General features: G+C 38.0%; 1 protein-coding gene and 1 long non-coding RNA gene across 3 annotated transcripts in view; one reads left to right on the top strand and one right to left on the bottom strand.

Moving 5' to 3' along the window:
* The window catches only part of LOC130683151 (uncharacterized), a 14949-nt gene extending 11853 nt beyond the window's left edge, over positions 1–3096 (bottom strand). The window contains exon 1 of the long non-coding RNA XR_008996763.1: positions 2974–3096. This is a non-coding gene — a long non-coding RNA (uncharacterized LOC130683151). The remainder of the gene's footprint in view (positions 1–2973) is intronic.
* A 21151-nt stretch (positions 3097–24247) lies between these two features.
* ATP6V1C1 (ATPase H+ transporting V1 subunit C1) lies at positions 24248–71232 on the top strand. Of its 2 annotated transcripts, XM_036876416.2 has the most exons (14): positions 24248–24425; positions 26565–26754; positions 48534–48702; positions 49764–49831; positions 54980–55065; positions 57351–57445; positions 58973–59064; positions 60107–60205; positions 61994–62062; positions 67041–67133; positions 67219–67312; positions 68729–68826; positions 69397–69523; positions 70603–71232. In XM_036876416.2, the coding sequence occupies exons 3-14, from the start codon at positions 48571–48573 to the stop codon at positions 70696–70698; spliced, it is 1149 nt and encodes a 382-aa protein (XP_036732311.1). In that variant the 5' UTR covers positions 24248–24425; positions 26565–26754; positions 48534–48570; the 3' UTR covers positions 70699–71232. The 2 variants fall into 2 exon arrangements, with proteins under 2 accessions (XP_036732311.1, XP_036732312.1); XM_036876417.2 differs by lacking the exon at positions 26565–26754.
* Positions 71233–72089: the final 857 nt, after the last annotated feature.

Genomic DNA, 72089 nt, shown 5'->3' with positions numbered 1-72089 from the left:
TTTCCTTATCTGTGAAGTTAGGTGTTCTAGATCAGGGTTGTCAAACTTTTTCAGTCAAAGGCTAGATAGCAGGTATTTTAGTTCTGCAGACTGTAAAGTCTCTGTCATAACTATTCAACTCTGCCATCATAGTGCAAAAGCAGCCATAGACAATAGGTAAATGAATGGGCTTGGCTGTATTCCGATAAAACTTTATTCATGAAAGTTGGGAGCAGGCCAATTTAGCCTGTGGGTCATAGTTTGCCAGCCTCTATTCTAGATGGTCTTGGAGAAGAATCCTTCTAGCTTTAAAATATCAAAGGTCTGATGATCTGTGCTGTTGTTATCAGTTGTCCTTTTACTCCTTCACACCATTCCAGAGCATTAGCTATGTCAACAATACAATGGTAAGAATCACTACCACTACTTGTGTATCTATGAACCAAGCATTTTGTTTGTTTGTACTTTATTCATTCCTCCAAACAAGATTATTAGGTGGGTACTATTACGATCACCATTTTGCACAGAAAGGAACTAAGGCAAGAGACGTTCCTTAACAGGTCCCAGGCCACCAAGTTGATAATAACAGAAAGTAGGCCTCCAAAACCTCTGCTGTTTCCTTCATCTCCTATCTCCTAGATTAAAGGATTTTAGCACAGTGGAGAATCCAATTTTCTTAACAGGGAGGAAAAAATCTTAGATATGCTAATCTAAAGAGTAAGCCCCCAAAATTCCACACAGATTATTTAAAAATTATAAGTAACTGAAGTAATTAGTGGCTGACTTAAAATGCTCTCTCTCAAGATGCAAAGCCAGCAACAGAACATGTCGATGCCCTCGAAAAAGTCACCACCTGTCTGGCAAGATCTATGAGAGAATTAGTGAACAAAATACAATTCTGAATCAAATACAATAAAAGAGCTTTTAATTTATTAGATTTACAATAGAAGTGCTAATCGTCACTTTGTGCACTTGTCAGACAGCTAGACACATTCCCTCAGTACTGCTCTGTCCGCAGCACGCAGACCATCTCCCAGAGGGATGCACTCAGGTCCTGGGTTAGTTCCCTGTGGCTGCTCTAGCAAGTTACCACAAATATAATGGCTTAAAACACGTATTTTTTATCTTAAGGCTCAGGTCAGAGGTCCAAAATCTGTCTCACTGGGCTGAAGTCAAGGTTTTGGTCTGGCTGGTTCCTTTTGGAGGCTCTGAGAGGAAAATCTGTTCTGTTGCCTTTTTCATCTATTTCTAAGCTTTTTCTCTGTTTCTTGGTTCATGGCCCCTTCCTCATTGTCATTTCAACCTCTTGCTTCTCCAGTTCTCCATACATGTCATACTAGTCTGGCCTCCTGTCTCTCTCTTATAAGGACCCTTGTGATAATGTTGGGCCCATCCAAATAGCCCAGGATAATCTCCCCATCTCTAAAGCCTTAATTTAATCACTTCTGCACAATCCCTTTTGCCATATAAGCTAACATTCACAGGTTCCTGGGATTAGGACATGCTGTCTTTGGAGAACCATAGTCGGCCTACCACAGGTCCCACCCCCAGCGTCTCCCACAGGGAAATCATGTACTTACCTACAGTTGGTTGTGTTTGTTTCCAGACCTCTTTTTGTGTTTGTTCTTGTAACTAATTTAATTTAAAAATCATGAAACCAGTGAAATCTGAGGACCAAAAGAGTTGCAGTGCCTGAGGAAGCCAAGTTAAATGAAGCATGGTGACATATAAAAGATGTGGTCAATTTAGGTGTGGCCAGGAAATCTGTGAAAGTGTGGGCAAAAAGTATTAGAATTAACATTTGGAGCTAGGTTGTGTAAGATAGATGAAGCAGAGGGATTCTCAAAAGGACTTGAACAAAAGGACAAGGCCTCATACACAAAAATTGGTCAGCAACTGTGCATTTAGATGTTCTTATTTGAAGTAAGTGTGTTTAAATTATGATATTCCCACATCAATGACTTTTTTAGGTTAACAAGCCAATCTGTCTCCAGTCTTAATAAAAGGGATTCTATTGAACTGGATTCAGGGTTTCAGAGACAATATTTATCATTTAAGGCTGCAAAAATTTGGGAAGGAAGTTTAACCAAAAGACTCAGGCTTAAACTACACCTGAAAGCTATATGGAATCTGAATAGGTCAATGGGGGTTGAGGGAGGCACATGGGATGAAACAAGTAACATACAACTGTAGGGATAGAAATGTGTAGGAATGATGATTTCAACCCATGAGACAGAACCTCAATTCTGAGTGTGGGTCTCATTTCAGCAGTGTCAGCACTACCTGGGAGCAGGTGAGAAACTCAGACTGTCAGCCTCACCCCCGGCCCATTGAGTCACAATCTGCAATTTAACAAAATCCCCAGGTAATTATTTGCACATAACCTTTGAGAAGGGCTATTTTAGAGAGAGCAGGAATCTTCCTAAACTGCACCAAAGAGTTAATATGGTATCACATAAAACAGAATGGCAGCTGAGTTTATTAAGCACCTATTTTGAGCCAGGCAAACTAGCAAGGGTTTTACAAACCCTGTCTTAATTCTCAAATATCCCAGTCTTGTGAAATAGAGTTGATCTTTATTCTCAACAATGAAAAAAAATATTCTTTACTCTCTGTGATCACTTTGGAGTTGGTATAAAGGATATGTTAGTGTCTCAAAAATCTCAAATAGTCACTTTTTAACATTCAATATGTAAAATATTTTGCCATAATATTTCTTTGCTCTCTTTGTTCCCTGGGTTACACACTTAGAGCTGGAATGGTCTCAGATAATTTCAACCTAGAAATGATCATTTCTAGGAAAGAGAGGCAACTCAAAAACACTGGTTAAGACAAGAGTAAAAAAATAATAATAAAGCAAGAAATACATACTGTTACATGAAACTTGGGGATGATAAGTGAGACTGAGCCAAATTGTGAAGAGGCTGGGATGGATTCTGGGTACTCCTACAGAGCTGCGTGCCTTAGCAGCTTCTGCAAAAAGAAAGGGCTTACCATTGAGGTTTTGTGACAGTCTGTCCTGTCCTTACCAGACTGGAAAAAGATGAAGTTCATGTCACCTTCCAGCTCATCCCTGAGCTCAGTGCTCAGCCCACACTGGACAGGGCAGACGGCATATCGGCAGCACCCTGATCTTGGTGCCGTAGAGAGCCATGAACGTGTGTGTGCCATGCTCGCTGGGTTGGTTTTCAGGGGACCTCCCGTTCTAACTAAATTCCTTTCAATAGGAAAGATTCAGTTGGTCTCCACCCAGCTGTACTCTTCATACAGTCGGGGGTGGCAGATAGAGACAATGGCCCCAAGTGCCAAGTGGCAGGCTGAGACCCAGTGGAGGCTCATGGCCTCTGGGCTTGAACCCAGAACTGAACCTCATTGTGATGGGGACTGGGAGGCGTTGAGGGGATAGGAAGGTTGGGTGGTGAGGGGCATTCCTTTCCCTCACACTTTCACAGAGCACATGTTGTATTCCAAAATCAGGAATTTGAGCGTGGGAAGAAGTGGTTTAGCCCTGGAGAAAGGGAAATGAGGATCATGCATCTCTGCAAAGAGTTGGAAACTAACAAAATCAGGCCATCCTTCCTTACCAAGCATGATTCAATGGGATCTTTCTTTGGCGGCTCCCAATACAGCTTTAAAAGTATCTGAAATCCAAGAAAAATTCCTGCAAAGCAAGGGATCTTCCCTACTTTTGCTCTCTACCATCTGAATCTTTGCAAGGGGGTATAGAGTGTATCTAATCAGTCTATTTAAAAATACTTTAAAAGGTCTATGTATGTATGAGTATTTAGTATTGTTTTTACATTATTTAAAAATTTAAATGATGTCATAGTATATGTATTCTGAAACTTTCTATTCAATGACTCAATACTATGGAGATTTATGTTGAGATTTGATATAGTTTTAAAATTATGTATTTCATCTGTTTTAATTAACTGTATGTTATAATTTATAAATATATCACATTTTATTTATCCATTCCCCTACTGAGGGGCATTTTGGTGGTTCCAACTTATTTTTCAGTATTAAAAGGCTTGCGTGAATAACTTTGTATTTTTAACTTGAGCACAAGAGGGAAATTTTCTCTGGGATTTATAAGTGATGTTTTGTAGTCCATCTTAACTTTTTTCTCTAAAGAGAGAATATAAATATCTGTTTAATGCATAGCATGGTGTGTTGAGCAAGTAACCCTACAAATGTAAAAGTGCCTTGCAAATGATGACACCTGGTACGAACACACAGCATTATCATTCACAATTTAATATAGTAATTTTTGCAGTCTGGGTTACAGGAGATCTTATAGTTAAGGGACTATCAGCTTTCCTCCAATGATAACATCTTCACCATCACAGAATAGTATCTTTAAAACTTCTAAAATAAAATTGAAATATGATAATTACAACAACTGGTTGTTTAACCTAACAGTCTCAGGATATGGACACATTGTTGATAGCTGAATTCTCCACAAGTAGACACTGAGATGGAACTTGGGGTATAAGATGTTTATTAGGGATCAAGTGTTATAAAAAGATGGGGCAAAAGCAGAATTGGGCAGAAGAAGTTGAATTGTGATGTAGCACCATAAAGCTTTCAATCCAGTGGGGAGCTCTGAAGTGCATATGGCCCATCAGTGTCCCAGGCCAGGTTGAAAGGACTGGATCTTTATACTCCTACATTGCTAGGTCATTAATGAGAGGTGTGAGCTTGGGTGAAGTGGCATTCTGCAGCTGTGGCAACCCTGAAGAAAAGAATAACTAGAGGTTATTCGCTGACCCCTCTCCCTGTAGCTGAGCAGCACATACACCCTTCCTTGAAGGGAGGTTCTGGGCTGTGTATCTCCGTTTCTACTATAGTCCACCCCTTATGCTGCCTGGATCCATTCTCCATGAGTATTGAGAAAGCAGCTTGTTCAGGATTCCCATGCATCCTTCCTCTAGGTACCCTTTTTGAGGGATAAATTCTGCCCTATCTCTGCAGTTTCAGGCCACAGTTGATCTGCATCCTTTCTCTCCATCACTATCTATTCTAGATCCCCCTCACCTTTGGCTCCCACCTCTTCTGGCCTTGGTATCTTACCTGGTGGCTTGCCCTAGACTCTCAGCACTGAGGGGCTGGAGCCCTGGCCACCAGTCCCTTCTCAGGCCAGGCTCCTGTGCCTGTCCATTTACAGCCATGATTGGCCAGTTCCATTACCCTGACATCAACCATTTCCTTCAGAGTCTCAAATGTCTGATACACTGCACCTGCTAAAGCATTTGCTCCTGCTGGTGCACACACCCAAATCTGCCCCCATGGAAGGTTTCACAGTTGAATGACCACCTGTGCCACCATTGTTGGTGTGCTCACAGCCAGCCTGGTGGTGTGCTACTGTGATTCTCACATGTCTGACATCAAATGCAGTGGTGTACTTTTACTTTACATATATGTATAACAGGAACAATATTATTCACAGCAGTAATAGTAGTTTAACTTCATTCTGGTACCAGGACCTGATTCTAATGTGTGTACATATGGGGGAGGGGTCTTCCCACACATAATAACACAAAGCAATTCTCGAACACCAGCAGGGTGTTGGAGAACTCACCTCAATTCTGATGCCATCTGCCTGGAGACAGCACTAGCTTCCTAGGTTAAGGGCTCTGTCCTACAAGACTACCCTCTACTCCTCATTCTAGACTCTGGTTGCAAGTCCCGGGCAGTTACTTGTGCTTCTGACCTACCAGCTACAGACTGGAGGTTCCCACGACCTCCCCCTTAGGTTCAATTAATTTGCTAGAGCGGCTCACAGAACTCAGGAAAACACTTACTTTCATCAGTTTAATAAAGGATACTGTAAAGGCTGTTACAAGTTAACAGCCAAATGAAGAGAGACATAGGGCGAGGTCCCAAATAAAGGAGCTTCTATCCTCGTGGAGCTCGGGGCTGGGCTCGGTGGCCCGTGGAGGTGCTCTGGTTCCCCAGCTGAGAAGCTCTGTCCGATCAAGAAGCATGGTTCAACTGAGCAGAGCAAAAAAAGCAGAGCACAGACACAGAGACAGCAAAAAGCTCTTCTCAGGGGTTTTGTGAGGGCTTCATTGCATAGTCATGATTGACTAAATTATTGGCCATTGGCTGATTCAACATCCAGGCCCCGCCCCTGTGTGGTGGGGTCTGAAAGTCTCTCATTAACATGACAAAACACCTGTTTCACCTTTAAGACTGCAGTGTTTTCAGGAACTGTGGATGAAGACCAAATATACCTGGGAAATACATAGTTGGTCATCTCAATGACCAACTATGTATTTCTTATAACTCATTATATCACAGCTATCCATTTCCAACCCCCTCACTTTATTGTCTGCTTTCTGGGACCATGCCCAGCACCAACAGCTACAGGTTAAAGCTTGGGATGCGAGATGTTTATTACACATCGATATCTGTGAAAGGATGTGAGAGAAGGCAAGATTGCATTGTGGAAGAAGTTAACTATGAGGCCAGCCCAACAAAGCCTTTGGCAACCCAACAGGAAAATCTGGAGCAAGTATGGTTTCTCAGGGTTTCCCCATTTAGAACAAAATGGATATGCACGTGTATCCTCCTTCTCTGTCACTGGATTCAGGCTGTCCTGGGAAGGGCATGACCTTGGGTGAAGTGGCATAAGCAGCCAAGGCCCACTTGAAGGAGCTGACAGCCAGGGGCTGTTTGCTGACTACACTCCCCGCAGCTGGGCAGCACATCCTTTCTTGAAGAGGGGTCTGGGTGGCACAGCTCTGTGTCTGCCTTATCACCAGCGGCACATTCCTCAGACCCAGCTCCGCCTCAATAGCAATCACAAAAGTTCATTCCAGTTGCAAACTCAATGTAGTATACTGTAAGCCTGGAGTACACGTCTAACAGCATACATCTCATCCTGAGACTAAAAAAAAAGGTCATTTATTCATATATTTTTGGGAAAAAAGCTACTCTTTGCTATTTCTTTATTACAAATATGGATACTTAGAGAATAGTCATTTATATTTTCCTCTTTTAAATCTCCTAGAAAAAATCTCTTCGATTGTTTTTCCTTTCCAGCATCATTGGAAAAGCAGAGTCATCTCATGAACCCTGTTACTAATAAACAATTAAGCTGTACCAAATTAAATAGATCTCACATGACTGTCATGGGTTTCCGCTGAATCACATATACAAAAGCTGAATCACATACACAAAGGCAAACCCTGCTCAAAGAACAGCAGAAACATGGAAAATGAGAGGAAGGCTCACTGTTAGAGACTCAGCAGGAGGGGAGCTTGGAGGTTAACCAAGACCTAAATTCCTATGGTGCTGCAATAATACACTGGTTTTAGGCAACCAGCAAGTGTCCCTTAATCAGTGATTGGCAGATATGGGGATACAAATGTTCCCATCTCTTTCCACTGATGAGACAGCTCTGAGATATGACCTACCCCCTGCCCAAGTCACCTTTGCTCAGTGTCACTCCCCTACTTAGCCCCATTTTCTGCCCTGCCCCAACTTCCTTATTCTCTTACTGATTTTTCCTGGGAACACTCTCTAACACATCATTTTCCTATGAATTTTCCTTGTTTCAGAAACTGCTTCCAGGGAATACAAATAAAAACCACCAACTCTGAAATTATTATTATAATTATATTTATTATTACAACCACTCTTGAGTACTGTTGTGTAGAGCTGGGCATTGGAGGACCATGGTTAAACCACTACTGATTTGTTTGGTTTTAGATATTATTGAACCTCTTGTATCTAAGTTTCCTCCTGTATAAAACATGGAAAATACTTTGTCTCTCTCTCTCAAGGATATGGGTGCCTGTTTTTATGTGGGTGTAGGTTGGGGGCTTGGCACCCAGTTAGAGAGCGGGCAGTTCAGTGCTTCAGGGTCCAGTGAAGCTGCAGCCAAACAGCTTGCTGAGCATCCATCACCAATGTGTGATCACAGACTGAGAAAACTTATTTCCAAATCTGGCTGATCAGCGGGGTAAGAAAAATGGTATTTTTCTGTACTGCTCATATTGAGGGGGTTTTGTAAGCACTTGTTGAGAGACTGGGGAACACAGCCAGGTAACTCCCAGAGGGACAGGAGCTCTGTAGAGAACATGGTGGAAAGTCGAAGAAGCTGAAGAGGACAGAGTGGAACAGGCACAAACTGGAACATCAAGCCTGATATGGTGAGGAGATTAGGGGTCCTGGTCCAGGGAGGTCCTAGGGAGCAGCTGAAGATTCCAGAGAATAATGGGATTGGGGAGGGAGGCCTGGGGCCATAATCAGAAACTGGGTGGAGACACAGTACAAACACACAAGGAAGAGAAGCTTTCAAAACATTTGTAACTCCTTACTAACTTCCAGGCAATATGGTGTGTATCTGTCAGAGACTTATAACTAAGAAACCCACAATATGCCTAATTGTGTAGGAAGACGTGGCCAGGTTCAATGGCTGGAATTCTCACAATTAATCAAGCCATTTGGTTTGGCAAGATTTCTTAACCTGGACCCAAGGCCGAAAGACCTTCAAGGGGACTATGAACTTAGATGAGGAAAAAAAATTAAATCTTTATTTTCACTCTCAGTTAACTGAAACTTTAATTTTGACTGTAGACAACAAACTTTAGCTCTACTTAAGACTTGATCACCAATAGAAATCATAGATACTTTCAAATAAATTATAGTTGCTGTGAATATTTTCAAATACCATTTATACTGACCATATTCTGAAACTGAGAAACTATTAGATTTGCCTCTAGATCTTGTTTCCCAATGTATTGATAAGGAAGAACATATATTACTATTTCACATTTTAAAACATATTTTGAGAGCAGTATTTCAATATAATTGTTTTCCTTTTTGTTTTATGCATTTAAAACCATGATTCTGAAAAGAGGTCTATGGAAGAAAACGAAGAAGATAAGAGCTCATGTGTATAATGGTTATTCCTTTAACATTCATCCAATGAGCTTCCATCCCCCAGTGAACAAAGGGTACAAAAGAAAAGGTGAATATTGGTGGGGGAAAGAGAAGAGAAAGATCTGCTCTGGAAGACAGATTTAGGTGTTGGCACCACCCCTGGTGAATTATCAGCATGCTGGAAGTATATGGTTCAGAAAAAGAAACCAGAGGATCTGTTACCACAACAAACAAAAACAAACTGAAAACTCAGTTAATAAAGGAAATAATATAAGAAACTCAGTGAATAAAGGAAACCTCAGTTAAAATGGAGTCAGGAGGCCAAAAGGGGGAGCTCTCAGGCCCTACCACTCATTGTCAATTGCAGACCCCAACAGGAAGAGACCTACCTTGCATTCCCCATGGAAGAAGCCTATACTTTTCTACCCAAACTGGAGGAAGATTTTCTCCTTGCCTGGCAACAACCCAGCCAATGAAAAGCCACTGCACTTTGAACTCCCAGTTTCCTCCAAAGAACTTTTTGTTTATAACAGCCTTTCCCAACTTAATACTGTCCTCTACAAAAGAGCTTCATCTCCTTTGTTCTCCAGACTTGCCTATGGTTTTGTGATAGCCTGCATGCCCTGAATTGCAATTCTCGAATAAACCCATTTTTTGCTGGTAAAATAACTGACAGTTTTATTTTAAAGGTTAACATACTTTCTTCCATCAAAGTGTTTGTGGATTGAGGAATAAGACAGACAAAACATTGGGTAAGCAATACAGCTTCCAAGGTTTTGGGTTAAACGTGGGAATCTGTATCAAGCACCCCAAAGTTGATTTGGGGACAAAAATATAAGTAGGGGATTTTGGCTATATAAAAATGATGAAATAGAAGAAAATGCTGTAGCTTTCCAGAGAACAATTTGGCTGTCTTTGACATACTAATTTGTACTTAAATTCCCAAGAAGTGGAGATTGCAATCTCTACAGCAGTTATTATCCAGCCCCCTACTGGGGTAGGTGGACCTTCCACCTCCTAGAATTTTAAATCCTGTGTCACTCATGAATGTGTATGCTGTAATTTTCAAAGCACCATGTCGGAGGTTTCCTTGGACTAGATGAATCTTTTTAAATATGTCTGACTTCTAACTACACTTCCCATTTCTGCTTCATAAGGAGAGAAAGCTTCACTTATTCACAAATACTTATGTAAATCATAAATCCTAACCTTAGTGTAATTAAATGCAGTTTGGGGTAGAACTTTTTTTTTTTTTTTTAGAAGTTCCAAGGAGTAGATCCACTCTGTGTTTCAAAGAGAGATTTAAATTGCTAATTTCCCAGCATTAGAATGTGGTAAGAGTTGTCATAGATTTAGCATGAAAGCCTCTTATTTAACATTCCTATATAGAAACCATCTCATAAATTGTGTTTTGGTTTGAGAAACAGCAAGAACAAATTCAGCACAAGGAGGAGACTGTTATTTATGAGAGAATGAAAATTTATGAAGAACTTCTGTCCACCAAAAGAGAGCTGTCTCTTTTGTCCCCCACATGATTTTGTACCTCTGATCATATCGGAAAGAGTTTTTTTCCCTAACGCTGTCTGAGTTCTGCATTTTGGTGCCCAGAACAAGGAAGTGAAGGGACACATAAGACACACACACATAATAGAAATGTAAAGAACAAGTATGTCACCAGACAATACTTGTAATTTGGAACAAAGACATTTTTCTTGCCTAAGGCTCAGAAAGTCGTGCCAGTATGCTGTGAGGAACTAGAACTAAGATTCTCCTTTCCCAAACCCAACGTTGCATCTTAGCCACTTCCTTGGCACTCATTCTCTTTTAAATGGTTAAGACATGGCATTTTGAGGCACCAAAAGATCATTGTGACATTTCAATGGCATAATCAGCCACAATTCAATCAGTTTTTATTGGGCGCCTTCCACTTATCTTGGGGTCTGGACTCAGCCCTGTATATACATTGGCTTACTAACTCCTCATGGTAACTCCATTAGGTAGGTTTTATCATCCACATTTTACATCGAGGATTTAACAGTGGCTGGCACAGAGTATCCACTCATTGAATAATAGCTATTGTTTTAGATTGTATTATTACCTTTATGAAAAACTTCCATATGAAGTGATCAGGGCACTTTCAGACTCTTACCTGGGCCTTGGAAAACAGGTTCAATTTTGGTAGATGGAGACAGGGAGGAAGCAAACAGCCATCTAGCATAAACCCAAGGGTGAAGTAAGGACACTATAAGGAGTATGTGGGTAATGAGAAGTAAACTAGCTTGTTTGAATTGAAGAGTTGGTAGAGAGGCATATTCAGAGCCTATTGCCTGAAAGGTAACTTTGGGCCTAGTTTTGAAGCTTTGCTAGGCCAAGGAGTTCGGACAAGAATTTAAAGGCAGTGGGAACTCCCTGAAGGGGTCTGACTGTAATGCAGTCTGGAGTATGCAGAGGGATTGGGGCAGAGTGGGGGAGAGCATGGAGTGCCCGGAGTGGGGGTGAGGAAGGCCTGTTAGAGACAGTTCACTGTTTCAGGTTTAAAGTGATAGAGTCAGAGCCTGAACCAGGGTAGTGGCTGTAAGAATAGAAGGAAGGGCTGTGTGTGAGAGAAATTGTGCAAGAGAATTTGTTAGGACTTGGAGCATGCTGAAAATTATGAGGAAGATGGAGAAATCAGAAGATCACACTGTCTTAATCTTGAAAGAACTATGGTATAATTTCCAGAAAAAGATGTCTTTCAGAAACAAATTTTTGATCTGACTTGGAACACACTGATTTTGATTAGAATGAAACATTTCGGCAAAACTGTTCACTAAGCAGTTGCAAATGTGGGATGAGTGAATAGCTTAAACTCTAGTAAAATGGAAGAAACAGAGAGTGAAGAGTCCATTCTTTGGAAAGACTGATTTTTGTGGGTAGAGGAGGAAGGGAGCCATTGAAGGAGAGGGAGGACAGGTCTGACATGTAGGAAGAAAAGCGACATGGTAAACAGGTGTCAGGTGGGCCAAGCGAGGGGACAGATTCAAGCCAGGGAGCTGGGGGGTGAGGGGATCAGCAAGGCAGAGGACGGTGGTGACCACTAGACAGACATTTGTGGGAGCTGTTCCCTTTCTCCTGAACTTCTTCCTTCTAAATGGCATGTAAAGAGGTTATAGGGTGTAGGAAAAAGAGGGTAGGTCTGTGGAATAAAGAGTGTAGGTCTTGCATTGATATTTTTATCCACAGCTCCACAAGTAATCCATCTTTGACTATGGCAAGTCTGTCATTTTATTTTTCAAATCATTGTCAACATCATCTTGATCCATCTTGAATCATCAGTTAAGATGCTTTGGCTGCAAGTACGGAAACACATTAAACTGTTGTTAACAAGCAGAGGTCCTGAGGTGTAGTAGATGTTGCCGTTTGTTGATTCTTGGTTCACCAAAGTAATTAAGGACCCTGATTTTTTTCCATTTCTCCTCTCTGCTATCCCCATGGGAGCTTCTTCCTCAGGGAAGCATCAAAATAGCTGTTGCAGTTCCAGATATCACAACAGAAGTATAACTAACTGTGGGGAAAAGAGAGCACCTCTCTCTGTCGCTCTCTCCTAGAAGCGAGGAAACTTCAAAGAAGCCTCCTAGCAGACTTTCCCTTATGCCTCACTGGCCAGAATTAGGTGACATTCAGATACCTGACTCAGTCATTGGAAAGGGAAATGATTAACTCCTTCAGAGGATCAGACCCATTCTTGACAATTTTATCTGAACTGCTTGGCTATGCAGATAGGTCCCTGAACAAAACTGGGATTCCGTCAGAAAGTAAGAAAGAGGAAATGGACCCTGGGTGGGCAACTCTTACACAGAGGGTAAATTATCAGCCTCTTGGATTACAAAGAAATATTTGCTACCTGAACGGGCCTTTTGATCTAGTTGGTGTTAGACACACCAAAACATGACAATAGAGTGTCTAGTACACACAGTAGGCACCTACACATGTTTGTTAGATGAAGGAATGCATACTTTTACAACCAAAATGCTAAATGAATAATACAGCCATGCCACAGAGATTCAGAAGACTGACTCCTCAACAAGTTCTAGTGTAATGATTTATCAAGTTCAGTGAGATTCTATTAAAATGTGGATACTCAGGTCCCAGCTGAGTATTTCAGATTCAGTATTTTTCATGGACCCCAGCTGCCTGCATTTTTAGCAAGAAGCCTAGGGAGCTCCAGTATAAGCTCAATGGGTGTTGGGGAGGGTAGGTATACATATATAGGTATATAAGGGTGTGGTTGGGGTAGGTAGGTATACATTTTTAAAAGGTATTTAATGAATCATTAAATTAAAGAACTATCAGTTTGCCTTCTGATATTTGTAAAGTGGTTGCTAGGATCTACAAAATAGTGTTTTATAGTTCTTATCGAAGAACCATATGTACAAAAGGAACTTACTGTACTACTTTTCCTTTCTGGGCCTAAACTTATTAATGAGGAAAAGGTGAATTATGTCTTAACAATTAATCAGTGTTTCCAAATTTGAAGGTTTTTTGTTGTTGTTGTTGTTATCACCATTTTGGATTAGTATTTGTAAAGTCTATTTGGATATGGGCAACATTGTGGTTACTAGATTCCCCCCATTATCAAGTCCCTACCACATACCCCATTACAGTCACTGTCTATCAGTGTAGTAAGATGCTATAGAGTCACTACTTGTCTTCTCTGTGCTATACCGCCTTCCCCATGCCCCCTCCCATGTTATGTGTGCTAATTGTAATGCCCCTTATTCCCCCTTCTCCCTCCCTTCCCACCCACCCTCCCCAGTCCCTTTCCCTTTGGTAACTGTTAGTCCATTCTTGGGTTCTGGGAGTCTGCTGCTGTTTTGTTCCTTCAATTTTTGCTTTGTTTTTATGCTCCACAGATAAGTGAAATCATTTGATACTTGTCTTTCTCCGCCTGGCTTATTTCACTGAGCATAGTACTCTCTAGCTCCACCCATGTTGCCGCAAAGAAGGTATTTGTTTTATTTTAGAATGCAATCTTATAGAATCATCAGGGCTGCCTCTTAGTAATGAATGGAACATGTTTGCTCATATTTATCATTTTGCAACATCAATTTTTTCCCCTTTGGATTTCTTTATAGTTTATCATACCCAGCAAACTTACAGGTATAGAGAGAAATTATTCTTTCCTTCTAGATTGCAAAATTATGTTTATTAAAAGAAAACGTTAGTTTCCCACAGCTTTTATTTAAATGTCTACGGTGAAGAAATAGAGTCTAAATTCCAACCAGCAAGTTCACTCATGCTTGCTTTCATGTTGCCAATGTCATTTTCATTTATATTCTATTTGTATTTATTTATTTCCCTTTCTTAATTCACTCTTTTACTTCTGGGTTGTAGTCACTTCCTTTGCTTGGAGTGTATATGTGTGTGTGTGTGTATTTTATTTTCTCAATAGATGCACTGGTATTGAGACACCATTTTGGATTAGTATTTGTAAAGTCTAGTTGGATAATGTATATAATAACCATAATCATAATAAAAATTACATAGCAAGCATGATTTCAAAGCACTCTCACTTCCATTATCTCAAACTTTAATACTTATGAGGTGCTATTATTAATCTCATGTAACAGGTTAGGAATCTGATATTTTCCTAGGATCATACAGCTAGTAAATAGTGGAGCCAACAAAAAATTTCTTTATATACCACTGTGGATTTTGGTAGTGTCATATAAACTGGATTTAATTTTATAGGATTATTTTTTAAACCTAATAGGTCATCTCATGTGCTTTTATATAATAATAGCTATATCTAGATGCTTTGTAAATAAATTATACTATTACAGTGCTAATGTCAGGGATTATTTTAGTGCAATCTGGGTGTTTAATGTTACTTTAACTTTTAAAAGTGAAAGCAACAAAGTTTTAAAAGGTATGTGTTTATGTGTGCATGAGTGCATTAACAGAAAATAGGTTGTGATTATTCACATGGTTCTTTAGATGCTGCTTGTGTTCAGCTTCTGCAGATTTTTTTCTGGACCCTCAGGGCTCTGTTCCAGTCTCTGAGACCAACCCTTATGGAGCACAGTTATGAGACTCCCTAGTTTACCAAGCTGAGGTTCCTGATCATCACCCTGTGCCCAACACACCAGTTACTGTTGTGGAACTTGGCTGCGGCTTTTTTGAGACTCATTTTCCTTCCTTGTATTCCAGTTCTATTCATAATGATAATGATCATTATAGCTAGCATTTTGTGGTGCCAGGTGCTTACTTAAATGCACATTTAATCCTAATAAAGCCATTGGGAGGTTTATAGATGAGAAAACTGATTCATACACAGTAGCAATGGCAGAGCCAGGTCCACCTTACTTGTTGCTTTGGGTCCTTCTCAGACTGTCCCTCTACAATCCCCCTTCCCTTTATGTAGCCCATGTTCACTTCTGAGAATCATATAATTCTCATGGCCCCCAGAGAAACAGTTATGCCAAGAATATTTTGTCAGATGTTAATTTGTATTAACACAGCAACCCCCCACCCCACCCATCCCCACAAATAAAGTGATATTATGATATTAATTGTGCTTTTCAAAGTTCGTCCCCACCCTGTATGAGGATCCCTACTTTGGAATCCAGGCCCCACATCAAGCATGCCTTTTGCTGAGATACCTTCAGAACTAAAATCCTACTGCTGAACTCCAGGCCAAGAGCAAGGGTCCTGCCAAAGGCTCACAGGCCCCAATGACTGCTTGCTGAACTGCCTGTCACTGTGCTGTACTGAGATGACTTATTCTGCATCACAGTTGTCCTCATGCACTCTCATGACTGCATGACAGCAATATCTGACGTCTGTTCCTGTATCCTCCAGACACCAGGTTTTACTTGGGAAGTGCCTCTGCCTGGAGGAGAGTTGGTAGTGTAGCAGCCATGGCCTCATTTGGATTCTTTGAGAATACATGACCTTCAACCACCTCCCCAATTCCTCCTAACAGGCAATGCAACTGAGGGCCATTTTTTGCACAGCAGACTATGTAATTTAGCCTACAACTGATTCCCAGGGACCATACAATTTGGCTTATTTTCAATTTCCATGGACTTATTGCAAATTCCATTTATTGGCCTATGAGATCCTTATCTTTTCTCTTCTAGAAAGCTGTGTCTCTGATAACCCATCCTTGTCACCAGTGCTATCAAGGATTGAGAAGGAGCTGAGATTTTATCCTACAAGTTAGCCAGGCCTGTCATAGTTTCATGGATGCAGGTAGCAGATACAAGATCCCTGGGTCAGAGACAGAAGGCCTTTACTCACAAGCCAGCCAGCAGCATGAGTGCATTTTTGCATCAATCCCTGTGCCCCAATCCCACATCAGGGACATGGATGGGCCCAGATGGATGTGGTGATACACTAATCAATTTTATTACAGGAGAGTTAACCTGAGTAGGAAACCCAAATGTTTTATGCTGTACAGTAACCATGGCTATCTGGTACCTCAAAAGAGTTATTATCACTGTCTTCTTATTTATTCTACAAACATTCTTGAAAACAAAGCTTGGGAAAAAGGCAGTCAGCACCTCTACTCCCAGCAGAAATATGAGAGCTCCAAGAAGAATCTTTTCCTTATAGGAGTGAAATAAATGAACATATTCAATAAAATAGTAGGGCTGAGACAGAAGTATTCAAAGGGCACTTAAAATGAGTACTCATTATTTCTGTTGGTAATTTTTTAAGAATTCTCTCTCCTTAGTAGATCAATTGTCCTATGTATTATTAACTATTTTGAAAGAGGTTTTTAAATTTAGGAAGTAATTGTAACAATAAATAGAAGACTAAAGAGAAGATGTTTATAATTATTGAATATATCATGTTTTTGTGTTTTTTTTGCTTTTTAAAAATCTTAACTGATTGGTTTATTATAACTACTGAATGACCACTTTCTGTGCTATTACTTTTCAGGCCATTAGTGTAAGTTAAATAGATTTAGTCCATAGGCAACCACTTCTAAGTATAGTAGAACAGTAATTGTTCATAAATTTTCTCACTGTGCCATTTAAAGAGGGCTGGAAAATTAGAAAGTAATAATAAAGGGAACAAAATCTGAAATAAAGGTGAGAGGGAAGAACTATTTTGAAAAAATATTTTGTCTTCCTACTTCTATGAACATTTGCTGCTCCCAAGAAGTTTGCAAAACATTTCCAAGGAGATAGTAACAAAGATGGTAATTTCTACTAGTTCAGGGACCAAGAATACAGGGAACAAAAGGAACTGACAACTTTAATTACACAGATAACCTCTTCCCTTCCCCTCTGACATTATCTGCTTGAGAATTCAACCTTTCCTTTAGTTGGAAATCCGTTTAGCAATCACCTATCAAATGTTAACCATCTATAATGTACATTTAAGACTGAGTAAAAGGTGGTTGTGGTAAGGTTGATAAAATGTAAGTAAAATGCCATAGAGTTCCTGGAGAATTCAAAGGTTAAAAGGAATATGTCTATGAGACAGTGTAAGAAGAAACTTTCTGTTGCAGAGATTAAGAGCACGGACTCAGGAGCCAGTCAGCCATGGTTCAGAACTCAGATCTGCCACTTACTAATTAGTCATATTATATAATCACCCCGTGCCTCAGTTTCCTCACAGGTAAAGTTGGGATAATAATGGTAGTTGTCTCAAAGAGTTGTTCTGAGATTAAATGAGTTAATATATGCAAAGGATACACAACAGTGCTGGCACAAAGCTGCATGATCTACAATCCACCTGTAATTGTTGCTGTATGTGATCATGGGGTCCAGAAAAGGTGTCATGGATAAGGAGGCATCAGACGTGATCCTGGTCAACAGCAGGAAATGGAATGGAGACACCCCATAGCTGATAGCCCAGCTGAAGCACCAAGAGGATGGAATGTCTGCAACTCCTACTCTGGGGAAGGATGGACACAGACGCTACCCCCTGCTGCCAAGCCCATGCCACAGGTTGCAGATATGCATGCATCTGAATAGAAATGTTCTTCAAGGATGTGTCCAAGTGATTTTCCCAGAGTCATGAAAGAATAGGTGATGTTTATTTCCTTCTTTTTGTTTAAATAGTATCTATTAATTGTTAGGACAGGAATAAATGAAAACCTGTGATATTAAAAGCCAGTATTCATTAAATACTTGGCATTTACTGATTAAAAAATTCCATTTCTGTTATTCTCAAACAAGGGGCATGATATGTAAAGATTTGTGACTGTGACCAATCAGGAATTCTCTATGAGGCTGGAATATAGGAACCAATCTCTTAGCTAGTGAGTGAGCCTAGCTGACAGCTCAAAGTGGCAATTGATTATAATTTATTATATGATTCTATTTAATTGTTACAACAATAGAGGCAGATACTATTGTCTCAATTACAGATTGAAAACAGATTTTAAAACAGCATTATATACTGTATTGATAATCAAGAATTTGGGAACCTGAGACTGTCATGGATCTGATACCAGGGTGCTCAGCCTCAGCACTACAGACATTTGGGATCAGATAATTCTTTGTTGTGGGGTCTGCCTTGTACATTGTACAATGCTTTTAGCAGCACCCTGGTTTCTACCCACGAGATATTAGTAATGTCCTTCTCTCCACAGGTTGTGACGAGCAAAAATGTCTCCAGACATTGCCAAATGTCCTCTGATTGAGAGCCACTGGTCTAGTGTATTCTATTCATTAACTGTGAATATTAAACTCTAAACATTCAAGATAACAAAACTCAACCCATTTTTGACACTTTCCTTCATAAGGAGCTTAGTTCTTCAACTAAATCTTTAATAAATGTTGTTGATGATGAAAACAGATACTATAATGTAATGAACATATTTTTCATAAGCATTTTCCTGTGTTTTGGATTATTTCCACCCTAATGTGGATCAAATGGAATGGGCATTTTTAAAACTTTGCATCCATAAGTCAAATCACTGACCATAAAAGTTGTGCCAATTTACATTTACACTAGCAGTATAAGACAGTCCATCTTATCAGACTTATACTAGTATTGGCTATTAATGTATATATTTCTCTGTTAACATAAGTCCTTATTTATATTTATTTTATATATTATTTATTTATTATTAATATTTATATTGTCATTTATATTTTTTAGTACTACTAACATTTCCCCATTTTAACCAGTGGTATTTCTTCTTTTCTCAATTGTGCTTTTTCCTCATTTGTGTGTTGGGGTCTCACTGATCATTCTTATCAGTTTGCCTGAGTTCTTTATGGTAATGTAAACTGGATAGAAAAGTTTCTACCAAAAAAAAGCTCGTATAAAGCATTTGCACTTAGACTTTATTAAACGGTTGGGCAGATGACTGAGGATTTACATGACAGCAATTGAAAGAGTCTCCAATGGAGTTCTAAACACTCCTCGTTTTATGTAAGTCCTTCGTTGTGTTGCTTTCTTTTTTCCCTTCTCTCTTCTCTATACTTCCCTATGCCTCCCTTCCACCCCTCCAGCCCGTCAATTTGTTTTTTTCCAATCTCTATGGGAAACTAGTTTAAGTTGTGTCATTGTTTTCTTTGATTCCATTTACCCATGCTCTCAGTTTATGGTCTACTCTGCTAGTTTATCAAGGTAAATTTTCCTGAACAAGGACATGTCCTTTCCTAAGGGGAATATCAGTACCAACTTTCAAGTTATTTTTAATATTACAGGAGGGTGAAAATGGTTTAGATTCCTACTGTGCCATTAATTTAAAATATGTCCCCACTTTAATTAGATCATTAATTTTTTTCTCTTTAAAATATTATAAGGAAAAAAGTAAATCTTCCCTGTGCATTGTTTTAGTGCTTTAAGCTTAGAAAGTGCTTTCAGATGGGGACTATATATATATATATATATATATAGTTAGAAATGGAGGAAAAGTAGGTGCAGCATGCCTATTACACATACTTAGATACCCGGTATGCTCCTATGTGTAATGTAGAAAAACGAGCTTCCTCTCTGCATATAAAACACTAATCCCTTGCCGTTAGAAGCCATTAGAAAGCAATCATGTCCTACTTACATTAAATATGTTTGCTAGTTTTATTTATCTTATTTTGGTATTAATATACAATTACATGAGGAACATTATGTTTACTAGGCTCCCCCCTTCACCAAGTCCCCCACAAACCCCATTACAGTCACTGTCCATCAGCATAGTAAGTGCTGTAGAGTCACTACTTGTCTTCTCTGTGTTGTACAGCCCTCCCCATGCCCCCCCCCATTATACATGCTAATCGTAATGCCCTCTTTCTTTTTCCCTGCCCTTATCCCTCCCTTTCCACCCATCCTCTCCAGTCCCTTTCCGTTTGGTAACTGTTAGTCCGTTCTTGGGTTCTGTGAGTCTGCTGCTGTTGTGTTCCTTCAGTTTTTTATTTGTTCTTTTTTTTTTTTTTTTTTTTTGAGGGCATCTCTCATATTTATTGATCAAATGGTTGTTAACAACAATAAAATTCTGTATAGGGGGGTCAATACTCAATGCACAATCATTAATCCACCCCAAGCCTAATTTTCGTCAGTCTCCAATCTTCTGAAGCATAACGAACAAGTTCTTACATGGAGTACAAATTCTTACATAGTGAATAAGTTACATGGTGAACAGTACAAGGGCAGTCATCACAGAAGCTTTCGGTTTTGTTCATGCATTATGAACTATAAATAGTCAGTTCAAATATGAATATTCATTTGATTTTTAAACTTGATTTATATGTGGATACCACATTTCTCTCTTTATTATTATTATTTTTAATAAAATGCTGAAGTGGTAGGTAGATACGAGATAAAGATAGAAAACAGAGTTTAGTGTTGTAAGAGAGCAAATGTAGATGATCAGGTGTGTGCCTGTAGACTATGTGTTAATCCGAGCTAGACAAGGGCAATAAAACATCCACGTATGCAGAAGATTTCTCTCAGAACATGAGGGGGGAGGTTCTAAGCCTCACCTCTGCTGATCCCCATTTTCTCACCTGATGGCCCCCTGCGACTGTGCCTGTCTTAGGTTGTTCCTCCCTTGAGGAATCTTACCCGTCTATGGCTAACCAGTCATCTTCCGGGGCCATACAGGGAAATGTTAAGTTGGTAAGTGAGAGAGAAGCCTTATTGTTTGAAAAGGTTAGCTTTTTACTTCTTTGCATATTAATGCCCTGTGGCTTCTATGCCCAGCATTTGTCTTGAGGTGTCTTTACCACTTGGAAGAATTATGATACTCGGTAAATTCGACATGTGGCACGAGTTCTATTTAAAGGTTGTAATTAGGTAGGAAGAAGAAAAGCTCGAAGTAGCAGGCAGCAGAAAACCTGGGAAGATTGATTATTTCTTTGACATATCTTCTTGTAGAGTAACTTCAGCATGGATAGGTTTTAAACTACTAATTAAATTGCGCACACACATCAACATAATAGGAGTATAGTTACATAACCAAAGCATACCTGTAATTACCAGCCATCTCCAGTGAAACCAAGAAAACCAGTTAGGCACCTTAGGCATTTGTGAAAACTTATCTATGATATGGTGGATATTGTCCGACTGAACTTGAACAGTCTGAAAGAATTCAGATAAATTAAAACAACCCATTCCTGGGGACTGTTCACATCCCATATGTTCTTTTAACAGTAAATAGTCTGTGGTTGTAAGATTTTGGAGTGCTACAATTTGCATTTCTCCTAATTCTTGGTTGAGTTCCAACAGTATAGATCCAGTCAAATTTGTTGTTTTACTGTATGCACAGGCCAGCTTAGATATCTCCTTCTTCATTCCCATGGCAAGTCCAGGAACTGGTGGGATGAGTGCATCTACACCTGTGGCAGTGTGTGGATCTTTGTTGGGGTTTTTTTTTTTTCTGATCATCTTCTGTCATGAGTCTTCCCGAGAGTGCTGATGTTGGAAGTTCTTTTTCATATCGTATCTTAGTTCATTTTCGGGGTAGCCCAATTAGGCTTTGATCCTCTGTATAAACACAAACAGACCCTTTGCCTACACTTTTATATGCCCTTTATATCACTGTGTAGAACTCATTGGAGGTCACCACACAGGAACTGCTATTTTTTTTTTTATCATTAATCTACACTTACATGACGAATACTTTGTTTACTAGGCTCTCCCCTATACCAGGTCCCCCCTATATACTCCTTTACAGTCACTGTCCATCAGCGTAGCAAAATGTTGTAGAATCACTACTTGTCTTCTCTGTGTTGTACAGCCCTCCCCTTTCTCCCACCCCACTATGGATGCTAATCTTAATACCCTCTTTCCCCCACCCCCTTATCCCTCCCTACCCTTCTGCTGCTGTTTTGTTCCTTCAGTTTTTCCTTTGTTCTTATACTCCACATATGAGTGAGATCATTTGGTACTTGTCTTTCTCCGCCTGGATTATTTCAGTGAGCATAATACCCTCTAGCTCCATCCATGTTGTTACAGATGGTAGGATTTGTTTTCTTCTTATGGCTGAATAACATTCCATTGTGTATATGTACCACATCTTCTTTATCTATTCATCTACTGATGGACACTTAGTTCGCTTCCATTTCTTGGCTATTGCAAATAGTGCTGCAATAAACATAGGGGTGCATCTGTCTTTTTCAAACTGGGCTGCTGTATTCTTAGGGTAAATTCCTAGAAGTGGAATTCCTGGGTCAAGTGGTATTTCTATTTTGAGCTTTTTGAGGAACCTCCATATTGCTTTCCACAATGGTTGAACTAATTTACATTCCCTGTTTGCTTGAGTTTTTAAGTGAGATATGCTAGGCCTAATGATAATTAGAGCTAACATTTATTGGGCACTACATTATACTGCCTCAAGTATAATACAGTGTTTTAAAACACTGGAAAGTGTGGGGAGGTCAGAAGTAGATGCACTTGAATTTAAAAATTAAGAAACCGAGATGAGAATTCTGCTTCAGGTCCATATACAAACATAAGGAAACCAAAAGTTTTCTAACGCGGACCCTACAATTGCATGCCAAAGCAGCTGCCACTAGTTTCTTGTGTATATTTAAATTGTTAACATGGAATAAATTTAAAAATTTAGTTCTATAGTCACACTAGCCACATTTCAAGTGCTCAATAGCTACATAAGGGTGATTGGATACCATATGGCCAGCAGAGAATAACATTTCCACCATTGAAGAAAGTTTTATTGGACAGTACAGATCTAACAAAATATTGCCTTTAGGCCCATTTTGTGATACGAAAGCCTTTGGAATTCCTGACAAGTTTCTAAAGCCATGTTATAGAACTGGTTGTTGGAACTACCTGAACTTCTCCCAGAATTGGTGAAAAGCATCATGTTGGGGATAGTTTGGTTGGTTGTTATTTTCTGCCCAACCTAATACTAAGGATCTAAGAAATTCTGTGGTGAATTTCTGCAGGAAAACAACAGCAGAGAAGGCATAGGTCAGAAAATCTGAGTCCTCTAATATGTAGTGATAATGGCAACCATTTACTATTTCCTTATGTGCCAGGCACTGTGCTAAATGCATTATTTCATTTAATCCTCACAGGAACTCTATAAAGTATGTACTATTACCACCATTTTACAAGTGAAAAGCTGAAGTTTAGAAGTATACAGTTAGTAATGCAGCCAGAATCTAAAGTTAGATTATGTCTGTTCCCTTGTGCTAAACAGTTCAGTGACCTCTGGTTTTTCACTCTCATCTGTAAGTCTGTAAAAGGACTAAAGTAAAAAATCAATAAATTCTGTTTCTAAATTAGAGTAATACCACCTATCTTCCCAAGCCTATCAAATTCGCAGGGTTCAGAAGAAAGACTTCCTACTGTTCTTGCCCCTGCTTTCTCCTGTCCAAGCCTTCCCTGAAACCTTCCTCGGTTTTCCATTGTTTAATGTGGTTTCAACTATTTACGATGTTTATCCCACGCCACACATACCCTTGTACTAGCTAACGTGCTCTCTCGTGCCAAGGGTGATTCGCTCCAGATTATCCTAAAAAATTAGCACCATACCAAGTGCACAGTAAATGCTCCATGACCATTTATGGAATGAACCTGAAGTGGACTGGAAGGAAAATGTGAACGAGCTGAATGAACTGAACTATTAAGGATATTACTCAGAAAATGGGGCGCTTTAAAAACTCCGAGTGCAGAGGCTTGTGTAGGGACTGGAGACAAAATTCTGACCAGCAGAAACCTGAAGACGTGGGATAACGTTAGGCATGGTGGTGGTGACGTTAACAGGTGGCGGCAGAAACTGCGCCAGGACAGTGCGGAAAGCGGAAAACCACACCCGCCCCTGGACAGCTACCACCTCCTCCGACTCTCGGCCTCCCGGGCTCCTCAGAGAGCCTCCCAGCCCCGCCCCTCTCCCGAGGTCCCGGCAGCGGCTGCGGCTGCGGCTGCGGCTGCGCAGTGGCGCGCGCGTAGGCGGAGCGGCGCGCGCCGCGGTCAGCTGACTGCTCCACTGGCACGTGACTTGCTCCGTGGGCGCTGGGGTCGAGGAAGCCGTGAGGCCGGATCTTAGGTCGGGGAGGGATGGAGCGCTGATCCGCTAAAGTCTGCTAGGCTCTCCGCCTCCGTACCTTTTGCTGTTTCCACTTCCTCGTTGGACACCTTTCTGGGTCAGTGAGCGATGGCGGCCTCGAATGGGGAGTACGGCCAGGCGGATCCTTGCGCCGCGGTCGCCGCCTGGGAGGGAGGGAGGGATGGGGACAGGCGCTGCGGCCGAGGCTGTGGCGTTGGAGCTGCCTAGTGGCTGTGTCTGGTTTCTTGGCGTCAGTTCGTCACAACATGGGGCCTGGGTTTCCTCTGTAAGGAACAGGAGAAGGGGGGGGGAAAGGGCCCTAGGGGGTACTCAGTGGCAGAGGCACTGGGACATTTCTCCTTGGATTGGGGGTGGGGGTGTCACAACAAATCCACGCCCTCTTGGTTGAGGGGGATGAAAGGTGACAGAGTGGCCCAGATGAGGATCTGGGGTGATGTGTGTGAGGTTACAGCGAGCTCAAGAGCCTTCACTGGGTGTAAACGCTTTTGAGTAGGGGGATGGCAGGATAAAGGGGTTAGACCCCCTCACTGCAGACAGGGTACCCTTGCAGAAGACGCAGGGTATTTATAGACAAGATGCAAAAAATGTCTGGTGGATGCAAACCATTTTTTTATTAGAATGGAGGGAGAGTAGGAAAGAAACCCCTGAAAAGAAACTTGTGAGGAGAGGCACAGAAGGCAAATTGAATGGCCTGAGAAACAGAGGAGTCAGGGGAAGTTAGTATTCTTTCAGAAGGAAAAAGCTGGTATGTTAGGGAAAAATCAAGTATTTCATTGAGAGCTCAGTACTTGGCATGTCTCTAGGAGTGGAAGAGTTGGGTGTAAACAGTCCACCCTTAGAAGTTCGCACCAGTGTTAGGACGTTAAGTCACACACACATGACACATTGAAGTACTCTGAGGTTATATGTAATTTTCAAACAGAGAATGCAAAGTGCTTTGGAATTGTGGAGCAGGGACAGATGTGTGAACTGGCATTATTAGAAAATAACCTGGGGGGAAAAAAAACTGGTGTTGGGTCTTGGAAAGCCAGTGGGGTATCAGCAGATGGAGAGAAATAAGCAGAACTTTTCAGGCAGGGAAATGCACAGGATTTAAAGGCCCAAAGATGAGGAAAAATAGTGCTTTTAGGGGAGTCAAAAGTCAGGTTTGTGGCGGATTTGAGTTTGGATACATGGGAAGTAAAGTTGGGTGGGTAAATGACTTGAATGATACTCATGTACCTCTTCACTCCACTGTATATTAAGTTGTATATCAAGTATTGTGCTAGTGCTAGAGTTTAGGAACAGCGTCTCTCTCAGTAGAGCTTACAGTCAAGTGGAGGAGACGAATTTTAATTAAAAAATCATGTAAATGTGAAATGTGCTTTGAAGGAGTAACAGTTAACAAGTGGTGTGAAACAGTTCATATATAAGGACCTGGCCTTTATAGAAGGTTCAGAGAAGGCTTTTTGGAGGATATCACTTTCTAACTGACATCTGAAAAGAGGCTGATAAGGATGTGGAGGTGTAAATGAAAGCATTCCAGGCACAGGGAACAACATATATCAATGCCCTGAGATGTGAAAAAGAATAAAGCTTTGGAGAAGTTGTAGGAGGGCCAGTGTGGCTGAATCTGGAGGGAGCTGTGTGAGAGAGGCAGGTTGGGAAAGGCTTGGGTCAGGCCCAGCAAGGCTTTTACCCTAAAAGCAGAGGGAAGCCTGTGAAGATTATGGGCGATAGAGTGAGTCAGACGTAGTTTTTGAAAAGAAAATTATGTTGAGAATGTGGAAGGTGCAAAAGTGAATGAGGGGAGACCACTTCAGGAGGACATTGTTGTAATCTAACCAAGAGATGGCAAAGCAATTGAAACTATTTACTGTAGAAAGTGGAGAGCCACTGAAGGGTTTGAAGGCAGGATACCTTATCTCTCCACTAGGGTATTAAGGAGAATGTTTAACTGAACTCACGTTTAGTTGACTGAAGGAGTTGGGGAAGGGAAAGAATGATTAGATACCGTCTGTACCTTTCACTGAGGGTAGTTATAACTAACCCCTGTGCTGTCCTGAGGTACACACCAGGGAGGCTCGATCATTTTGGGGTTGGTTGGAGACTCCTTTGCAAAAATCTGGCCTTCCAAACTTAGCCTTTGGTAATGTGATCTACTCCAGAACAGTTGAACAACAGTTAGTTATCAGGGAGGACTCGATTACCATTCATGTTTATTTTGTTCTCCCAGGTCTTTGAGAAAAAGTAGATGAACATGCTATTCATTGCATAGATGGAACCTATCTAGACCCTTGGAGCTAGAAACAGAGATCAAGTGATTTGTCTAGGTCTGACATAACTTCCATGGTCTTCTGACAGCTGGTGTATTGTTCCTGCTGATTACCTGCAAAATATTACCACAATCACATCTACAGAGAAGGGTGAGTTTCTTGAGGCGATTGTAATCTTTGATGCAGCACTTTTCGGTGAATTTTTTCTAGTAGGACAGGTTCAAGGGATTTGGCAGTGTTGGACCTGCTTTAAAAATTATCTTGTAAGCTTGGGTAGAGCTGTTCAATTTACAGTTCAACTGGAGGACATAATGAGCAACAGAGGTAAGCTGAAAGTTCAGGTTTTCAGTGATGGTTCTTTGGCAACAAGCCAGTCTCAGGTTATGCTTGGAGACCAAGCCTCAGGGTTGTGTCTCAGTATTCCCCCCCCTTTTTTTTCTCTTGTGTGTCTTGTAGGGTAGATAAAATCTAAAGAAACAGTACTGAGGATCTTACTGAAGTAAATGCTGGGAGCTAGATGGTTAGTGTAATTCTGTTTTTAAAACCAAGCAGGAAATACTCATTTTTGTTTTTTGACACATTAGTCTTAGAAACCTCATTAACATTAGTTTTTATAACCTAAAAAGAAATTTGGGGACTTCAAAAATCTGATGCTGTGATTATTTCAAGAACTTGTGAAATCCACTGGTCAAAGAGCAAAACTGAAATGCCAAAATAAACCTTTGCAAAAGGGTCTTCTTGTAGACCACCAGTTCCTAAGCAGTCAGTCTTTTTTTTGAACTTGAGTCTGTTTAGGTGTAACTAACAGTTTTGACTAATTACTTCCTAGTTAAATTTTGTTTTTGTACATATTCTGATTTAATCTGCAGGAGTAAATCTTTTTCATCCTTTGGATGTGGAATCTCATACCATTTTAGTTATAAACTAACTCATGCTAGTTTCCCATTTCACTGATGTTTTTAAGGCATACTAGAAGCCCATTAGCATAGTGCCCTTGGAAGGTTAGCTCAAGCAATGATGTAGGGCAGACTAAAATTTCTTATTGACACGAGTGACCTTTGAAACTGGAAATTTCAAACTATATTCTCAATAATGAAATACAATTCCTTTCCAGTGGGAAATCTGCTTCTAAATGTCATTGTGCAAATCTGGTATACATTTATTGAGTTTAAAAAGGAGCCAGGTGGCAAAGGCTTCTCTTGAGCCCCTCCAGAGTCTTGATTGGCCTGCAGCTCAAAACAGCTCAAACGCCGAAAGGGCACGTGTGTTATGTAGTCAATGACTATATACAGCAAGGGCAAAATGAGCAGAGCGCAGCCTTAACGTCAGGACTGGTCCTCCGTGGAGAGGGGCTTCGAATGAAGGGCGGGGGTCGGAGCTTGGCCTCTGGGGGACGAAGTGAGGCGGGCTGCGACCCGACGCTGGGTTGCGGGCAAGCAAGGAGCCGCGCCTGCTCACAAAAAAAAAAAAAAAGGAGTCAGGTGGGCAGTGGAGGAGAGGTGCTTTGGTTACAAGATGGAGCATTAGCTCTATATCTGAAATTAGGGGTGTGTGTATGTATTTGAAAATCAGATGTCAGGTAAATGCAAAAATGGTGTTTCATAGATATTAATGTATCTTTTAAGACATTTTAAGAAAGTTATGAATTAAGCTGATTAACAGGTAGATTAACTTTATCATGTAAGTTTTTTGTCCACTAGCCTATAGTTAGTGTGTCTGGAAGGGTGCTAATTGGCATTTTGGACAGGACTATCCACTGTTTGGCCTCCATCCATTAAGTGCTGAAAGTGCCCCCTATTTTGGGGCAATCTAAAATGCTTCCATTTATTTCCAAACTCCTCCTGGAGAAGAGAGGTACCATTTGGTTGCTAAACACCAAGTGTGGTGCCATCATTGATTTGTTGGACAGTTATCTGAGTGCTTTTTAAGGGCCAGGTACTGTACTAAATGTTACGGATACAGAAGTTAACAGTAGTATTTTAATAAACTAGTATGTAAAATGTATGTAGTCACAAACTGTGACCTTGGATAAGTAATTTCATTAACTGTTCTCTTCAATCTGCAAGTGATGGTGGTGGTAACATCTTTGAAGAAATTAAGTACAAAATCAGTTAACATATTGAAGTATTTATACATTTTCAGTAAGTGGTTGTCATTACCAGTAAACAGAATCTCAGTCTTACCAGAGTGATGGATTGGGGAAAACTACTTTGTTTTAAGTCTTTAACTTGATTAATTTCAGGCTAGAATACATTGTGTTAGAGGTACCAGCACCTTTTAGTGGAACGTGGTATTGTGGTCCAGTTACTATTATAAAATACCAGCCCAGAAGAAAAGGGAAGTACCATTTTGGGAGCCATGAGTGTAGATTCAGGGAATGGGAATCCCCTGGCATGGGAGGAATTGTTTGCTTCCTGGGTCATTGCTGAGTTGCCTGTAGCAGGGAGGAAGTCTGGGAGCTCAGAATGTTTCGATGATTAGTTTCAGTAATGGTGTAAGTGCCCTCCTTGCTGTGTCTACCAATTCATCCAGCTTTACCAGAAATTACAGGTAGTTTTCCAGCATTGTATTCTGTGTTGTTACCTCCCCAACCCCCCCAAACATGTTTCAGTTTTTATGATAGGCTTCAGTGTGAAAGAGAGGCTTAGCTTTTACAGATTTATTTCTAGCTGACTGTGAAATAAAAAGATGGTAGTTATTTTTAAAATACACATATTAAATATCAACTTGTCATCTTTAAGTATATATATGTTGTGAAATTCAGATAGTCTTTAATATAATTATAGAGCATTTACAAATAACTGTTTCAGTTGAAGACAAAACAGGCAAGATTTATTTAAAGAAGGTATATGTTCTGGCAATTTAAAAATTTCATGCTGTATCAATCATGAACGTATTCCTTAAAAGGTAAAAATCCCCCTTTTAGTTATAGGAAACATTTAAACAAGTTTTATTACAATCATCCCCCACCCCTTCTGTTTTGAAAGAGAATTTTGACATTCAAATAGGAAACAGTTATTCTTACGTTTTGTTTGTATGGTGTTAACAATTTCTAGGATAGGATGTGGCAACATTTTTAAATAAGGGGTTGTGGTAAATCTTTTGCACTGATAATTTCTGTTAAAAGTTGATGTGCCACAACTGAAAGGCTATGTGATATTTCACTGGTAACTGAGGTATGCTTTCTTGTGTTTTTTTGCAATAAGCCATTTTAGTAAATGTAGTAGTTTAAAGGGCTAAAAAGGAGTTGTTTTGCATATAGACTACCTTCAGTCTTAATTTATTGTGAAATTTAGTGTACTGTGAAAGGTGGTGGCATTTCAGAAACTAAATATTGGTTTCTTGAAAGCATTAAAATCAGTTAAGTATTGGGCTGTGCTATTTTCCCCCTATCTTGGGTCAGGTGCACACCGTCACAAAAGCGCTGGCAGCTCACCTGTTTGGGCTTGTTATCCCACCTTTGGTGTTACTGTTGCAGTTATTGCTTTACTGTTTTTATTTTATAATTCAAGTCAATTGTGGTAGGAAGATAATCCACAGCCTTCAAATTCCCTGATGTAGGTTGATAAAGTAAGTAAGAGTTTCAGAGCTTTGGACCTGGGTTTTCCTTTCTTCTCACCCTTCCTTCCTTCCTTTCTGAAAAAGAATTACTACCACTGTTTCTTTTTTAAAGCAACATATTTATTGCAGTCATATAAGATAAGTGTTTAAGAATTTGACTAGTATTTCTCTTGTGCTTCTGATGTATTCTGCTTTGATCTTTAAAAATCCTGTCACCTGCATTCAGTTTTCCTCCTACTCGTACCAACACACGGAGACCTACCTACTCATACAGACCTGCTCCTGCTTGCACGTGCACACAGCTGACTAAGGTCCTTCAAGACAGGGAATACATTTTATTTGCTTTGCTTCTTAGAGCCTACCACAGTTCTGGGAACTTAAGCACCCAAAACATTTGGCGAGATGAACGATATGGCTTTAAACCGAAATTATATACAAACAAAAAGTACAAAATATGCAGTTAATTATATGGGCTTAATTAGACATATAGGTTGAGGGAAAAGTAGTTAGGGGTTCTGTTAATGGATTTGCATGGTTGGATTTAGTTGAGAAAATCTTTTTGTTAAGGGCAGTTTGAGTTTGGTTTATATAGGAAGAGAGATTGTTTTGTGCAAAATGGACTGTGTGAGTAGAGACAAGCAGGAAGAGAACTAAAGGCAGGCCTGAGGTCAAGCCTTTGAGGTTAAGGAAGATTGTGAGGATAAGGCAGAAGAAGTCAGTGAAGATGGGCAGATTGGAGTCATATTTCCAAGAAAGAAGCAGGACTGGGGCATACATTTTTGTAAGTTATTCAGCCTTCTGTCACCTAGAGCAATTTTTTTAGCACTGGAAAAATATTGCAGGAAGTTGATTTAGGAATAAATCAGGGCTCTATATACTGTGATGACAAAGCCACCTGCTATTTGTTTGTAGATAATTTTAAATGTGTATTCTATTCCTAATAAATAAAGTTACACATTTTTTTGACCAAGTGTTTACCCAATTTTTGTTTTGTTCTGTACTTGATTTCATGTATCAAATTGCTTTTCATTTACTTTTTAAATTCGTAAGCTGCCATAGAAAGCATGCAAAAAAATGGGTAGATATATTTAAGGTTTCTAAACTCCATAGACCAAACGTCATTTCTCTATGGTACCACTAACAATACTGTGTGATTCTTGATAATGATAGGACATTCAGCCATCGTGTTACAGGACAGTTGCCATTTCTTGTAACATTGACTATATAATAAGTAACTGATTATATAATCATGGAAATGCCTGTTTTAGTGCAGTGGTTCTGAAACCTGACTGATACTTGAATTACCTGAGGAATTTAACAAGAAAATAGAAAAAAAGAGTCTAGGGTCTCACACAGTATAGATTCATGGAATACAGGAGCAGAAAAGGATTCTGGATATTATAATCCAACACTCATTTTACAAATGAAAAAACTTAGCTCAGACAGTGATGTGCAGAACTGGGATTAGATTCCAAGTCTTAATACTCTCAGCACAGCCCTCTGGCCATTACATTGTGCTTCCTGAAGTTGACATTTGGGTTTTCTCTGGCTGTCATTCTCAGTGAGGTAAAAAGGCTGCTTAACCAACCTCAATCGCATGCTTCTGACATAGTTACTACTAAACCAACTCTGCCCTTCTCTTTTGTATTATCTCTACGGGTCTTTGCCGTGCCATTTAATGGTCTCTAAACTTTTCAATGTTTTCAAGTATGAGGATACTGCCGTACCTTTTAAAAGAAGTGTGTGGGTTTTTTTCGGTGTTTACCTGAAGTAATTCAATATTAAATAATTTGGAAACAGCACTATTCAGAAAGAATAAAAATAAACGTTCATAATCCACTCCCAAGAGGTAATCTTTAATACTTATGTTTTTTAATTTAATATTTATTCCTATACATACCCTTCTTTCCTTTCTTAAGGTTGGAATATCTGGGTCAGATGGTGTGTGCATTTTTATGGCTTTGATAAATATTGACAGATTTCCTTCCAGAAATTGTCCGTTTTCTTTTTTTAATCATAGACTTTTTGGGGCTCTCATGTGATATTTAATTATTTTAGATAGAGGAACTGTTAATGATGGCAGGTTATTATATCTTTATTAATGCTTTTAAATGAATTTTTATTTTATCAGTTATAATAGCATGCCACACATTTGCAAATTAATGACACACATGAATGTGTGGGACATCTATTCAAGCTGCATCTGTTCCTTTTTTTTTTTATGAAAATGAACATTTTTCCCTTTATTACCAAAACAGTACACATTGTTATGCTTCATTCTGTACAAACACAGTATTACTACAGTCTTTCAGCCTAGACTTGTTACATTTCTTACGAATTACGTTATTTGTTCATTGTTGTTATTCCTGTTTTCTATCAAGTGTTAAAACATAGTGCTGAGAGAAGGGGAGGTTGTGGCCAAGTCCCTATGATCCATACAACCAAACTAGATGAGTCTTCAGTTTCTGGCCATGATGGAATAACTGGTACCGTATTTGCTTTCCTGCCATAAACAGCTAGAAAATTGGTTGAAATACATGAAAAACAGCTTCCAGATATTGGACAGCAGGTAGTACAGGATCTGAGAGACAGGAAACGAATGAAGTGAGCCCTATAATTCTTCTGGCGTTCTGCCTGGAGACACTCTCTGGACTGTGGTTTAGGAAGGTGGAACCTTGAGGAGACTTTGAGTTGGGGAGGCTTATCTTGCTTTAATTTACAAGTCAGATTGCCCAAAGGAGGGAGCTAGTAGAGGAAAAAAAGTACCAGAAATCTATATAGTGGTGTCTGCAGGAGAGCCAGTAAAAGGATAACTAGAGATTTAAACTGAAAATTTCTAGGGCACTTGGGGCAGGGAGGTGTTTGAATGCCTCCATGGGGCATTCAGTAGACTCTCCAGAAGGTTAGACCTTTGTAGTAGAGCTAAATTAGCCTTAGAGTAAAGTCTTAGACACATCCTAACAAAGTTAAAAACAAGCTTTCAGTGAATCATGATGATCCTCAACTAACTGAATTACCAGTCAGAAGAACAAAGTGCAACATTCTTAAGGAAGAGAATAAAGTCCAGTGATCAGCAATGTAACATCATGACTTATAAGTATGCTCAGTGATTTAACAGAAAACATGAACATAATGAGGGAAGAATGGAAAGTTTAAAAAAATGGAACTTATAAAACTGAAAAATACATCTAAAGAGAAAAGTCTGTTTCATGAGATGAATAGCAGATTACTCTAAAGAGAAGTTCAGCAATCTAGAAGTTTCTAAACTGATGCACAGAGAAACAACTGAAAAAAAAAATGAATGGAAGCTTATGGACCTCTGGGACAATATCAGTTGGTTTAATGTGATTTTTTTTGCCTCAGAAGGAAAAGGGAAGCAGAAAAAAAAATTGAAAGAAAATAATGGATGAAAAATTTCTAAATCGACAAAAACTATAAACACAAATTTAAGAAACTCAGTAAGTCCAAGTGGGATAAACCCTTGTGACCTTGAGGTCACAAATTTTCTTTTTTTTTTTTAGATAATTATTTTTTATTGAAGGGTAGTTGACATACAGTATTACATTAGTTTCAGGTGTACAACACAGTGATTCAACATTTATATACATGATAATTCTAGGTACCAGCTATCACCATACCAAGTTGTTACAATATTTTGATTATATTCCTTATGCTATACATTACATCCCGGTTACTTATTTATTTTACAATTGGAAGTGTGTACTTTTTTGTGTGTGTGTGAGGGCATCTCTCATATTTATTGATCAAATGGTTGTTAACAACAATAAAATTCTGTATAGGGGAGTCAATGCTCAATGCACAATCATTAATCCACCCCAAGCCTAATTTTCGTCAGTCTCCAATCTTCTGAAGCATAACGAACAAGTTCTTACATGGAGAACAAATTCTTACATAGTGAATAAGTTACATGGTGAACAGTACAAGGGCAGTCATCACAGAAACTTTCGGTTTTGCTCATGCATTATGAACTATAAACAGTCAGTTCAAATATAAATACTCATTTGATTTTTATACTTGATTTATATGTGGATACCACATTTCTCTCTTTATTATTATTATTTTCAATAAAATGCTGAAGTGGTAGGTAGATACGAGATAAAGATAGAAAACAGAGTTTAGTGTTGTAAGAGAGCAAATGTAGATGATCAGGTGTGTGCCTGTAGACTATGTGTTAATCCAAGCTAGACAAGGGTAATGAAACATCCACGTATGCAGAAGATTTCTCTCAGAACAGGGGGGGTGAGGTTCTAAGCCTCACCTCTGTTGATCCCCAATTTCTCACCTGATGGCCCCCCTGCGACTGTGCCTGTCTTAGGTTGTTCCTCCCTTGAGGAATCTTACCCGTCTATGGCTAACCAGTCATCTTCCGGAGCCATACAGGGAAATGTAAAGTTGGTAAGTGAGAGAGAAGCCTTATTGTTTGAAAAGGTTAGCTTTTTACTTCTTTGCAGATTTATGCCCTGTGGCTTCTATGCCCAGCATTTGTCTTGAGGTATCTTTACCACTTGGAAGAATTATGATACTCGGTAAATTTGATATGAAGCACGAATTCTATTTAAGGGTTGTAATTAGGAAGGAAGAAGAAAAGCTATAGAAGTAGCAGGCAGAAGAAAACGAGAAGATTGATTATTTCTTTGACATATCTTCTTGTAGAGTAACTTCAGCATGGATAGGTTTTAAACTACTAATTAAATTGCGCACACACATCAACATAATAGGAGTATAGTTACATAACCAAAGCATACCTGTAATTACCAGCCATCTCCAGTGAAACCAAGAAAACCAGTTAGGCACCTTAGGCATTTGTGAAAACTTATCTATGATATGGTGGATATTGTCCGACTGAACTTGAACAGTCTGAGAGAAATCAGACAAATTAAAACAACCCATTCCTGGGGACTGTTCACATCCCATATGTTCTTTTAACAGTAAATAGTCTGTGGTTGTAAGATTTTGGAGCGCTACAATTTGCACTTCTCCTAATTCTTGGTTGAGTTCCAACAGTATAGATCCAGTCAAATTTGTTGTTTTACTGTATGCACAGGCCAGCTTAGATATCCCCTTCATCATTCCCATGGCAAGTCCAGGAACTGGTGGGATGAGTGCATCTACACCTGTGGCAGTGCGTGGATCTTTGTTGGGGTTTTTTTTTGCTGATCATCTTCTGTCATGAGTCTTCCTGAGAGTGCTGATGTTGGAAGTTCTTTTTCATATCGTATCTTAGTTCATTTTCGGGGTAGCCCAATTAGGCTTTGATCCTCTGTATAAACACAAACAGGCCCTTTGCCTACACTTTTATATGCCCTTTATACCCTTGTGTAGAACTCATTGGAGGTTACCACACAGGAACTGCCTTTTTTTTTTTGGTAGCGTTGATCTACACTTACATGACGAATATTATGTTTACTAGGCTCTCCCCTATACCAGGTCCCCTTATAAACCCCTTTACAGTCACTGTCCATCAGCGTAGCAAACTGTTGTAGAATAGCTACTTGCCTTCTCTGTGTTGTACAGCCCTCCCCTTTTTCCCACCCCTCCATGTATGCTAATCTTAATACCCCCTTCTTCTTACCCCCCCTTACCCCTCCCTACCCACCCATCCTCCCCACTCCCTTTCCCTTTGGTACCTGTTAGTCCATTCTTGAGTTCTGTGATTCTGCTGCTGTTTTGTTCCTTCAGTTTTTCCTTTGTACTTATATTCCACAGATGAGTGAAATCATTTGGTATTTCTCTTTCTCCGCTTGGCTTGTTTCACTGAGCATAATACCCTCCAGCTCCATCCATGTTGCTGCAAATGGTAGGATTTGCCTTTTCTTATGGCTGAGTAGTATTCCATTATGTATATTACCACATCTTCTTTATCCATTCATCTATCGATGGACATTTAGGTTGCTTCCAATTCTTGGCTATTGTAAATAGTGCTGCGATAAACATAGGGGTGCATTGGTCTTTCTCAAACTTGATTGCTGCATTCTTAGGGTAAATTCCTAGGAGTGCAATTCCTGGGTCAAATGGTAAGTCTGTTTTGAGCATTTTGATGTACCTCCATACTGCTTTCCACAATGGTTGAACTAATTTACATTCCCACCAGCAGTGTAGGAGGGTTCCCCTTTCTCCACAGCCTCACCAACATTTGTTGTCGTTTGTCTTTTGGATGGCAGCCATCCTTACAGGTGTGAGGTGATACCTCATTGTACTTTTAATTTGCATTTCTCTGATAATTAGCGATGTGGAGCATCTTTTCATGTGTCTGTTGGCCATCTGTATTTCTTTTTTGGAGAACTGTCTGTTCAGTTCCTCTGCCCATTTTTTAATTGGGTTATTTGTTTTTTGTTTGTTGAGGCGTGTGAGCTCTTTATATATTCTGGACATCAAGCCTTTATCGGATGTGTCATTTTCAAATATATTCTCCCATACTGTAGGGTTCCTTTTTGTTCTATTCATGGTGTCTTTTGCTGTACAGAAGCTTTTCAGCTTAATATAGTCCCACTTGTTCATTTTTGCTGTTGTTTCCCTTGCCCGGGGAGATATGTTCAAGAAGAGGTCACTCATGTTTATGTCTAAGAGGTTTTTGCCTATGTTTTCTTCCAAGAGTTTAATGGTTTCATGACTTACATTCAGGTCTTTGATCCATTTTGAGTTTACTTTTGTATATGGGGTTAGACAATGGTCCAGTTTCATTCTCCTACATGTAGCTGTCCAGTTTTGCCAGCTCCATCTGTTGAAGAGACTGTCATTTCGCCATTGTATGTCCATGGCTCCTTTATCAAATATTAATTGACCATATATGTCTGGATTAATGTCTGGATTCTCTAGACTGTTCCATTGGTCTGTGGCTCTGTTCTTGTGCCAGTACCAAATTGTCTTGATTACTATGGCTTTATAGTAGAGCTTGAAGTTGGGGAGTGAGATCCCCCCTACTTTATTCTTCTTTCTCAGGATTGCTTTGGCTATTCGGGGTCTTTGGTGTTTCCATATGAATTTTTGAATTATTTGTTCCAGTTCATTGAAGAATGTTGCTGGTAGTTTCATAGGGATTGCATCAAATCTGTATATTGCTTTGGGCAGGATGGTCATTTTGACGATATTAATTCTTCCTAGCCACGAGCATGGGATGAGTTTCCATCTGTTAGTGTCCCCTTTAATTTCTCTTAAGAGTGACTTGTAGTTTTCAGAGTATAAGTCTTTCACTTCTTTGGTTAGGTTTTTTCCTAGGTATTTTATTTTTTTTGATGCAATTGTGAATGGAGTTGTTTTCCTGATTTCTCTTTCTGTTTGTTCATTGTTAGTGTATAGGAAAGCCACAGAGTTCTGTGTGTTGATTTTGTATCCTGCAACTTTGCTGTATTCCGATATCAGTTCTAGTAGTTTTGGGGTGGAATCTTTAGGGTTTTTTATATACAGTATCATGTCATCTGCAAATAGTGACAGTTTAACTTCTTCTTTACCAATCTGGATTCCTTGTATTTCTTTGTTTTGTCTGATTGCCGTGGCTAGGACCTCCAGTACTATGTTAAATAACAGTGGGGAGAGTGGGCATCCCTGTCTAGTTCCCAATCTCAGAGGATATGCTTTCAGCTTCTCGCTGTTCAATATAATGTTGGCTGTGGGTTTATCATAGATGGCCTTTATTATGTTGAGGTACTTCCCCTCTATTCCCATTTTGCTGAGAGTTTTTATCATGAATGGATATTGAACTTTGTCAAATGCTTTTTCAGCATCTATGGAGATGTTCATGTGGTTTTTGTCTTTCTTTTTGTTGATGTGGTGGATGATGTTGATGGACTTTCGAATGTTGTACCATCCTTGCATCCCTGGGATGAATCCCACTTGGTCATGGTGTATGATCCTTCTGATGTATTTTTGAATTCGGTTTGCTAATATTTTGTTGAGTATTTTTGCATCTACGTTCATCAGGGATATTGGTCTGTAGTTTTCTTTTTTGGTGGGGTCTTTGCCTGGTTTTGGTATTAGGATGATGTTAGCTTCATAGAATGAGTTTGGGAGTATCCCCTCCTCCTCTGTTTTTTGGAAAACTTTAAGGAGAATGGGTATTATGTCTTCCCTGTATGTCTGATAAAATTCCGAGGTAAATCCATCTGGCCCGGGGGTTTTGTTCTTTGGTAGTTTTTTGATTACCGCTTCAATTTCGTTGCTGGTAATTGGTCTGTTTTAGATTTTCTGTTTCTTTCTGGGTCAGTCTTGGAAGGTTGTATTTTTCTAGAAGTTGTCCATTTCTCCTAGGTTTCCCAGCTTGTTAGCATATAGGTTTTCATAGTATTTTCTAATAATTCTTTGTATTTCTGTTGGGTCCGTCGTGATTTTTCCTTTCTCGTTTCTGATACTGTTGATTTGTGTTGATTCTCTTTTCCTCTTAATAAGTCTGGCTAGAGGCTTATCTATTTTGTTTATTTTCTCGAAGAACCAGCTCTTGCTTTCATTGATTTTGCTATTGTTTTATTCTTCTCAATTTTACTTATTTCTTCTCTGATCTCCCTCCTTCTGCTGACCTTAGGACTCATTTGTTCTTCTTTTTCCAATTTCGATAATTGTGACATTAGACCATTCATTTGGGATTGTTCTTCCTTTTTGAAATATGCTTGGATTGCTATATACTTTCCTCTTAAGACTGCTTTTGCTGTGTCCCGCAGAAGTTGGGGCTTAGTGTTGTTGTTGTCATTTGTTTCCATATATTGCTGGATCTCCATTTTGATTTGGTCATTGATCCATTGATTATTTAGGAGCGTGTTGTTAAGCCTCCATGTGTTTGTGAGCCTCTTTGCTTTCTTTGTACAGTTTATTTCTAGTTTTATGCCTTTGTGGTCTGAAAAGTTGGTTGATAGAATTTCAATCTTTTGGAATTTTCTGAGGCTCTTTTTGTGGCCTAGTATGTGGTCTATTCTGGAGAATGTTCCATGTGCACTTGAGAAGAATGTGTATCCTGTTGCTTTTGGATGTAGAGTTCTATAGATGTCTATTAGGTCCATCTGCTCTACTGTGTTGTTCAGTGCTTCCGTGTCCTTACTTATTTTCTGCCCGGTGGATCTATCCTTTGGGGTGAGTGGTGTGTTGAAGTCTCCTAGAATGAATGCATTGCAGTCTATTTCCCCCTTTAGTTCTGTTAGTGTTTGTTTCACATACGTTGGTGCTCCTGTGTTGGGTGCATATATATTTAGAATGGTTATATCCTCTTGTTGGACTGAGCCCTTTATCATTATGTAGTGTCCTTCTTTATCTCTTGTTACTTTCTTTGTTTTGAAGTCTATTTTGTCTGATATTAGTACTGCAACCCCTGCTTTCTTCTCGCTGTTGTTTGCCTGAAATATGTTTTTCCATCCCTTGACTTTTAGTCTGTACATGTCTTTGGGTTTGAGGTAAGTTTCTTGTAAGCAGCATATAGATGTGTCTTGCTTTTTTATCCATTCTATTACTCTGTGTCTTTTGATTGGTGCATTCAGTCCATTAACATTTAGGGTGACTATTGAAAGATATGTACTTATCGCCATTGCAGGTTTTAAATTTGTGGTTACCAAAGGTTCAAGGTTAGCCTCTTTAGTATCTTACTGCCTAACTTAGCTCACTTATTGAGCTGTTATATACACTGTCTGGAGATTCTTTTCTTCTCTCCCTTCTTATTCCTCCTCCTCCATTCTTCATATGTTGGGTGTTTTGTGCTGTGCTCTTTCTAGGAGTGCTCCCATCTAGAGCAGTCCCTGTAAGATGTCCTGTAGAGGTGGTTTGTGGGAAGCAAATTCCCTCAGCTTTTGTTTTTCTGGGAATTGTTTAATCCCGCCATCATATTTAAATGATAGTCGTGCTGGATACAGTATCCTTGGTTCAAGGCCCTTCTGTTTCATTGCATTAAATATAACATGCCATTCTCTTCTGGCCTGTAGGGTTTCTGTTGAGAAGTCTGATGTTAGCTGATGGGTTTTCCTTTATAGGTGACCTTTTTCTCTCTAGCTGCCTTTAAAACTCTTTCCTTGTCCTTGATCTTTGCCATTTTAATTATTATGTGTCTTGGTGTTGTCCTCCTTGGATCCTTTCTGTTGGGGGTTCTGTGTATTTCCGTGGTCTGTTCGATTATTTCCTCCCCCAGTTTGGGGAAGTTTTCAGCAATTATTTCTTCCAAGATACTTTTCATCCCTTTTCCTCTCTGTTCTTCTTCTGGTACCCCTATTATACGGATATTGTTCCTTTTGGATTGGTCACACAGTTCTCTTAATATTGTTTCATTCCTGTAGATCCTTTTATCTCTCTCTCTATGTCAGCTTCTATGCGTTCCTGTTCTCTGGTTTCAATTCCATCAATGGCCTCTTGTATCCTATCCATTCTGCTTATAAACCCTTCCAGAGTTTGTTTCATTTCTGCGATCTCCTTTCTGGCATCTGTGATCTCCCTCCGGACTTCATCCCATATCTCTTGCATATTTCTCTGCACCTTTGTCAGCATGTTTATGATTTTTATTTTGAATTCTTTGTCAGGAAGACTGGTTAGGTCTGTCTCCTTCTCTGGTGTTGTCTCTGTGATCTTTGTCTGTCTGTAGTTTTTTGCCTTTTCATGGTGATAGGAATGGTTTGCAGAGCTGGGACGAGTGACGGCTGGAAGAACTTCCCCTCTTGTTGGTTTGTGGCCCTCCTCTCCTGGGAGAACAGCGACCTCTAGTGGCTTGTGCTGGGTAGCTGCACGCAGACAGGGTTTCTGCTTCCTGCCCGGCTGCTATGGAGTTAATCTCCGCTGTTGCTGTGGGCGTGGCCTGGCTCGGACTGCTGCTCCAAAGTGGTGGAGTCGCGTTGGAGGGGGAGCAGCCGGGAGGCTATTTATCTCCGTAAGGGGCCTCCGTGCTCCCTGCAGCCCAGGGGATTAGGGTGCCCAGAGATCCCCGGATTCCCTACCTCTGGATTAAGTGTCCCGCCCTGCCCCTTTAAGACTTCTAAAAAGCACCTGCCAAAACAAAACAACGACCACAAAAAAAATAATAATAAAATTAAAAAAAATTTTTTTTAAATTATAAAATAAATAAATAAAAAATGGTCACTCGTCTTTCTTTATTCTCCAGCGCCAGCCTCAGGCATCTGCTCTCCGGTCTTGCTGCCCTGTTTCCCTAGTATTGGGGTCCCTATCCCTTTAAGACTTCCAAAAAGCGCTTGCCAAAACAAAAGAAAAAAAAATGGCCGCTCGCTTTTCTTATGTCGTCCGGCACCAGGCCTCCGGTACCCTCTCACCGTTCTTGCTGCCCTATTTCCCTAGTATCCAGGGCCCCGCGCATGCACTGTGTCTGCTCTCTGGTCCGGATGGCAGGGGCTGGGTGTTCAGCCGTCCTGGGCTCCTTCTCCCTCCCGCTCTGCCTGCTCTTCTCCCGCCGGGAGCTGGGGGGAGGGGCGCTCGGGTCCCGCGGGGCCGGGGCTTGTATCTTACCCCCTTTACGAGGCACTGGGTTCTCGCAGGTGTGGATGTGGTCTGGATGTTGTCCTGTGTCCTCTGGTCTTTATTCTAGGAAGGGTTGTCTTGTTATATTTTCATAGATATATGTGGTTTTGGGAGGAGATTTCCGCTGCTCTACTCACACCGCCATCTTGGCTCCGACTCCACAAATTTTCTTATGCCACAGAAAGCATATATTGTGAAAGAAAAAATGGATCAGTTCAGCATCTTAGTTGGAAACTGCACAGCACTAAGTGTGGGTGAGAACGTACGACAGCTGGGACCTGCGTGCCTTGCTAGTGGGAATATAAAATGTTATCTCTACTTTGGCAGGAAGTTTGGCAGTTTCTTATAAAGTTAAATATATGCCAGTCATTCAATTCAGAAATTCCACTTGTAGATGTTTATCCAAAGACATGAAAATAGACTTTCACAAAAACCTTTGTAGAGGAGTGTTCATCGAACTTTTGTGTTATTGGTCCCAAATTATTAACAATCCAAATGCCCATCAGTAGCTGAACAGATAAGCAAACATTCATGCAGTGGAATACTAAGCAATAAAACAGAATGAACTGCTGCTGGTACACAGCACATGGCAAATATCAAAGACCTGCTGAGCAGAAGGAGCCAGTATAAGAGTACATAATGTGTGCTTCCATTTACAGTGAAACTCTAGATCAGGCAAAACTAATCTATAGTGTGACAGAAAAGAAAATAGATCAGCATCTGCCCAGGGCTGGCAGTGGGGTAGGGATTGACAGTGGGGGTGAGGGAAGGCTTTAGGCGACAGAAGTGCTCTTAATCTTGGTTTTGGTGGTTGTTACACAGGTGTATGTGTTTGTCAGAAAAGAATCAAACTGTACGCTTTTTTTTCCCTGTACTCTTGTAATGGATGCATTTTATTAAATATAAATTATATTTCAATAAAGTTGATTTTTTTTAAATACAGGGGAGGGGAGGTACTAACCAATTATAAGCCAGGCACTTTAACTGTATTGTCACATGTAATACTGACAGTTATTAATTCATTCAAGAATATTCAACAAATTCCTTTTCGGGTTCTACATACCAGCCTCTATGCCAGATATTGAAGATACAATGCAGTTGTGAGTAAAAACTATCCTGGTTTCCACTTACTCTAATGGGCAGCTTATTTGGAAGATAGATATTAATAAAAAGTGTCCCTTAGGGAAATATTGGAAAGAGGGTGCTATGAGAGCATATAATACATTCACCTGTAGCATATACTATATGCTCGCATATGCTATATGACATGATATATTTTACAATATATCATATAATATACGAGGTACTTTCTGTGCCTTGGTTCCTTTATTTCTAACTACTCCCCATCTGGTAGGGTTGTTTTAAAAGTACTAAATGAGTTAGTAAATGTAAAGTGTCTTGGCTGGTGCAAGCAGATGAGGTAGTGCCCACTAAGTATTGGCTTGTTATCTTCATGGCATTTGACAATTCCAGTTATCTAATGCTGCAGGGGTACACCTGTACTAACTTGGGGAACACTGAAACAGGACCAGGTGTGAGGGAAAAGGTTATGAGTTTGGGAAGTGTTGCGTTTTAGGTGCTTTTGAGACATCCAAGTGGAGCTGTATTGTAGTCATTTGTGGAGACTCTCTTGGGTGCGGCTGCAGGGATGGCAGAGGGGGCAGCAGAGGGGACTGGTCTGAACGTGCTTATTTAGAAATGTGTTCAGCACCAGACTGGAGTCACCTGGATTGTAGGTAAGTTCATCTTAGGAAGAAGCTATATATACAAGCATTTATATACACATGTAACAGAGGGCATTAGACCTAGATCTGAGTTGTAAGGAACTTCAATATTTAATCGGTGTGCTTTTTTAATAATTTTCTCTTTTGTTTAACATAAATGTGCCTATATTTATGCCTGACTTTCAGTATACAAAATGAAATAAAGGGAGGTAATTAGGAATAAAAACAAGTCATTTGAAGCAGAGAAAGTGGAGGTGTCTAGGTTCTCAGTGAGATGATAACCAATTTTGACTCTTGGTATCCATGCAGCTTAGAGAAAAAGGGAGATGTGTTTAGCAACATGGATTTCATTTTCTGACCAGAAAAAGCATACACACACACACACACACACACATATGTTTTTCTGGAAAGATAAATATTTTTTGGAAGTGAGGTTAAATTGGTCTTAAATTTCAAGGAGAAACTTTTTCATGTGATTTGTGTAAGTGACAAGATAACAGTGGACATTGTTCAAAACAAACCAAAAACAAATTTTGCAGGAGACTTATTGGGCTGTTCTCATGGGCAGTTCTTACATTCATCCTTAGATGCTTACGTAGCTTGTCTTTTGCATCAGGCTCTTTTTATAGTTAGTTTGCTTTGACGGGGTGGGGAGAAGAACTGAGGCCATGGCTTTGCCTAAAGTAGAGATAGATTCTTCCTCAGGCCTTCTTTTTTATATTTTTGACTGTATTCACCTTTAAAATAATGAAAGACAAAGACTTAATAATCTGCAACTTCACCAATTTTTAATTTATAAACTCCTCTAAAATTAAGATTTGTTTTCTGAAAGACGAACCAAGAAAGTCTTTTAAAAAAAGCTTTTTTCCTTGGTCCTAATTTTTTCTCTAGTAAAACTTATTGATTGGTTCAGTCATGTTGTAATTATATTTCATTTATTCATAAAACAAGCATTTATTAAATCCCCGCTGTTGGCAGGAATTGTATATGCTGGGTTTTAGGGCTTCAGAGAAGATCGATTCCTGCCTGTGAGGATTTCCTAGTCAGATGGAAGGAAACATAGGGCAAAACGACTTAAGGTTACGTGTGGATCTCTCTTCAAATAGGAGAGCTCGGGTCGGCCTGACTCAATTCAGTAAAAAGAACATGGGCTTTGCAGTCAAACACAACAAGCTTTGAATCCCATGTGTTATTTGTATGACCCCAATAAATTACTAAACTGTCTGTGTACTGTTACCCAGCTCATAGGGCTGTTGTGAGAATTAAAAAATATAATATGTGAGATGTGTGTAATATAGCACCAAACATAGAAGACACCTTTTCCTCCTCATCCCCAAAGAATTAGGCTCTAGAGAGGGCTCCAGTTAAAAGGTGAATTGGAGAACTTTCTGTAATTTTCCTAGACATTCTGGACTCTAGTTGTGTTAGAATTATCATGACATTATTTCATTTGATCCTGATAAAAGGTCAGTGAAGTAGGTTAGGGCAGGTATTTATAGATGAGAAAATGGGGTCCTATTTCTTATATCTTGAAATCCTTTGGAAACCTGTTGGATGAAAAAGATTTTCTGGAACTCTAAATGGTATGATAGTGAACACCTATAATAGCTCATATTTTTACAGTCTTTGAGAAAGCTGCAGTTTACATAAATTAACAGTATCTGGAAGAACTTAACAATTGATTTCATCACCCACCATTTTTGGGGAAGTGGAGGTATAAAAATGTGTCATCAAATATACTGTTTTTAACAGAGCCACTTGTATAAATGATTACATAAAAGCTCAATATTCCAAAACTACCATCACTTAGAAGGTATGGATTATTGAAAGATGTTTAAAGATGTTAATTGGATTCTCTAATCAACTGAGAAATTTAAAGTTTAAGGCATTCTTTTGATTGGTGTTTGGGCTAAAAAAACTAGATTTAATAAGTACAAGAATATTAGATGGAAGAGACTAGAGATAAGGAAACAGCTGAGTCTGAAGTGGCCCAGGTGCAGTAGAGAACAGAAATGGGATGACAAGAAGGTAGGATGCATTTCACTAGGAATTGAATTTAAAAGGCAACTTACTGAGATAGATTATGGAGTTGCTGCCAGTGTAGTCCAAGCTCTTACCTTTGCAACATTTTGTATTTAGAATTGCTGAATATATTGACCCTAAAAATACTTCTTTAAAAAAAATCCCCAAATATCAAAAGGTTTGTATTCAATGTACTATACTTGGTCGTAAGAGGATATAAACAGTTTAGGAAGCATTCCTATTAAGGTTAAAAGAAAAAAAGTTGTGTTCAGTGGATTAATTTTGGTAACTAGACTATTCTCTGGATATTCTATCTGAAAGTTCACAGAAGTCGTATTTTTAAATAAATTTGTCATGCATTGTTCTATTTTAATTATCATTAATTACATTCTTGTAACAGCTTTAAAAATACTTAATTTTGAGACATTTCAGATATACAGAAAAAGTTCACCTATTTCAGAATAATAGGTATCCATGTACCTGTTACCCAGATTTGACAGGTATTAACATTTTGCCATATTTACCTCAGATTTTTTTTTAAAGAAAATCTTAACATACACAGCTAACATCTCCCGTGTATATTTTTGCACTTGTAAGTATGTAGTTATGTGCACTGTGTGTGTGCCATTGTGTGGAACCTGGGTTGGTAACTGCTTTGGAGAACGGTTTGGCAATAACCAATAGAATTAATGATCGTTTTTGTCAGTTATCTCATGGCACATAACAAACCACCACAAAATGTAGTGGTTTGAAACACTGATTTCTTACTTGTCCTGATTCCTTGGGTTGTCTCAGTGGTTCTGTTTGTTTCACGTGGGCTCACTGATGGGGCTGCATTCAGCCTGCGACATTGGGCTGGAAATTTCAAAATGGCCTATTCTCATGTTTGATGGTTTATGCTGGTGGTCAGCTGCAGTGTTGTTGTTTCTCTGCCACGTGGTCTCTTCCAGTAAGTTAGATTGGCTTCCTATTCCTTGGTGGTCTTGAGGGCAGCCAGACAAGAAACAGAGGTGGAAGTTGTAAGGCCTCTTGAGGCCTGGGTCCTGAAGTCACACAGTCTGGCTTCCATGCTTTTTATTGTTCAAGGAAAGTCACAGGCCAGCCCACATTCAAGGTGAGGGGAAATAGACCCCATCTTTTGATGTGACAGTCCCATTGCATAGGAGCATGAAAAGACTTGTTGCCTCCATCTTTGAAGACAGTCTACTACATTATCATATTCTTCAGTTAAACTATTTTATTTCTGTCTGTCCTGGAGGAACTCTTTCACAAAAAGACATGTACAAAATTGTTCACTGCCTGATTGTTTATAAAAGCAAAAAAGTAAACCAATATAACCATCCTTCCAGAGGAAAATGGACAGTAAATTTTAGTTTATTCATAGAATACCATACAGCAATTAAAATGGATTACTACCTCTCTGTGGATCACCGTGAATAATTCTAAAGTAGGTTGAGTGTGAAAATCAGGTTGGAAAAGAGTATGGGTAGAAAGATATTTATGTAATAGCTTTAAACTTTAACATTTGAAGTTTCTCAGGTAGGCTAGTGAGAATTTTGTTTCTGTTTTCAAATCGAAGCTTATCTTTGGGTAGCCTCCTTAGAACTTGGTGCTCTGAATGGCTTCCACCCTTGAATAGACAGGTAAGCTGCACTGTTTTCTGGCCAGACTCAGGGTTTGTCTGGGCTAGCCATTACGTTTGTTGTCCGTTTGTGCAATTTTGTCTCTTTGTGTACTTTTATCAATAATGTTGGAAAAATCATCTTAGAGTACAATTCTTGAGATAGTCATTATACCACCATCTGTATTTATATCAGTTTAACCTCTCTGAGTTTGTTTCTTATCTGAAATGGGGAGGATGATATATGTCTCATAGGGGTTTAGGAAGATTAATTGAGAAAATAGTGTATAAAACACTTAGAGCAGTACCTGATACATGGTAGGTGTTCTATGAACAGATGTTGGAAAAAAATAAGTATATACAATGGCATCTATGTTCAGTTCACTTTTAATTGTGTTATAACTAGGTTCGATTACTTTATTAAAGTAATTACAGTGCTTCTGAAATTATTAAAGTTCCATTATGATTATAATACTTTACATTCTAAAGGAAATTTAAATTCACAAAATTCTTTCATATTCATTTTCTGATTTTGTTATCAGGACAACTTTGTGACATAGTTACCTTCTACTTAAGATAGACTCCCAGGTGTCTGGAGAGGTTGAAAAAGCAGTGGTAGTAGAAATTTTATGATGGTTCTAAGAATATATTAAAGTGGAAATAATGAAACCATAATATTTTCATTTTTAGGAGTTACTTTGTATTTGTGTGCTTTACCTACTGAGATTCTGGATAGATTTGGCTCTGGACTGTGTGTGTGCGCGCGCGTGTGTGTGTGTGTGTGTGTGTGTGTGAGAGAGAGAGAGAGAGAGAGAGAAGAGGGAGAGGGAGAGAAAGATAAAGATGGGGAAGGAGAAAGACTGTAGAAGGCTGTTTGTGATGATGGGACTCTGGAAAGGGAATCCACAGCCTTTCTCTTGCTCAGATCCAATAGTGTGGCATTGCCTTGCCCCCAAGTCATACTTCTAAGTATAAAGATGATTTCTGTGATTTTATTTTTTTTTGGCTGCTATGTATATGCCAGGGATTTCAGGATATCCCCTTAGGTTGAATATGGGTTAAAATTAATCACCAATTTGGCTAACATTGTGAATTTGCTAAGCTAGATGTGGCGCATTTATTTGCTGGCTACTGTTCAAATGCATTGATTTGCTCAATTCTTTTTCAGAGGTAAAAGTCATGCATTTTTAAATTTCCTGTTTTAAAAATTTAAGATAAACCTGTACATTTGTAACTCATACTTTTCTGGAATGAAAGTATTGGTAGCTGGTATTTTGGATAGTCTCATTTGAATAATCCCCATTGTAGGTTGTTTTATAATTTTAAAAAAATTGATAACTCATATATTAGGTCTCTATCCTATGTCATAAATAAATTACCTTTTACCATTTATTTGGATTTTCTTCCAGGTAAGTAAGTTTGACTTTGCTTGGGATCATGTGCCAATGGTGGATTAATTTTGAAACTGATTATGTTTATCACTTATCCTGTGACTCTGAAATACTTTAGAAACAAATTATATTAAAACATATTTTTTGTTTTGTTTTCAGAGTCCCTCTTGGTCTTGGAAGAAATACTTGAACAAACATGACCGAGTTCTGGCTTATATCAGCTCCCGGGGAGAAAACATGTCAGCAGACATGGGAGAAACTGCATGCAGCAACCACAAAGAACAATAATCTTGCTATTACTTCAAAGTTCAACATTCCTGACTTAAAGGTAAGACTACATTGTGCAGAATAGTGCAGGAGTTCTTCATGAGAGGGGAAGTACAGTGTCTTTGCTTACCTTTTGGCAGAAGTGAGATACCTAGGCTATTTCAACAGAAAACTCTTTAGTCATTGGCGTAATTTAAAACCCATCTTGTTCTTTCCAATCTTCAGATTTTAAATAATGAGGAAACTGAGATTTTAGAAGTAAACTACCCAAACAAAATAATAATTTCCTTAAACCTTTGTACTTTTCTAAATTGTAATTTAAATTGTAATGAGAAACTTTATGAAACTATTTGATGTATTACATCCCCAAATATGACTTCCAAAAGTGAAAAATCTCAGTCATGCATATTGAGTATCACAGTGAATCTATTTTTCTTTTACTAAATTCATATAATGCTCACTAGTGTAAATGTTTTACCACTGCACCTCTTTAATCATATTTGGCAAATCTAACCTAGTTATTTTATCTAGTTATGTATTTAACATTTATTACGGTTCAGTAACCTAACAGCCTCAAAGTGAAATAGGCTGCCAGAATTCAGTTGACTGAACCGTAAAGAATGGAAGAGATAATGGTTAAATAAGTGAGGCAGTTTTACACAGGAGTCATTTAAGAAATACTTGAAATTACTGCTTCTTAATATGTTGGGAGTTACAAATTCCTTTGAGACACTGGTATAGACTGGACATTTCTTTAAAAACATGCTCATTCACACATAGACAGTTTACAGGTTATAGACTCTCTGTTGCACAGTCATGACCCCTACCTAAAAGCTGCTCTCGTAAGCCATGATCCACCATCACTGGGCAGTACAAGCACAGTCTGCCTTTGTGGAATCTTCTCATCCTAAGTGGTGTTTGTACCTATAAGAGGATTATCTTATACATAGAAATAGTTTTTAAATCTCTGGCAAAAATTTTAACCACACTTGTACATTATGAAATAAAATATGGAGAACTTACGATTTGTGGACCCTTTAAATCTAGATGTTGTCAAGATACGTCATCTTATTACAAAACAAAAAGGATGAAACCAAAGTAATAAAATGCTCTCCTTCCTAGGTCGGCACACTGGATGTTTTGGTTGGTTTGTCAGATGAACTGGCTAAGCTGGATGCATTTGTAGAAGGGTAATGTACTTACACACATAAACTAGAGCAAAATGTGAGTTATTGTTATCAGGCCACCTGGACATTGGGTTTATTGTAATATGTATTGCTGGAATGGTTTTACAAAACAAGGACTTTTTTTCTTTGCAAATCAACTGTATGAAGATACAGTTCACATACAATAAAATGTATGTTCGAAGTGTAAAAATTACTTTTTAATATCTTTGTTGAGATATAATTTAAGTACTATGCAATTCACCTATTTAAAGTATACAGTTCAGTGATTTTTAGAATATTCAGAGTTGTGTAAACATTGCCACAATCTATTTTAGTACATTTTTACCCTCCTCCACAAAAAACTTGTTGTTCCCTTTAGCAGTCATTCCCTGTCCTTCACTGACCACTATTCTACTTTCTGACACCATTTATTTGTTTATTCTGAACATTTCATACAAATGGAATCATACAATATGTTCTCTGTTGTGATGCTTCTCTTCTTTGGCTTAATGTTTTCAAGGTTCATCTATGTTATAGCATGTATCAATATTTAATTTCTTTTTATTACTAAATAATATTCCATTATATAGACATGTCACATTTTATTAATCTGTTTATCAGCTGATGGACATTTAGGTTATTTCCATGTTTTTGGTTAATATGAATAATGCTGTTATGAATATTTGTGTACAAGTTCTTGTATGCTCTGATGTTTTCATAAACATGCTCTTGGGTTTTCATAAAGACACTCTTGGGTTATGTACCTAGGAATGAAATTGATAGGTTATATGATAACTCTGTGTTGAACATTTTGAAGAACTCCCAGACTGTTTTCCAAAGCAGCGGCACCATTTCACAGTCCCATCAACGGTGTAGAAAGGTTCTAATTTCTCCACATTCTTGACAATACTTGTAACTATCCATCTTTTTGATTATATAGTGGATATAAAATAGTGTTTCACTTATGTTTTTGATTTTTATTTCACTGATGGCTTATTATGTATTGAGCATCTTTTTGTGTGTTTATTGGCCATTTATGTTTCTTCTTTGGAGAAATGTCTGAATCCTTTGCCGTTTAATTGGCTTATTTGTCTTATAATTTGTTTAATTTTTAATTTAAATTTAAAGTTTACTTGGCTTATTGAATTGTAAGAATTCTTTATATATTATAGATACAAGTCCCTTAACAGATGACTTGCAAATATTTTTTCACATTCTGTGGGTTGCTTTTACTTTCTTGACAGTGTCCTTTGAAACATAAATTTTTAATTTTGATGTCCAATTTATCTATTTTTGTTGCTTGTGTTTTTTATATGTCTAAGAAATCATTGCCCAATCCAACATCACAGAATTTTATGTCTGTATTTTCTTCCAAGAGTTTTGTAGTTTTAGCTTTTACATTTCGATCTTTGATCCATTTTGAGTTAATTTTTGCATATGGTGTGTGGTAGGAGTCCAACTTCATTCTTCTGCATGTGGGTATCTAATTGTCCTAGTACTGTTTCTTGGAAAGACTATTCTTTATCTGCTGTATTGTCTTGGTACCCTTGCCAAAAGTCAATTGAACATAAATATAGGATTAATTTTTGGACTCTCAGTTCTTTTCCATGTTTTTTGATTCCATATTTCTATCCTTGTGCTAGTACTACACTGTCTTAATTACTGTAGCTTTGTAGTACATTTTGAAATCAGGAAGTATGAATTCTTTTTTTTTCCCCCAAGATTGTTTTGGCTATTCTGGCTCCTTTCATTTCCATGTGAATTTGAGGATCACTGTGTCAAATATCTGCAAAAAAGTCAGCTAGAGTTTTTTGTTTATTTTTATTAAAAATATCATTGATATATAATCTTATGTCGGTTTCAAATACATAACAGTGGTTCAGCATTTACCCATATTACCAGCTCCTCGCTCCTCATCCCCTCCAGTGTGCTCACTATCCATCAGTGTAGTAAGATGTTACAGAATCATTAACTGTATTCTCCGTGCTGTACTACCATCCCTGCAACCAACCTATGATGTAATTGCAAATTATTGTGTCCCTTAATCCCCTTCCCCCTCCCAACCCCTCCCACCTTGATAACCACTAGTCCCTTAGTGTCTGTGAGTCTACTGATATTTTGTTCCTTTGGTTTTGTTAGCTGGAGTGTTGATGGGGATTGTGTTGATTCTGTAGATCGATTTGGGTTGTATTGCCATCCTAACATAGTCTTAGATGCATGAACATGGGATTTTATGCCATTTATTTGAAGATGGTGATGCTTTTGTCCTCAAAATTCAGTTACATTAGAAGAGTTTTTCTAAACTACAGTTTTAGTCACTTTTAAAATTCAGTTACTTTAAATTTTAGCTGAAGATGGGAATGGTATCCTTGATAACTTTCTGCATTTTGATTAATAGACAGAATCAGCCTGCAATCCTTTTAATGCTCTGAATACAGAGCTTAGGGCTTATGTAAATAGTTGTAATTTGTAAAATAGAGAATTTTGTTGAATCTTAGAAATGTACACTTGATTGAATCTTTAAGGGAACAGGATTTAATTGAACGGAACTTATTCTTGAAATCTATACGGAACAGTTTCCCATTTATGCTGTTACATTTTTCTGAATTGATAGAATGTTTCTGGTAACAGAGGGTGAGATTTTGCAGAGACATCTTTTAATACCACAACAAATTAGCAAGGAAATAAACAGAACTAAAAATGTACTGGTGGTCTTTAATTTTTCAGGCAAAAAGGCCAGTCAGTAGACAGTTTTACAGTACATGAGGCAAGAGATAACACAACCACAACTAAGGCCAGGCACTTGTCAATAAGAATGGGAAAGAAAGGATGAAAGAAGTAACAAGGTATGTTTAGGGTTAATAATTCTATACATTCACATAGAGCAGGTGTAAAAATAATTATTGATAATATTCTCAAAGGGTAATTGATGAGAATCATCTCTTGGTTTCTTGATTACAGGTTTTTAATGAAGAAAAAGGTTAGGAGAAACTTTATAGTTGTCATCCCTGAGGTGATTGTCTTCCCTGCAGTCTGTCTACCTCATTTCAGTTTCAGGTCACAACCACCAAAGAGCATTGAGAAGGAGTTCCTGAGAAAATAGTCGTTAACACCTGTTTGGACCCTTATCAATCATCATCAATGGCATTATAGGTCTTTCTTTAAATCATCAGTGGGATGTTCTGAATATAGTTTAAGGTTTGCTCACATTTTTTAGGGAAGGAATCTGGAAAGTATTTAGGACAAATGTAGTTCCTTTGGTCAGTAGAACTGAAAATTACCTGTTCAGTTTGTCAGCTGTTCTTTTCTGCACTTTTATGCCATCTTGTCTTCATCAGTCTTCCTGAAAGACATGAGGAATTTAAAAATCATGTGGTAGTTAGACCTTGGCAGAATTGACAGATGGTGGCTTAATGACTTCACTGTTCCAGTTTTTAAAGTCTGAACATTGTGGTAGATAGAGGAAGTAAAGTTCATACATTTTCAGTAATTTAATCATCAGAGCAGATTTTTTTTTTAAGGTGACCTTGTGTACTTTGACATAGGTATTCCTGTAGAACTGTACAGAGACATAGAGTTCTGTTAAGCAATGTTAAGTTTATAAACTCGGCACTAGGCAAGTTCTACACTCTGAACTATTTCTACACATTTTGAATGTTCTAGGAAATGGTTCTGTTTATAAGATGTTTATCAAGTTATATGGGAATAGTGGTTTGTCTCCTTTCAAAGAATGGGTGAATTTTGGAGACACAGCTAAGTATGTGTACACAGTCCAAGTTAAGTGTGTCAGAGATGTGTGCCTTACATCATTCTTTCTGAAATTGTTAGGTTTGAAGTCATACAGCTTAGGATTGCCATTGAAATTTAGCCCTCCTGTACCCTTTTTCTGGCCCTTACTAGTTCATGTTGCAAGAATGTCTTAATTTATAATTCAGTTTATCCTCCCTGCCCTTGAACATATCAGTCACAGTAATTGTCTGAAGCCCTGTGACGACCATGTTATGCCTTCTCTAAAGTGTGGCATCCGTCTGCAGCTTGGTGCCAGCCTTCCTTCCTTGCCTAACTTCCCCTGCTCCTCAGCACCATGCTCCAGGCAGTCTGGGCCCCTAATCGTTCTCTACTGCCCGTTGCTTTTCTGCTGCCTTATCATGACTGGTACAATGATGCCCTGTAGCAAGAATATACTTTCTCCCCATCTAATCATCCTTTCAAAATCATTCCTATCCTTTATTGCCCTGCTGATGAGCCATTATACTTTCTTGATTCTAGTAGTTGGAAGGGATCCCTTTTTCCTTCCTGCGTCTCTTTCTGTAACCAGGTAATCTCACAGAGATTTGTATTAGTCACTTGTAGTTCTTGGTATCTTTCCAATTTAATTTTAAGCTATGTGAACCTAGTGATTTGTCTTGTGTACTTTTGCACCACAGGGCCTAGAGGCACACATGGAATGGAGGAAGGGACACTGGACTCCAAAATTGAGGCACTATTGTCTATTCACAGCTCTGCTGTTAACTGGTTTTGTGATTTTGTTTCTTGTGACTAAATCATGTTCTTTCTTTATACCGCAGTGCCTTTACTTACATAAGTTGAGGGGATTCACAAGGGATATCTAGGGGCCTTGATAGTTTTGGCATTATGGTTTCCTGTGTAGAGTTGTTTCTTGCAAATCCTAGATGCTCAATAAATAGTTAATAAATAATGTAGGACCTCATTCTTCATTATTACTGTTGCTTGTGTTCTGATGCCTGTCAGATTCCTTTTGTCCTAAGGGTAAGCATATAATCAGTGACTGCTGGCTCCCTCCCTCCTCCTGTTTTTAGTCCTTGTAGTCAGATCTTTTGCCCATCTTCTCAGCATATAAGATCTGGTTATTTACAACCTGTTTCTTACTAACTTCCCATTTCTTTCTTTCCAGACTTAATAATGTATTATACGTAGTCTCCTTAAAACTCTACAGTTACTCATTTGAATTTGCATATAACAAAATCTTGGTCCATTTTATCCTTAAAACATTATTCATAGAAGTTGGGACCCATTGGTTCTATATTAAGTAGAGGTATGTAATAGGAACATATATAGTTAAATTCATGTATTTATGTAATGTAGTCATTGTGTAGTATTTATTTAGGTATTTTCCCTGAGAATGATTCTTGACTTTTCTTTCCTCCCAAGGGTGGTTAAGAAAGTGGCTCAGTATATGGCTGATGTACTGGAGGATAGTAAAGATAAAGTTCAGGAGAATCTGTTGGCCAATGGAGGTAAGCTCATGTTTCATGGTCTGATATTGACTTTCATAAAGTGGATGGCTTAACTACAAAAAAAAGTGAAAAAAGAAAATCTGTAGGTAAGGATATTAAATACAATGGAAAGCCATAAAATAGAATTATCATTATCACACTGCCAATTCCATCCTGTCCTCTGAAAAGCAATTCCATGTATGACAATCTTATGTATAATATATAATATAGCTTATATGGATGTCAAGTCCTTCAAAACTCAGTATTATGAAGACTTACCCTAGTTCTTTCCAAGATCTATTTGTTAACTCAGATTTACTATTGTGTTTCCAAGTTAATGTGTCTCAGCATTGTTCCAGTTGAATATTTGTTGTCTTCTCTAGCTTTTTATGTTTAATAGTGTCCCAACTGCTAAAGCCTTAGAATATAAATTATTTTATTGCAGAATAATGCCTCCCCCCCCATCAAAGTTGAATATGGCATTTCTTTAGAAAGGTGTACTACTGACCTCTCTGTAGCTAGAAACTAATATTTATAGAGGTTGCTCTGTGTAATAATGGCTTTGACTTCATTGTCTTCTGTACTTGCATTTGTTGTTTTCTTATGTACTGCTATTTAGCATTTGCTTTTAAAGTAGGCTAATCTTTAGTGATGCGTCATTATAATAAGAAATAACCCTTTCTTTCATTCTGTCCTGTATTGTCTACTATAACAAAGGTCACTGTTGTGACTTTGTTAAATTAGCATTTGTTAAGTAGAGTCCAGGTCTGTCAAGGGATGGTGAGCCAGGGTTCAACAAAAGATCTTAATCAAGGGAAAGTGAAATAGAGAAATTTATTACTCATCAGTCCTGGAGGTGGGCAGGGCATGTGGGAGGTCAAGGCAGGGTGCAGGTAAAAGGGCAGGAGCTGAGGCACATGCCTTTAATATGGTCTGCAGGTGGAGTGATTTGGGGTTCTCAGGCTAAGTCCAGATCAGTAAATTCAAACCAAAAAGAGTGGGATCTTGGTATCCTTAGAGGGAATCTTATCTAAGGGGCACACAAGGGGAATGTCTTGGGGAAGAGTGCTTATCACAGGGGTCATATCTGGGGGAGTTATATCAGGAATTTATATCTACTTGTCATTCTGTAGGCTGTTATCTCGGGCTGTTATCAAGGGTAGGGCTAGTGCAGTTTCTAGGCACCTGCATGCCACTTGGCCATACAAAATGGATATTGAGGCAGCAATATGGAGTAGTTTGGCTAAATTCTTCTTCGTTAAACTCAACAGAGTCACTGTATTTTAAATCTAATGTTTTCTAGTTTCATTTCTTCCTCTTGCAGAAAAACATGCTCAATGAATCAGTAAAAAAAAAAAAATTCAGTAATTGGTTCTTCCTCTTTGTTATAATCATGATCTTGACCTAATTGTTTGCTGTTCCTGCTAATTTGTGTTTGGGACAGAAGGACAGAAGGTATTTATGTTAATTTAGGGTGGCTTTACTGATCTTCTAGGTATTTGATGACTAAGGTAGTCAGTCTAGTAGGTAGGATAGGGATTAACAGTCTAGGGGACATTACATCTAAAAGTACTTTTGGAAATACCATTTATGTTTTTGACTCGGTGGTATTACGTAGGGTGAAGTTGAGGAGAGAAAGAGATTTTGATGCGAATTAATTTTTCTAGTTAGCCCTAGTTGACATTTGGTTTCCTGACCTTAATTCCATCAGATCTGAAATGTAAAGTTATTTTGATTACTAAACTTCCAAGGAATTAGTTGTTGGATGTCTCTTTGTCTCTTATATTTTTAATTTTTCCATTTGAAAGTAAAAGGGCCCATGTTCTGAAGATTGTTGAAGTAGACTCCTAGAAACAGTCATGACATGGTTTTAACACACAAGTTCATTTTTAGTTTCTTTAGTTAAATTGGCAAAGAGCATACCTTTGTCAGATTCTACATTTTGAGGAAACACTTAGAAATAGTTTCTTAATCGTTGTGTTTCTTTCTCCTGCATTTGAAGCATATAATGGATATGTACATACTCCATTTGTTAAGTCATCAAATTAGAAGGAGCATTTAAATATTATTAAAAATAAAAATACTAAATTTTAAGTAAGGAGAAGAGATCCAATCAGATTACAAGGTAAAAACTTTGATTAATTTATATTACTACAGTTCCACATTTATTTAATCAGGACTCTTCAGAAATGACATCTTTACTCATATTCTCAGTGCCAGTTTCAGCATTAAATCTGTTACTGTATAGTGAACTATAAAAAATTCTACTGCTGCTTCTCAGTAATTAATCTATTCCCTTATTTCAGTTGACTTGGTTACTTATATAACAAGGTTTCAGTGGGACATGGCTAAATATCCAATCAAGCAGTCCCTGAAAAATATTTCTGAAATAATTGCCAAGGTAAGATAAAAAAAATGACACAGGTAGGACATGTTGATTTATAGTAGCTTTATTTATTTTATAAGTATTTAGCTATTAAATACTCTAGGTTTTGACAAGGTAGCTTAAACGTGACTGACACAAAAGGGAGGTACCCTTACTGCAACTTTACTAAAAAAAGGAAGATGTTAAAAAGTACAACACTTTCATGTATAGATTATCCATGTTGTAGAGTTTACATGTTTATGTGGTAATTATTGCATCAATAATGTTTAAGTAAGGAAAACTTGAACATTCTAAAATTATTATTTATATATGTTTTAAAGGTAACTAATATCATGTATAATAGGATATTGGAATGTATTGAAGATCTAGGAGTCAGGTCGTTTGAGTATGTTTATGTACAGTATGGATTTAGACATTAAACTTTATGGGTTCTCTGATGTTTTCTGATGGTAGATTCTCTATCTAGAAAAATGCCCATATTCATGTACCACATGATTTTATGTATAGTTACACGGATGCACAGATCCTGAGGCCCATCCATGAACGTGACAAGTTAAGAGCCAGGTCCTTTTATATTGAGAAATCCTTGAGCTTGAGACAAAATGTAAAAGTCTTAATTGAAACCATAATGAAGCAAATAGATAAGGACCTGTTAATTGTTTGCTAACTTTGTTATGACCTAGCTCTGATGAGAAGTATGTTTTAAATTACTTGGACAGACTCCTTGGTGCCTGATGACTTTATTTCTACAATGTACTCTATAATTAATTGTAAGTGAATAGACTATCAAGGATTTTAACAAGTCATCATAATTAATGGAAGTGAATAGTTTAATAATACAAAGTGGTGCTCTTACTATGACTGAGCCTTATTTCCTTTTTATCCTTATCAAAGGTTTAGTTGCCTTTCTCCTGAAGCAGGCTCAGAGAGGTGAATTGATTTATCCAGTGCCGCAAAGCTAATAATCGTAGAGTGCAGTTGAAACGAAAACTAGTTACCCAAATGTTAAATCTACTGCTTTGTGTTTTCTCCCTAAGTAGTTAGTAGTTTCAGTCATCTTTTTGAAAAATCAGCTTTTATAAATTTACAAATACATTCAACTACAATTTTAATTTCATTACAAAAACATTTTGTGTAAATAGTGGTGGTGTGAACAACAAAACTATGTAGGTTAGTCCTTTTGGAAATTAATTATTTGACCTTGTGAATTAAAACCTTTCTTTTTTGGCAAATCTCTACACCTGGTGGCCTAGATTCTACTTATGTGGATTAAGGAGTAATATAATAACAGTAATTAAAAAATATAAAACATCTTTAGTGGAAGAGATCATTTGGAAATTACTATGGTTATTAAAAACAAAGTAGATTTTTTAAAATTGATCTTTTAAAGTCATGCTTTTAAAATAATAGAATATTCTTATATCAGGAACTAGTCGTGTTTTGTTTTTTAAAGTGAATGTTTAAGTACAGCTACTTTAATTGTGCTAGTAGAGGCAGATTTAGGAAAATTTTGCCTATTTCTCTTCTTTTTCTTTTTTAAAGGGAGTGACTCAGATTGACAATGACCTGAAATCTAGAGCATCTGCATATAATAACCTGAAAGGCAATCTCCAGAATTTGGAACGAAAGAATGCGTAAGCATATTAAGTATATGTGAATATTAAGACTTGGGGAAGCATTCATACACTAAATGAGCTATTATAAGACTTTGCTAAATTCCAGTTTATGTGTTTATGTGGTTGAAATGGTGTTTTTTTCACTTGACAGAGAAAAGTTCATTAATTCAGGCTGGTCAAACAGATGTGAGGCTGATTTATTATACTTGTTTCATATACAGTACTTGTGAATTGGGTCCTGGGTTATCCCTTTATCTATTTGATTTTTTGTGAAAAATTGCCTATAATTGTTTTTAAATGAAATCATAGTCCAATTGCATAGCAACTATTTGCTGCTTAAAGTAATTCTATAGAAGAATCCTTTTATAATGTAATACTGAATTCTTTAATGTTTTCCACGTTTCTATTTTTTATGTTAGGTTTTTTAAAAATAGAGCACCGTTATTTTTGTTGCTCTCATTCTGTTATGACTTCTACAAGTATAGCTTTAAGCACTTAACTGTTCACGTCACACATTCGTATCCCAGAGGGAAAGTTGGTTAGATACTGTCAATGGTACAAAAAGGCAAGTTATTTTCATTATGAAGCATATGAGGAGACCAACTGAAGGCTGATTTGAAAGAGTTGATTATTGGTTAACTGATCAAAATTGCCTGGTATCAAATGATACCCAGCTAGAGGGAGGAAAATCAGAGGTTGTGCTTGGATGATAAAATTTCATAATTAAGATGTAGTAGACTTTAATTGATATCTATTGAATAACATTTTCCAAGTCAAGATATTGTGTATGTAATCAAGAGAAGAGCTGAGTTATAATAATTAAGCAAACACAAAGAAAGACATTACAGGCAAATTTTGATATATGTTGACATTTCTTTGTTTGCGGGGATGGAAATACTCAGCTAAATTTTGAGTTCTGGTAAAGTGAAAGTGTTAACTAATCCCTCTCTTGAGATGTGTTTATAGCATATGTGAATATAATTAACCTGCTATTTCTTTACTTGTGTTATTATGGAAGCACATAATTATCAGCCTAATGATTTTTTTTCTCATTCATCAGAGGAAGTTTGCTAACTAGAAGTCTAGCAGAAATTGTGAAGAAGGATGACTTTGTTCTTGACTCAGAGTATCTCATCACATTACTGGTTGTAGTTCCCAAGTATGTCTCTTTATTATAGAAGGTTTTTACTTACTGGTACACAAGAAAAATATTAGTATCTGATATTGTAATTTGAAGTTTTCCATAGAACCCAAGTGTAAAGGAATATCACCTTGTCACTCATTCTGTTAACCAACATGTACTCATGTGGCACATACAGGGGAATTTAGTTCATAACCTGGTAATGAAGGTATCAGTTGTAATTTGAGATTCTAAATCAAATTTGGCACCTTGGTAGAGTTGGCTCCATTAAAAAATTAAATGTGCTAAATTACTGGGTTTTTTAAATATGAATTTTAGATTTTTCAAAATAGGAAGCTCTTTGTGTGTTTTTAAAAAATCCTTGTGAGTGGTCAGGATGAATTAAGCTGTTTAAGAAGCAAAGGATGGATTAGACCAGGGATTAGCAAATTTTTTCTATAAAGGACCAGGTATTAGGTATGTTACACTTTGCGAGCAGTACATTCTCTGTTACATCTACTGAGCTCTGCTGCAGGGCTTTGTTTGTGGTTGTCCCTGAAAGCAGCCATACACAATATTCTCAGTAAAATTTTATTGAGAAAAACAGCTGTGGCTATGGGCATAGTTTGGGTTAGATAACCCTTTGAAATCTCTTAGATTTGTCCTTCATGTGTTAGTTAACATTTGATCATAGTTAATCTTGGTGAAATTAAATCTTTGGACACTTGTAGGAAGAGGAGAACTCTGTGTGTGAATACTGTTGGTGGTTTCACTTCTGACCTACACTGAGGTTTCACCATCAGGGAATCTTTGAGTAATCCAAACTGAGGTGGAAGATTTGGGGACTCTTTACAGCATCACTGCATGAAGTCCTCCTTTGCTGTACTCTCCATTTTTATCTGGTTAGGAAACCGGAAATACTGGAAAATGATGCCGGCTGGAAAGGGATGGGAAAGCACCTCCATTGAATTTACAGTGGTTGCAATATTATCTGACTTCTGCTTTTTCCCCCTTACCACAGAATACTAGAACACTGGTTATTTTTAATAAATTTCTGTGTGTGTTTTTGTACTATGTAGGAAAATAACCTTTGCCCAGATAAAGGATTTGTCTCATTCAACCTTTATTTATAATTTGCATTTAAAACCAGATGTTTTCATAGTGTTCTATTCACTGTAATTAAAGCATGGGTTGTAGGGTACCCTATGTAATGAATTATTCACTCTTCTGGCCCCCTTTTATTTTCTTTATTCATTAAATTATTTTAAATTTCTTTATTTAAGATAATTGTCTGTCCCCACATCCCCAAAAGCCACTGGTCTCTAGAGAAGGTTGTTGTACAATGTTCTGTGGCAACATAGTTTACCTCACGTTATTTATTCATGCTTCCTGGTACTCTGTGCTCCCAGGAAATATGGTTTTATCCTGCCCTTTACAACAGCCACTGAACAGAAGTGATGGTGCTTTCAGCATGGCCTTTTAGTTAATTGATTTTTAATGAGGTAATATAGATCAACCGTAAAGTTTGAAAGGGATTTGGAATCTGCACTTTGCTTTACTTCCTTTCCAAACCTAGTTCTAGGATGTGGCTGTTTTGCAATAGCTACTGGCTATAAGCAGGGGTGCACTGTATTTCCTGCTTCACCACTCAGTATATTTGAAATTCATTCTCAGTAGGAAACTTACATTTTTTTGTTGAGGAGACTTGAGGTATACTTGCTGTACTCAAATTTCACATTTGTCCCATTATTTTTTCTGTTTCTGGATAGGGCAGGAAGTAGGACTTGTTTTTTTTTTTCCCTTGTACTTATTGTACCTTTTCTGCAGGTTAAACCACAACGACTGGATCAAGCAGTATGAAACACTAGCTGAAATGGTAGTTCCAAGGTCTAGCAAGTAAGTAGTCATCTTTGTAAAACCCATTTATTACCCAGAATTCCTTTTAGAGTTTAAATGTTGGGTCAGGGAATATTTTGTTTCCTTACCTTTGTAGTAAATTGACAGTTTCAGAACCATCTTTTTCACCTTACAAATGTATGAATTATATTAACTCTAGTTATCATAATTTTAGACCTGGAAGGAGCTTTGCACAGTCTGATTGACCCACTTACATTTAGAGATGTACAAGTCTGAGGCTACAGAGTTGAAGTGGTTTGCCCAGAGTCACACATCTCATTAGTGGCAGGACTAGAATTAGAATTCAGGTCTCTGGGGTGGTACTTTTCCTGCTGCATTGTGCTGCCTTCTGAAAATTCTTCATTCAGTACTTACTGTATACCTACTGTGTCTGTAATTCCTCATTGATCTTGCAAAGGGAGTGTATCAAAATGGCTGCTAGAGTACTTTGTTAATCTCCAAATATTCATTATCACTTTCCAGTGAGTATAAATTCTACCTAATTTATACTTTACTTAAAAGAACTTATCAAGCATTAAAAAATTTTTGATTAACAAACATTGTGTGATTTGACAGTTATAACAATTCTGTGAGTAGTTTGGGCAGTTAACTCTTGTAGACGAGAAAATAAAAATCCAGAAGAGTTTAGTTGCCTAAGGCATGTAAGTGTCCAGAGGCAAAGTTAGGACCAAAACTCAGGTCCTTTAACTCCAGGTCCTGTACTCTTTTGACATTATACCATGTCATTTTTTTCTGTTATCTGCTATTCCACATAAGACGTTCTCTTAGAAAATATTAAATACAGTGTATATGCACTCCCCAAGGATTCTTTTGTACATAAATGCCTCAAGAGGTGGCAGCGTGATGAAGGAAAGATGTAGGAGATAGTGAAGAAGTGGTATTGGTAAGGCCAGGCCCATGAAATATTTTCTTTTCCAGTTTCATTGTGTCATATGGGAGGTAGCTTAGTATAATGGAAAGAGTCCTGGACCCAGGGATCTGAGTTCTATTGCTGGTTCTGCTACCAACTTGCTGTGTGACCTGGGGTAAGTCTTTTAACTTCTCTGGGCCTCATATTCTTTGTCTGTAAAATGAACATAGCAGCTTCCCTGTACACAATATGAAGTTATTTAAGGTTATTAAGGATTGCCAAGATACATAAAATATATAGGGTAATACAATTATTGTAGTTTCACAAATGGTGAGTTTTTGAGAATTAAACCATAGACATGGAACTCATTATAATTTTATTTTTCCCTACTTAGCGGGGATACCTTCTACTTATATTAGCCCTTCACATGGTAAACTGAAGGCTAAGGTTATGTCTTGATACTAGTTTTCCATTGAAGCTTTTGGTCCTGACAGATAACACCTTCAAATACCTTTGCGCTCTGTGTTAAAGCCATAGGGTTTGACTCTGTGTGAGCGGCATGCGCAAGAGGCAGGTATGGAACCAGGGCACACAGTGTTGCACCAAGTTGTACATGTGCCAAGCCGGAGTGCTAGGGGAGTGGCATGTAAGCTAGTTGAGTAGGCCCAGATTTACTCTGAAAGAAGGACTTTAAAAATATTACTTCAGAGAATTGACATCTTTTGAAAATCACTTTATAGTGTAAGGGGAAAAATGTCAGGCAGTTAGTTTCGTGTAGGTAATTTCTGTCTTCTGAATGTCCTGTAATTGCTCACTGGCCACTTGAGAGTCCCCAGCTCTTGCTTACCTAGTGAAAACATCTCTTCTATTTGTTTCTCAGTTCAAAAGACACTTGGAGTCATTGACTTGAAATACTCGCTCTTTGAATTTAGTCATTGAGAACAGAGCAGTAGCTCAACCAGCACTGAGAAGAGGACGGCTGGTTCATGCAGGGCAGATACGCTGTGAGGGGTTAGTTTGGAATTCTGTCCACTGTTGAGGGAAGATTTCTGTGACTTGATGCTGGATTTTTTGCCTATAAAAACTAACATTCTTGAGTAATTACTATGTGCCAGTCATTGTTCTGAGTGCTTTTTAAGTCAGTTATAAATATAACACTTTCCTTGTTGCTTTTTGCCATGATACTTGAGTCAGCATTACTCTTTTTTTTTAAAATTAAGGTATTATTAATATACACTCTTATGAAGGTTTCACATGAAAAAACAATGTGGTTACTACATTTACCCATATTATCAAGTCCCCACCCATACCCCAGTGCAGTCACTGTCCATCAGTGTAGTAAGAGAGTCAGCATTACTCTTGAGAGCAGTGAAAATGAAAGGGAAATTTTGAGAGAAATTAGACTGAAAAATAGCATCTTCAAACCTAAAAGAAATAATTTCACCTAAAAAATACATGAAATCTAGCTATTTGTGAAATTCTCTACATCAGTCTTAAAATATTGGATGATTTGAAATGCTGCCATTATTGTGTGGGAAAGTCTGGGGATGTATTTAAAAAGCTATGTCAGAGTTACGGCCAAAGAGGTGGAGAACAGGCTACTGTCCTGCTTCTTTTTGCTGGGAAAACTGTCCAGAGAGAGGTGCTCTCATTTGTACTGTCAGAATTACCACTTCCATTTCTGTCTGCCTACTTTTGCTTGTTAAGACAATCTGATGGGGTCAGATCACTGGTTAACTTTCTGCCTTTTCTCTGTTGGGAACAGTACCCCAAACTCATTGGTTACACCTAGGGAAGATAGTGTTACTTCATCTACATAACAGTAGAACTGAATGAAAAGAGTGAGTTTGGGTCATTTATTTGAACCTAGTAGAACTTTTGCAAGTTGGGTGTAAACTAAACTAAGCCCCCTTTCAGGAACAATTCCTGGCCAGCATTATATCTAGGGAGGGTTCAAGTCCATGTTTAATCTTGAAGTGTTGGTACTTTCTTACCTTTTGCTTCACTTCAGAGCTTTCATTTGCTTCCACTCGGTATCACTGCTTTTGTGAAACTCTATGTCCCCTCAGATAGTTATTCATTCCCTTCTGTGCCCCTACATATCACATATATCTTGTATTACAACACAGCTCTCTGTTGTAATCATCTATTTGTATCTGTTTCCGCTATTAGACCCGTGCCTTGAGGTGAGGGAGCCATGTCTCATTAGCTTTATTCCTAACAGCTGGCAAGAGCTGGGCACATTTAAAGAGGCTCGGTATATGCTGAATGACAGGAAGTGTGTTTACTAAGGACTCATGGTTTATTTCATTTTATTTGGTTCTTTTTTCATAGTTTATTTTTATGAAGTTTTAAGAAAAACCTCCCCTAGGAGACAGAAAGAGAAATGCCTTCTATTTATTTTTTCTTAATATGACAGTGCAGTAGGAATTAGTCATAAAACAAGACTGAATTTTTATCTTGGCTTCTTTCAATTCTGAGTAAAGCCAAATAACTTTGCCATGACCCAGGTCACTCCATGATAAGAGCCTGCATAGTAGACACCTTGCTTGTTGACGCAGAGCCATCATGTCAAACATCAAATGCTTTTGAAATGGCTTTCAGAATAGCAAAGCTTAAAAGATTAGTATGATAATCGTCGATTACTGTGATGGGTCTGGAATAGCCAGTCAAGTTGGATTTGGATTTGTTTTATCTTAGTCGGTTAGCACATCCCTGAGTCAGTCCTAGCAAACTAAAAGATCATTGAAGGTTTTTGTTGAGTTCTGTGCACTTGGCTGGTAGCTGTCTTGATAGGCACCGGGAGCAGAAACTAAGGGAATAGTTGTGAAAGGGCACCATTTACAAGGAGGTTCAGCTGTCTGAATCCAGAGTTGCTGAGTCTCTTCTGTGTCCGTGATTGTAGGGGGCGGTGCTCTCAGAGGCGCTGCTGGTCAGACTGCTGGGGAGGGAGCCCCTGCTGGCTGGCTGACCAAGAGCCAGGGGGCTTCAGTGCTTGAAGCCATTCTGCCACTCAGCGCTGGAGTTCCCTCCTGAATTTATCTTGGCTAATGAGGCATTTCTTAGGTTTTCTGAAAAAACTAAGCTTCCTTTTCTTTTTTTCCTAATTCAGTAAAGTATCTTTGAATTACACAAGCACTCCCTCAGGTTTGTTAAACTTACCTTTTCTGATTTCAGAAGTGCCACATTGTAAATAAGAACTAAAACTAAAAACAAAAACAAAAACAAAACCCTGATACAGGAAGGACAGAAAGGAAGAGCCCCTGAGTGCTGTTCTACTGCCCCAGGATGAAACGATCCAGTGTGTAGCTTCCTAAACCTTGCATATGAGTTTCTCTACATAAGTAGCCATAGTAATTTTTATAAGTCAAATTAGGATAATGCTATACTGAAATGTACAGTATGCCTTGCCAAGCAGTAGACTTTTACCCAGGGCATTACAAATTTATGTGACAGTTAAACTTCCTGATAGTGGGGTGTGGAAAGATCTTTCCAATGCTGTCCATAGAGCTGTGACTAGAAGAAGTTCTGACCTTGCTGGGATTTTCTAAAGCCTAAAAGGCAGCCCTGAGATTCCTTTAGACCGTTGCAATTGTCAATTTTTAATTTTTGTGTGATGGGAGAAAAGGAAAGATCAGAGGTAGGAGGTTTGGCAATGTAGAGAGGTGGGCCAGGCCTTGGTAGGTCTGGGCTGGCTGGAAAGAGGAAGAGAGAGTTTGGTTTGCAGAAGAGAAGAGGATGTTTAGCGAGAAAGCAAGGAGACTCTGGAAAGACTGGCTGTTAGGCAGTTTTGCCTCACCAGCCTGGCACTGATACAAATTGAAAAGCATGGTTCTGAGGGTTCGGATGCTTTACTTGAGTTAATGTTTAATTTTGTTGGGTTAGTTAGAAGGAACTGTAATACAGGGCTGTTAAAGCACTGTAAATAAAAACATTATAAACACTGAATGTCTGCAGTGTTTGAGGCAATTGAAGTGTTTTGGGAAGGGCTGCCATACCCTACTGTTTTACCCGCTCCTCCCTCTCCTGTGTCTCTGAATTCTACCCTTGATATGAAAGAGAGCAGTAAATGTAAAGCTTTACATGGACTTTATCTTTTTCCCATAGTGTTCTCTCAGAGGACCAAGACAGTTACCTTTGTAATGTCACCTTGTTCAAGAAGGCAGTTGATGACTTCAGACACAATGCCAGGAAAAACAAGTAAGATGATTGTTTTTTGTTTTTTAGTTCATTAGATCCCCTGTATATGGTGTGGACAGTTTTTTTTTTTTTTCCCCAAATTCAGATTCATCGTTCGTGACTTTCAGTATAATGAAGAGGAGATGAAAGCAGATAAAGAAGAAATGAACAGGCTTTCTACTGACAAGAAAAAGCAATTTGTATGTGTTCCTAATATTTAGTATTATCAATGTTAAGCATAAGAAAAAGTGGTGTTGCTTTTCTTTGATTTAAAAGCAAACCTCTGATTTTGCTTTTAGGACATTGGATTTTAGTTACTTTTTCTATTAAATAATAAAAATGAATTTTCTCTAAATAAGCTTAGATATGTGAGTAGTTAAAATACATGGCTTTAAAATTAATTACTCCATCTAAATACATATCAAAAATTAATTTTAAATGCAGTTCTTTGATTATGCCCTTATAGCGAGAGGTTATTTTATTAGTTAAGTAGTAGTTTTCTATTTTCAGTAAGAATTTTCATTTTCTTGAGGCAAATTTTTTTAATGCCACAATTTTTACTGAAGCTATTCGTATTTAAACCATTGCAGTGTTAGAACATTCTAGACAAGATGGGGAACAGGGATGGAATTGTGGAAATAAAAGATAGTATCAACTTTCTTGCCATCTTTAAGTGCAGGATTACTGGGAAGACTAGAAGTATGTATGGAAGGGGAAACATGAATGAAAATGTATTTCTCTTGAAATGCAAGAGGAAATACAGGGCAAATCTTATTAAAATTATTTCTAAGTAGTTTGTAAACCACATCATCCCAATTTGGGAGAAAACTAATCCAGAGAACAGATTTTTGTAACCAGAGATTTTTGCTTTACTTTGTTACCCTTTTTGCTGAAATTAATTAGTTGATACATCCAAATAAGCTTAATCATATTACTAAATAACTATTAACTGAACATGTATGTCTTTTACATATGGATAGGCAATATTAGTTACTTGAACTCTTTTTCTTTAAAGAGGTATTTTTGTTTAGTACTGGAAATTACACTGAATATTTTAAGTTCAAAAAGAATTTATACTCTGTAGTAGAATCATTAAAAATTTATAACATGAAGAGGTTTTAGGGATCTAGGTAAGCCACCTGATCTTACGGATGAGAAAACTAAGACCTAGAGATATTAAATGATTTACTGGTGACTATCTTTGTTCCAGAGAAGTTGTTTGTTAAGGTGAATTCTATTTTAAATGTATGAAATGCTTTAGAGTATTGCATAGTTAATTCAGATTTTTATATTTTGGTTGTCAAACCTAGGCCCCCTCTATTCTCTGTCAGTTTAAACTTCTTTCATTAAAATATATGCCATTTTCTATTTAGTGAATAGGTTCAGTGAATTTTAGTGTCTACTGAGGTTACAGAGTAGTGGCTAACTTTTTAATCAAATTAAAGATAAGATGTTTAAGATAGAATAATGAAACATTTTTAAAGTGAGTTGTAATGTTAATTCTGCTATAGATTCTTACTGGATAGTCATTCCTTTAAAAATATTTGGTTTATTAATTTCTAAAATGCCATTTCAAGACCAAATTGTGGTGATAAATTTTTTTTTCCTTTTTATAGGGACCACTTGTACGGTGGCTGAAAGTGAATTTTAGTGAAGCCTTTATTGCGTGGATTCATGTGAAAGCCTTGAGAGTTTTTGTTGAGTCTGTTTTAAGGTAAAGAAAGTTAAGAAACTTGGAACTAAAGAATTCATAGATCCCTTTACTTTGGAACCTGTGTATTTTAACACACAGTCCAGTAATAGGAAATCGATTTAGAGAAATGGAAGGGCCAATCATGAGGGAGAGACTGTCAGTATGATTCCATTTATTATGTGCCAATTAGTCTTGTTCCTTTATAACAGGTTTGGAAAAAGAGGTCCATACTACTGTACTCTGCTTGTTTTCTTATGTGATTAGGTTAAAAATAGATTATAAAATATTAGTCAGTGTTTGTTGAGAAGGTGTTTCAAATATTTTACATGTAATTTGGTACAGAGTATACTGATGATTTATTTGAAATCATTGTTTATATTGACCAGAGATTGAGTTTCTGGGCATATTAGTTAAGCTTGTAAAAGTGGCCGTTAAAATGAGGAACTTAATTACAGTTAACAGGGAGAGGGTTCCTCATTTTAACGGCCTATAATTAAAGAAGAGTATGAGACTATTTGCTTTAAAAAGAAGTATCTTTGTATGTTTTCTTGTGTTAGATACTAACATACTGTATGTCTGCTTCCTTACAAGGTATGGCTTGCCCGTGAACTTCCAAGCAATGCTACTTCAGCCCAATAAGAAAACAATGAAGAAACTAAGAGAAGTATTATATGAATTGTATAAACATCTAGACAGTAGTGCAGCAGCAATTATTGATGTGAGTACTTCCTAGGTAACCTGGTAGAGTAGGAACTGGAAAGAATTTCAGAAAAACTTACTGAAAGAATATAGAAGAGGGATAGTAAATGTATTATTTAATCTTTTTAAATTTCTTTGAAGTTCTCAATTAATTTGTTGGATAAACACAGCAAGTAATTTACTTTGTTGACCCTGGTTTATGCTAGTTAGAGAAGTATTTTGCTTCTTTTTATTTCTAAAAGCCAGTCATTATCTAGCTGTAGATATGTTATAGCTGCAGAAATACAGAAATACTCAGTAATTCTAGTTGTTTACAAAAATACAAATTTCCAAAAGGAAGAAAATAAGTCGTTATTTTACTTTATTTGGTAGACATAATGGACTCAATAGATGAGCATTTTAAAGGAAATTATCATTTTTCTAAAATGGTATATGTTTATATCCTCTTTTAAACACGTGTGTGTGTTTTTTGTTGTTATTGTTGTTTAAAAGTGTACTGGGCTTTTATATTATTTAAAATATCTTGCTTATTTTTTTCCTCCTTAGGATGGTAGCATCTCACATATGCATTGTTAGAACACATGAAAAATAAGTTTTTCTTGATAGAAGAAAATGTAGGAAATGACTTTCTACATTTTATGTGATTGTCAGTTGATACATAATTTCATAGTAGTAAATTCTTATAACATGCATATATAATAAGTGATATCATAAAATCATACTTGGTTCATTTTTATCTAACATTTTATAAAACACATGTGCCATAAACTCAGTATCATAAGCCTGAGATTTCAAAAGTCATTTTGTATAGTATACATAAAAAAGGATGGTAAGCTCATTGTAAAACACATCCAGGCTTTGGAGTCAGGGTGCTTGAATCTGGCTTTACTAGTTCCTGTGTTTCCTAGGGCAGTTCATCCTTTCTGAGACTGTTTTGCACATTTGCAAAATGTAGGTGGTAATGCCTAACTCAGATTAAGTTAGCATAAATGCATAATCTTAGCACAGAGTAGGTGTTCAATAAGAAGGTAAGTGGTAATACTTTATTTCTTTATTTATCTCTGTAAGTACTTAATTGAATAATTGATTTTTCCATAGGCTCCTATGGATATTCCAGGCTTAAACCTCAGTCAACAGGAATACTACCCTTATGTGTACTACAAGATTGACTGCAACTTGCTGGAATTCAAGTAAAAATGAGCTCCTCCTCAGACAATCTTGTCCTTGTGTTGGTGTATGCTAACAGAAATAGGTTGCAGTATGACAGTACTTTTAACTCTCTATTATCCTTTGCTTGCTTCTAACCTGTTTTCCTACGAGTTCTTCCATAGTGGTCCATTTCTCAACATTTTCTTTTTAAAGGAAAATAGATGTCTTGTTTCTTTTTATTAATCAGGTCTGTAAATGTGTACTAAAAAATCAGAGTTTATTTATAAAACAGATGAGTTTATTTAAAGAGAAGGTCTTTCCTCAACGATATTGTGGTATGTATGCATTAATTCCATTTGTTACTATTGTGCACAAAAGCCTTGTTTACAAGGGAATGGTATAAACCTTTATACCATTTTGTTCACTGTATGTAGTAGACATAACTGTTTAATAGTTATTGAATTGTGATGTAAAGAAATGTGACAATATTCAGGTATATGCTTTCTGAATATTTCAAATTACAATCTGTGAGTACTGTTGACACCTACAGGAGAGAATAAAATGACCTGTGCAAAGGTGTATTGTGTGTGTAACTTCAGAAGATTACAGTTCAGTTTGAGCATTTCATGAGGACATCATGGCTGAATTGCTGTGCTACCTTTGAACTGTGTTCTGTACCAAGGGTGACCATTTGTGTCCAATTTGCATATGATTTAAATGTGCCAAATATGGGTCACAGCACAGATTTACAGATCCTTTTTCAGTGTATGATAGGTATTTACATTTGGACACTGGACTTTTATCTTTCTTAAATAGGAAGGTGAGCCAATTTTGAATAAAATATAGTAAAACTATGCAGCTTTAGTCATTTTTACCTAAGTATTTTACATGTTTCCTTTTTATGATCTTGATTATAAAGCCTTTGTTTTGACAGTTATGTCATTTATGGCATAGTCAGAAAGAGGCTTGCTAGCCTTAAAAACCTCTGAAGTGAGTGATGTGTTTTAGCCTCCTGAAAGCTTTTAAGAGAGGGTTTTGTGGCAGTGCTAGCCTTCCTAGGAACTCACAGGCTTGTAAGTGGGAGAAGGAAGTTTACATTTTGTTTTAAGGGTGTTTCGAAAATTAACCTCCCAATTCTTTTTATTTCAGAATTATATATTGTTATTTCAAAAGTAATTAACATGAAACAAATCCAGACTTCTATAAAGTAAAACATGAGAGACAACCCCTCCTGCCCCCCAAATTTCTCAAGGAAGCTTCTGTATCCTTCCATGCCTTTTTCATGTATCTCCACAACATATGTATCACATGGAGAGTTTATTTATTTTTATTAAAGTATCATTGATATATAATCTTATGTTGTTTTCAAATATACAGCACCGTACTTCCAACAGTTACCATATTATTAAATCCTCACCCCTCTAGTGCAGTAACTG

The sequence above is a fragment of the Manis pentadactyla genome, chromosome 3 (genome assembly GCF_030020395.1).
Source record: "Manis pentadactyla isolate mManPen7 chromosome 3, mManPen7.hap1, whole genome shotgun sequence".
Taxonomy (NCBI): Eukaryota; Metazoa; Chordata; class Mammalia; order Pholidota; family Manidae; genus Manis; species Manis pentadactyla.
The sequence above is the reverse complement of the archived record's forward strand: the minus strand, read 5'-3'. Positions and strand labels throughout refer to the sequence as shown.

Excerpts from the sequence above, each read along its gene's own strand:
- ATP6V1C1 (XM_036876417.2), top strand. The coding sequence starts at position 48,571 with ATGACCGAGTTCTGGCTTATATCAGCTCCCGGGGAGAAAACATGTCAG. Across the intron at positions 49,832-54,979 it reads CTGGATGCATTTGTAGAAGG|GGTGGTTAAGAAAGTGGCTC; the intron begins GTAATGTACTTA and ends TTTCCTCCCAAG. Across the intron at positions 60,206-61,993 it reads TTACTGGTTGTAGTTCCCAA|GTTAAACCACAACGACTGGA; the intron begins GTATGTCTCTTT and ends CCTTTTCTGCAG.